The sequence below is a fragment of the Equus caballus genome, chromosome 19 (assembly GCF_041296265.1).
Source record: "Equus caballus isolate H_3958 breed thoroughbred chromosome 19, TB-T2T, whole genome shotgun sequence".
Taxonomy (NCBI): domain Eukaryota; kingdom Metazoa; phylum Chordata; class Mammalia; order Perissodactyla; family Equidae; genus Equus; species Equus caballus.
Genome location: NC_091702.1, coordinates 28291037 through 28351984, shown reverse-complemented (window position 1 = coordinate 28351984; position 60948 = coordinate 28291037). Strand labels below are relative to the sequence as shown.

General features: G+C 39.5%; 1 protein-coding gene and 1 long non-coding RNA gene across 5 annotated transcripts; one reads left to right on the top strand and one right to left on the bottom strand.

The window, feature by feature from the left end:
* Positions 1-242: 242 nt before the first annotated feature.
* Positions 243-26302, top strand: ZMAT3 (zinc finger matrin-type 3). 4 transcript variants are annotated; one of them, XM_005601818.4, is made up of 7 exons: positions 330-455; positions 630-719; positions 3952-4278; positions 19037-19156; positions 21495-21661; positions 21777-21877; positions 24041-26302. In XM_005601818.4, the coding sequence occupies exons 3-7, from the start codon at positions 4009-4011 to the stop codon at positions 24247-24249; spliced, it is 867 nt and encodes a 288-aa protein (XP_005601875.2). In that variant the 5' UTR covers positions 330-455; positions 630-719; positions 3952-4008; the 3' UTR covers positions 24250-26302. The 4 variants fall into 4 exon arrangements, with proteins under 4 accessions (XP_001494975.2, XP_005601875.2, XP_023479099.2 ...); XM_001494925.6 differs by lacking the exon at positions 630-719 and having other exon boundaries at positions 243-455; XM_023623331.2 differs by lacking the exons at positions 330-455; positions 630-719 and adding an exon at positions 1882-1992.
* A 23860-nt stretch (positions 26303-50162) lies between these two features.
* On the bottom strand, positions 50163-52446 carry LOC138918969 (uncharacterized). The gene is made up of 3 exons (XR_011428773.1): positions 52051-52446; positions 51381-51526; positions 50163-51003 (listed from the first exon to the last, which is right to left on the bottom strand). It is a non-coding gene; the product is annotated as an uncharacterized lncRNA (long non-coding RNA).
* Positions 52447-60948: the final 8502 nt, after the last annotated feature.

Genomic DNA, 60948 nt, shown 5'->3' with positions numbered 1-60948 from the left:
TTAGGACCTGTCCGCGGAGATTGCCGCTGGAGCATCCTCCTTCTGACTCTGGCTTTTGTTCCCCATCTCCGCCCAGCGCCTCTGCGCTCGCAGCGCTCGCACCTGCCGGGCGCGCACCCCTCCCGCGCGGGATGCTGGAGGCACGCCGCCGCCGCCGCGGGGCGAGCTCCGCCAGGCACATGCGCAGTAGCGACGCCGGGCCGGCGCCTTCAGTCTCCTCCTCCGCCGCCTCCCGGTTCCGCAGTCACTTCCTGCAGCTGTTTCCCTGTGGGTCCGGTTGGACTGACTTTTGACAGTCAACCTTCGGCTGCCGGGCGGGCTCGGCGGGGGCCAGCCGAGAAAGTTGCGCCGAGGGAGGCGGAGCGGAGCCGGGCGAGCCGGGCGCGCAGGGCAGCCGGCGGCGGGCGGCCCGGGCGGACGCGGCGCCCAGACTCCCCGCGCGTCCCGGGGTTCCGGTAAGTGCGGGCGATCGGGCGCCTCTGGGCTTCAGGACGAGCCCGGGAGCGGCGGGGACTAGCGGTTCCTCTCTGATGCGGTCTTTCCACCTGCCCTCCACGGGACTGACTTGCGCGGCTTTTATTTATCTGTTTGTTTTTAAGCCTTTCACGTGTACCGTTTGGATCCTCTAGGCGTGCAGCTGCCTTGGCCCTGGCGCTGGCCCCCGCCCCGTGGGAGACCGGGGATTCCATCTTTCGTGATGGCATCCCTACGGGATTGAGGTGCGTCTGTGGGTGCGCTCGTGTGGATGCACGCACATTTTAGGAATGTAAGGTATATGTGGGCGATGCTGAAGTGTATGTAGCTTTGATTCAAACATGTAGACGGTTCCCTAGGAATTAGGAACCGTCACAGCTGAGACTGGAAAACATTCGCCAATTCACCAAGGCCTCTTCTCCTCCAGGTTCCTGCGTTTTGAGTCTTCGTTATATGATACACCGTTGCCTCAGCTGATTATTTTCCTGTTTTTCCCTCTCTTATTGCTGCTTGTTGCGTTCTGATGACCTCTGAGTAATACTTACCGTCTTTCCCTCGTTTCTAGAATTCCAATTACAGACTTCCCTAGTTTGCTGAGGTGCCAGTAACCTGTTCCTTTATACTGTTCTCTTTCGTCTGTAGATTTCTCCAAATGGGAAAGTGATTGTCTTCAATACAGTATGTGAAGAGTAGGCCCCAGAGCAATCATGAAAACTATGCTATGGTCATTCGTTTTCTTTAAACAGGGTACACTGTGAAGCTTTGATTTCCTTTATTGTCCCCTCAAGCCCTTCCAAACCAGGACATTAACCACCGTAAATCTTTCATTTATGCCACTTCAAGGATCAAATTGAATGGTTTTTAAGATCTGAGGATTATTTTATTTACATCAGCCAACAAGTTAGTTTCATTTAATCTGATGCAGTAGTTGAACGGATCTGAGTCGCATATGCATAGGGTCTCTCTATATTCCACCATTCATGCTTTCCCTGAAGGCTTGGTTTTATTTCTTTCAGATTTATATTTTATGCTAATTTTTGTTTGTAAGCATAGTAATAGCTGGTGTAATTGTCATGCACAGATCCTTTTTGGGAGTTGACATAATTTTGCTTGTTAAATATTACAAGAAATAATTTTGGAATATCTGGCTATTCTTTAAAAATTACAAAGATAAAATGTGATAATGGTTAAGTCTGTACTTGGCGAAATTTTTTTCCTTAATTCAGGGGATTTTATCACCTGTGGAAGGGGGTCTTGTACCTCTGTGCTTTGAGAAGGGCCTTTATTTTGATGGAAACCTGTAGGCAACACTGGGGGAGACACATACAGGAATTTCCTCAAGTGGGAGTGAGCTTTCATAAAACAAGTCCAGACATGTCTCGGCAATTGGTAGCATTTGATTTTCTGGTTATATTGCTGATTTCCTTTATCCAGATGTCTTGACACCCTCATCTACCATTTCTCTTCTGAATTGGCAGCTTGTTTGTGGCAATTTGGTATCAGTAGGTCTCTGTACAGGTGAAATGTGTAGGCTTTTAATATTATCAATTATTATAATTAGATACTTAAACTTTTTATAAAAGTGGTCTTTGTCTCCTTAGTTTTACTTTTTAAAATGTCCGTATCCATCTTTGCTTTCTGAATGTCTTTGCTTGATTTAATTGAGAGAAATAATACGATTATAGAGAACTTGACTTTTTAAATGTTCTAAATCTGTATTGCTTTTCTTTATCTTCCCAGAGATATGGACAGCATACTTCTGCTTAAGAATAAAATAATATTATTGTTTTTCTAAATATTGTGATTAATGAGAAGTATTGTTTAGTACTATGACTAATAATTTATGTACTTTGTGCTTAACTACATTTTTTCCTCATTGCACTGATATCCTCTGCTGCCCCCAGACCGTGAATTTAGTAGAAAAGTCACTTGATTGCAGTTTCCAATATGTGTACTTATTAAATGTGATAAAAGAGATTATTACTTTTGCAAAATTTACTTGGTTAATTTTAGTAAATATGTTGTCATGAAATGTATACATTTCTATTGCAGATGGAAAATTTCAGCAGTTTAAAATAGCCATATCCTATTGACCAAGAAAAGAGGTTTTAATAGTACTGAGAAAGTAGAAGAAATAGTGAATCTTGAAATAAGGATTTTAATTTGGGTTAATTAAAATGATGGGAACTCAAAGCCTGTACTGTGGTTCATTTTGAGATGGGGTTAGAAGATGCCATCTGGGTGGGAGGCAGGAGAAATGATGGATAAAACTGAAGAAGGATGGGAACATAACTGGGTCTTTTCTGAGGGAAACAGAATAGAGATAGTCAGTTATTTAATTAAAAGGGGAAAGGAAATAGCCTAACGACTGAGGAACTGGGGTTATATTGGGGCTTTTGGTAGTGTGATCCATTACCCATTGGACGTTTACTTGATACATTATTTTGTGCAGGTAATTTACCTCTAAGGGAGAGAAAATATTTTGATTTTATAGGGACTCATGAAGATAGTCTAAGGTTATATGAGGTGGAGTCCTAAACTGAAGGGCCTACAGGGAGCAGGCAGGTAACATGAAAACAGGCAGCGGGCTGAGTGCGGACTGAGGTGGCCTGGAGAAGGCAGGCCTGGCTAAGGGGGCCAGTGTCTCAGCACTAACCAGCTTATTATTGCCTGTGTTGGACCGCCGGCCAAGTATTGCCAGATCGTCCTTTTATCAAGAGAAGCCGTGAATGTTGATGACTAATTCAATTTAAAAAGTGAAAGCAAAATAAAATCAAACACTATATATTCCAAACAGAGCACATCTGTGACTACGTGGCCTACAGGCTGTCTGTTTGCAACCTCTGCCGTGAAGAATCATTGGCTCAACTATTTAATTATTACTAGATGATCAGAAGGTACACTTATTTTGTCACATTGTAACTCTGAGTTCTTCCTAGAGTTCCTTGATATTTTAGCTAGCTCTAGAAGTGTTTTAAGGATTGTGAGAAGGATACTCTTTATTTCACTCTTTTTGATACTAGTTGGATGGAAAGACTAGTTTGGATGGAAAGGAAACATTTGTAAGGTTCTTAGCCGGTGGTGTTTTTATCTAGGCATGATTATCATCAAGAGTGTTTAAATGTAAGTGTGCCTGAGGGAAGGGGTCTGGACTAGGTGACCTTTGATGTCCATTTCAGCCATGTGACTTTTAGATTTAATTAGCCATGGATACAAGGCTATTAATGTTCATGGGCCAGAGGGACCGCAGTTGGAGCTGCGCCAAGCAAAGTAAAGCCAAATCTATAATGCCAGTCTCAGTGGAAGAACATGGTGTCAATGTGGATTAACAGACAGGGGAAGTCACCTAGATGAGGCAAAAAGAAAGAAGTCCCAAAGATGGTTTGGGGAAGTAGAGGAAGGGGTCAGATGGTGTGGTCATTTGCATGTTGTATTGCTGAGGTTACATTTTTGAGTATTTTTTTGCTGTTGATTCAGATTTGAAGACCCGACTTCTCATCGCCCATTGGATCATGCCCAAGGCTTTCCTACCCAATGATCCTCTTGCAACACGCCGGGCTCCCTCCACCTAAGCGGTCCTCATCCTCTCCTCCTATGTCAGTGGCCGCCAGGTCTACAGGAACCTTGCAGCTCCCGCTGCAGAAGCCTTTTGGGCAGGAGGCTTCCTTGCCTCTGGCAGGGGAAGAAGAGTTACCTAAGGGAGGGGAGCAAGACTCTGCCCTGGAGGAGCTCTGTAAGCCCCTGTACTGCAAACTCTGTAATGTCACCTTGAACTCAGCGCAGCAAGCCCAGGCTCATTATCAGGTAAGGGAAGAAAAGAAAATTAGGCATTTAGTGGGAGAACATTTTAGGGCTCTGCCCATTTTCGAGTTGTCTCTCCAGGTATGACCAATTGTACCTGGAATAATCAAGATGGCTTAGTGAACAAACCAAGTATTAGTTTATTTGACCAAAAGCATAATGTTCCTACTTTAAAAGAAAGCATCACTTTTCATAGAATGGGGTCTCAGCCTCCTATACTTAGCTGTGTGGCATTCCATAGCTTACCAGTTGTTGAAGGCAAATGTAAGTCGTCTGTGCTGGTGTACGAATCTGTGATCCTGAGGGAGAACAGGTATTTGAAACATGACGTACCAAACTGAGTTCAGTGTCAAAATTGTTTAGAAGAAATATTCTTATAAATATTCTCTTCCAGCTATTACAGTTTCCATCAGTTCAAGGTAATCTGTATGAATCTTATGCTTTTTCTTTCTCACCTGTAACTCTTCATATATATTCTGCCACTGCTAGGGAAAACACAAGTGTCTTTTTGTAATGAGAATAAAATGACGTTGGAGTATATTGAGCCTTACTCTTCATTCATAAGCATCATACTCTGATTTTTTTTAGCCTGTTTAGTGTGAATTGATAATTATTTCTAAGATTTAAAGCTTTCACCTCCACGTAGAATAGCTAGTGGAAAGGACAATTTTAAAGCTATTATTACCTAAGAACAGATAGAAAATTGAATTTTGGCCAGAAAGAGAGGGTACAGTACTTTTTATTCTAGATTGTTTTCTATCTAAAGTTATATAACTTCTTTTTTGGGAGAAGAAAGACTTGAGAAACAATTTGAGGCCAAATGCCACTGAATGAAGAGCCGTCTTGTGGGTCATAATTGATTTGACTATTTATTCTCTGCATGAGTATCTGCGATAAGATAGTGTGGTAGAAAGATGACTTACAAAGGTATTTCTTCTGTTATGCCACTATAACTCCTCCAACTTAAAGTTTTTATTTAAAAACTAGGTGTAGGTCTGTTTTGTTTTGATCTGGAAGACTGATAAGGTCACTTTGTGATTGATTGTCCGTCAGAAGTATTTCGATGGTGAATTGTTTTCTCTTGGATTTGGGGGAAGATACAATATGTTGCTCCCCTGGCATTCCCTTTGTTTGGGTTTGTTTTGCCCTCAGGTGTAGAGAGGTGTGTTAATTATGTCTCTCAGATCTTGGCACATGTCCTCAGTGGTTAAGAAAGGCATCTTCTGCTTTTATTTTTCCATTGTTTCCCTTTTTCCCACCCCGCACTCGCATTGCCTGTGTGTATAGCTCCCTGCCGTAATGGTTTGGTACGGGGTCTTCCATTGCCCGCTTTACCATTCAGGTCTGTTGGGAGGATCACTCTCAAAGCCAAAACTCAGTGCTAGCTTTCCTCTTCATTTATTCCTGTGGAATGTTTAGTCACTTTGAGAAATCAAGCCTGGGTTCTAACGTTTTGATTTTTATCTGTATAAAGCCCCTAGTAAGTCATTAACTTGGGGGCATACCCACCTGTGTGCCATACACATCTAGGATCGCCCTTTAAAGAAGAGTTGTTTACTTTTATGAGGGAAAACTCTTGGGCAATGTGTAATTTTAATATGTATGCATGATTATGCATATACTTCCTACCTTTTTTCCTGCTAATATTAATTTGTGAGTTTCTAGACAGTGATGGATGCTTCCAGTTTATGCATAAAGAGAATTCAGTTTGAGCAGGGTCACTGGATTCTGAGACTTAAACTAGATAAGAAACAGAATCAGCATTTATTTAGGTTTTTTCTTTTCTTGTACATTTGTGTGTGCGTGTGCTCTGAACTTTTTAGATGACAAAATTAGTAATTATGCTTAATTTCAGCTCCCTCAGTGAGACGGTGAATACATAAATTAGAAAACACAAGGAAAAGGAAGTAAAATTTAGGTCAATTCCTCAATAATCAGATTTTTAAGTGGAAAAGTTGGAGAAGGACAGCCTGTCATAGGGAACAATTTAAGTAGCCAAGAACTAGGGGAAAGACAGAAAAGAAGCAGCAAGTAGGTGTTAAGAAAGTAGAACCTAATGGAAAATGAAAAGTTTGGGGGTAATAAGAGCATGTTTCTAAGAGGTTAGAAGCAAAGATTTGAATGAAAGCAATGTTAGTGGTAATTCTTAAAGAGGGACAGTTTTTTACAGAGAAGCAAGGTAAGCAGTTAATATGTGAAAGTACAGAGCAATTTCATTAGGCTAGTATAGAAGAAGGCTAATCTGAGAAGTGAAATCTGGATCTCAAGAAGGTAGAAATGGTCAAAATAAGAAGAGTGTGGATCAAAGAGTAGATCAGAGTAATAAACAGAGAGTGAACATGACCTAGAGAGGGGCAAACCAACACAGAAGGAAAGCATAGGAATGTTAGCCTGAAAGATGTGTCAGAGGCTACACAAAGGGTTCATAAACAGGCAGTGATTAGAAAAGGCTGCTAAAGACAAGGGTAGGACAATGAGTACGGCTCACCGAGAACCAGGACTAGGCAGAATGGCAGTGATTGCAGGCTAATAAAACAAAGTGGTTGATGAGATGATGGAAGTAAAGTTTTATTTCAACTCTGAAAACCTGCTTTGTCCTTTTTAATAGAGAGCGATATTAAGACGGCAAATTCATTACTTCAGTTATGTGTGAGTTAGAAGGAGTCAGTGGTAGCCTGTTTATAGGCGAGAAACACATTCGTGTGAAGTGATAAATCGCTGTGATTACATTACTCAAAAACATTTCAGTCAGTTGATGCCATTGTTGAAATCGCGAAGTTTCAAATTGCCTTGGGTATTGTAAACAACCCTCGGTCTGGGTTGAGCGCTGTTACACTAGAGTCTGGCTGTATCATGTTCCAGTAATCCAGGACACACAATGGAAACTGCCTCCCTTTTAGCTCACTACCAACTCTCCCTGACATTCTGATGTTCCTAATCTGGGGCTGCCTTATCAATGACCCATGTGTGTCTGTGGTCACCACAGATTTAGTTTTATTCCCAGGACTTTTTAACCCGGTCAGTCTGCTTCAAAATATCCTTGGCTGTTGTTTTATTTTTAATGAGGTTGCCTATTTTTGCAATCTCAAAATTATGGCTTTAGTTATATCTTAATTTAAAATAAAATCTTTGGAGGAATAAAATGTCTTCATTTTATTAAAATCCGTCTGCAGGCTTCAGGTTACTTAGGGCGAGCCTGGCAGGGAGTGACACAACACTGTTTCAGCAGCATAATGCCCAGAGGAAGAAACATTTTAGGATGGAAGGTCATTAACAGAAATAAAAAAGACCCCAAAAAAGCATGGATAAATTTTCCTAAGGCATTCACAGTTTAAAATAAAGTCAACCAATTTATCTGCTAATTTGCATTTCCATTTGAAAAAGAACTAGTTACTCAAAGTATATTTCTAAAATTTATCATAAACATAGGTTTCTATTTGTAGTGTTTAGTAGCCAAATAACCTTCCATATTAATTAGATTAGTTTGAAAGAGAGACAGAATACAGGTAAAAAAAAGTAGTCCTAGAATTATGATGCTAAATGTAATAATCTTAATTCATAATGTGGAGAATGCAATTGATGTTATCCCAAAATTTAAAGTACTGATTTTGGCACATACATTTTAACATTGATCACCCAGGTTTGGATGGCATGATCAGCAACTCTAATCTCAGCTAATTTTCATGTTTTCAAAATTCTCGCATCTGATCGTTTTCCAAAGGGACTTGCAGTGAACTGAGAATGGTCAAAATACTATTCATTAGGAGCCAGAAGCGCTCCAGAATCCTGCTGTTAGCTGGATCTCACCAGCCGTCTGTCTCCCTCTCTGAATCCACCCCTACCTCGTTTCTTATTTCGGAAGAGTATATATCCCTTCTTCTCTCCAAGGCTGATTCCTCACCCTCCACTCCGGATTTCATTACCTGTCATCACTTCTCCTGGATCAAATTAAAAACATGCTCAAGTTTTCCATATAAATAAAAATAGCAACAGCAAGCTTCCTTTTCCTTTTAATCCACCTTGTTAGCAACCTCTCTCTTCCTCCCTCCTGTCCTTAGAGTTCTGCCCGTGTAGTTGTCCTCTTAGGCTCTTCATTTCCCATTCATTCCTCAGCCCACCGCACTCTGGTTTCCATCCCGACATTCACTAAAAAGCTTTCCAAGGTCACCTGTGATCTTAAAGGCCAAATCTAGCTCTTTCTCACTTGACCTCTTTGTAGCATTTGCCGCTGGTAACAGCTTCCTCCTTAAAACTTAGAGATATTTTAGTTCAAAATAATGCCCACGGAACAAAGGACTTCTACTGAAAAGCAGTAATCACCTGTTCTCCCTTCCTCAGTCATCCTCTACCTTTTCTTCTCCTTTCTCCTTTCTACCTCCTATCTTGGCTTAGCTATAGTTTTATTTTGACACTGTCATGGTTGGTCACATTTTTGTTTATTCCATAATCAAATTAAGTTTTCCATGCTCTTTTTGCAGTTTGATTCCAACTGTTGAAAATTGACATTCAACTTTTGCATTATTATGAGTAGGGGAATACTGCAGAGCTGTTTCCTTCTTGATGTTTCCAGTGTCATGATCCCATGCTACTCAAGAGATGTTCAAATGGATAACCCTTTCTTGAGTGCCACCAATTGCTCAAAACCATGTCCATTTTAGTTTGTTTTGTGTGTGGATTATAGCTTTGACATAGCTTTTTGCTTTTCTGTGAGTTTCTCACACTTTTAAAAATATGGGGAGAAGAATCTTATGCCTTTTTCAAAAACCATCTACCAGCTTCTTAATCTTTCTATTTATTGCTTACAATACATTTCATTTATCTTCATGAAACTACTGATTTCCTTTTCTAATTTGGACTAGTTTCATAATTGGATCATGACTTCATTGTGTATTTCCTAGAATTTTTAATGGCTTTTCTTCTTTTCCTTACATAATGTATCATTATCATATCCTCATTTTCTCCTCCAAACTCTCAACCACACTCAGTATTGTGTGGAATTCCCTTTTTAGCCTAGATTTCTCTATCCTCTTGCTCCCTTTCAGCTGATTGCTTTCTGGGTTTGCTGCACCGCTGTCAATTTTGGACTTCTCATCATTGCTCTCTGGTTGGACTACTTTTTTCTAAATGTACATATTTTCTTTTTTTCATCTTGTTTTGTTGGACTACATCTTCACATTACTTGCAGGAAGAAAGAATAAATATAAATGTATATTACAACACAGCTCTATTTAAAATAAAGTGAGAGAGTAATGGGAAATACATTTTTCTGAGCCCTTGTATGTCTAAAAATGTCTGTATTGTGTCTTCATATTTGACAGTTCAGTTCCAGGTTGAAAATGATTTTTCCTAAGAATGTTAAAGACTGTACTCCATTGTGTGTGTGGGTTTTTTTGTTTTGTTTTGTTTTTTGTCTTCTAATTGCTGAAGAGAAGTCTTATGGTGATTCTTATTCTTTTGTGGGTGACCTACTTTGATTTTAGGCTTTTTTTTTCCCCTGAAAGTTTTTAAGTTCTCCTTTTTACCCTTGGTATCTGAAATTTCCCAGTGATGGATGTGTTTAGATATCTGGGTCTTTTTTCATTTGTCCTGGTCAGCACTAGCAGATCCTTTCAGTTTGCATACTCCTGTTTCTCTTGAGCTCTGGGGAATTTTCTTTGATACTATTTCTTGATAATATTCTTCTCTATATTTTTTCTGTCTCTTTTTCTGGTAATCCTATTAGCCTTATCTTAGACTAGCTGGATTGGTTCTTTATATTGCTTATCTCTTCTCTCTTTTATCATTCCTTTATTTCTTTATTTTAATTTCCGAGAGGTATTCTTGAATTCTAACCATATATTGAATTTTTTTGACAATCGTATCTTTCATTTTTAAGGATTTCTTGATTTCTTATTGTCCTCTTCTAGCATCTGTTTTATAGGATATTGGTTAAGAACATGAATGGACTTTGGGTTCAGACTAGTGTTCAAATTGTAGTCTTACGACTTACTAGATGTATGATGTTGGAAATATTTCCTCACTTCTCTATGCCTCATGAAGATGATGATGATACTGATAATCCCTTCAAGTTAGTGTGCATGAAACGTTTGGAACAGTTCCTGGTACCTGAGATAGTCCTTACTACAGTTCAGTTGTCCTAGGGTGCGGTGGAACCTAGTGGCACGGGCTCGGGAACAAGACTATCCCCATCTGACATTTGCTTGTGACTTTGGGCAAGTTTTATTTTACTTTATTAACTTTTTAATTTGACTAACTTTTAACTTACAAACCAGTTCTAAAAATAGCTCAAAAAATTCCTGCATGCACCTCACCCAGATTCCCCAAATGTTAATATTTTACATAACTACAGTACAGTTATCAAAATGAGGAAATTAACACGGATAACAATACTGTAACCTAATTTACAGATTATTTACATTTCACCAGTTGTCTCCTGATATACATTTTCTGGTTCCAGGATCCAATCCAGGGTGAAGTTTTGCATGTAGTTGTTATGTCTCCTTTAATCTGGACAAGTTTAATTTGTCTTTGCTTTTTACAGTCTTGCAGTTTTTGAAGAGTTGCTTTGTAGAGTGTCCCAATTTGTTTTTTTTTTGGTGTTTTCTCATGATTAAATTCAGATTATGTGTTTTTTGGGCAAGAATACCATGGAAGCTGTGTTGTGTCCTTACCAGGGCAGCATGTCAGGAAGGAGATGATGTAAATATATGGGATCACTAGTACTGTTAACTTTGATCACTGAGTAAAGTAGTGCCTGCCAGAGTTCTCCTTTGTAAACTTACTATTTTTCTTCTTGTGCTTAACAAGTATCATGTTGAGGAGATACTTTGAGACTATGTGAATATTTTATTTCTCATCATATTTTTGCTGTGTGATTTTACCATCCATTGATGACTCTCCCCGTAGTGATCATTAGTGTGGTGTTTGCCAAATGGTGATTTTTCTGTTTTAATCATTCTTTCTACATTTAGTAGTTGGAATTTTACTTTAAGGAAGAACTTTCCCTTTTCTCCCACTTATTTATTTATTCAGTTATTTGTTTATATCACTGGATTATGGATTCTTATTTTATTCTAGGGGTATAATCTCTTACTATCGTTATTTGTTTTGGTGTTTAAATTGTCTCACATTTGACCAGTATGAGTCCCTTCAAGTTGGTGCTTGTGTCCTTTTGACATGTCCCCATAATTTTTTGCCTACTTCCTTACTTTCTAACAATACAAAATATTCTAGGATTTTCTTGTACTTTCCCCATGCCAGCTATTTCTTCAAGGAGCCAGGTTTCTTTTGTTGGAGAATGGTATTTAGAAACCAAAATCTGAGGTCTAGCTGTGCTCTTTGGTACTGGGATGTTATTGTTTCTGGATCCTCTCATGACAGAGCTAGTAAGATGTATTACGTATACGCATGTTTATGTTTATCTATGTGCATATATTGAAAACTGAGTTTAGACTGATACTTCCAATTTCAGTACAACATATCAGTCTTCATTCTAGCTTTCCATCTTTTCTTAATGTTTAACTCCTTTCTTTGATAGTAAGAAACCTGGGCTTTTGTTTTTCACGAAACACACACACACACTCTTAGTACACATAAAATAGTTTGGGGATTGATAATCTGTATCCTTATGAAAAACAAACCTACTCATGAGAGGATGATATTTATGTATTGTTCTTTTTGTCTTTAGCATAGCATTACAATATACTGTTTTACAAAGTTACTTAGGTTACAAAGATGCTGCCTGCTAGGGTTTTTCTTTGTAAAGTTACATTTTTCTTCTCGTGTTTAGTTAGTATCATGGGGGAGATACTTTGGGGCTACGTGAATATGTGAATAGTTTTTTTCTTCCTTCCCCCTTTAGGGGGTTATGTTATTCATTTTTTTCATACAGTTTGGTTTGTTTCTGTTCGTATTTTATTTTGGGTCCTCCCCAGTCCTTTTGGCTTTGATTCTTTTTCTAAGTCTGAAATGTTAATATAGTTCTAAAAGTCAGAACTATACAAAAAGGTATACTTAGAAAAGTGTCACATCCAAACATCTCTTTTAGTCCATTCTCAGTCCTCTATTATTTATACATTTTTACATGACTTTACTACACTGTTTGGCTGTTTAATGTAATAGTATCCTAGCCTTTGCCTATTGCAGAATCAATGAGCTTATTTTACTTTCTTCTTCCCTTTTTCATTACATTGTTTCCATTGTGCAACATTAATCTTTTACCCTCACTTCCACCTTTTATTTAGTCTTTGATCTACAACTATACATATGAAAATACTTACCATCAGCCCTTTTGCTGAAAATTTTCCAGTCAATTCTTGGTTGAATGAAGCTCTAATAGATTCCTCAAGAAGGACTTATGAGTACTGAATTCTTAAGGTCTTGTGTGTTTGAGGATGTCTTTCCATTGCCTTAACACTTGATCCAGGGAGAGTTGGCTGGACACAAAATCCTTGATTCATTCTTTAAGTTTTTGAAAAGTGCTGCTCCATTATTGCCTTGTTTTGCATATTGTAGATGTCATTCTAATTCCTTTTTTTTGGTGAGGAAGATTGACTCTAAGCTAATATGTGTTGCCAGACTTCCTCTTTTTGCTTGAGGAAGATTGTCCCTGAGCTAACATCTGTGCCAGTCTTCCTCTATTTTGTATGTAGGACCCTGCCACATCATGGCTTGATGATCGGTGTATAAGTCCATGCCTGGGATATGAACCTCTGAACCCCGGGCTGGTGAAACGGAACTTGTGAACTTAACCACTACACCACTGGGCTGCCACCTCCGTTCTAATTCTTTTGCTTTTGTAAATTACTCGATTTCTTTGCCTGGCAAGCTTGAGGACTTTTTTCTTTTTTTGTTGAAGTCTCATACCTTTTAAAAGATATACCCCAGAATTGGTTGTTCTGGGTTAATTTTTCCAGATACCTGGTATACCTTTTCAGTGTGTAGATTCAGGTCTTCAGTTATTTTTGGACAATTTTGGAGAATTATAGTTTCAAATATTGGTTCCATTTGATTGTTTTGTTTTTCTTCTTCACGGACTGCAGTTTTACATAAGTTCTTCCTTCTTTACTTATCTTCTCTTTCTATTGCTTCTCTCTGACCCTTTTAAATTTTTTGTTTGTATCATTTTTATTTTCTTGATTGGTTTTCTTCCTTCAACACCTCTTAGTATGTTTTTACTTGAGTCTATTCTCCTTTGGTATTTGTATTTACTTCTCATTTTTGATGTGACTCTCTTTTTCTTTCCTGAATTTAAATACCCTTCTTTGTATTTCTCACTATGTTTTGCCCATTTTTTAAGTATACGTTTTGAATTCATGATTTAAGGTGCTTTTTCATATCCTCAAATTCTTGTTTGAATATATTTTATTCAATCTGAAGTGTTGTCTTGATGGTTTTCTTTTGTTTCATGTTTTTTTCTTGGGGGGGTTCATTTGCTGAGATGTGTTGATTTTTTTTGGTAGTAACTTTGTAAAGGCTTAACTTTTCATCTGTTCAGTTTGTGGATTTTGGGTGGTTTATGAGATTCTTAATTCCATGGCAGCCTCTTCTATAACTGCAGCAGAGTCCAGTTCTTTAATAATTTTTGTCCTTTTTAGTGGTCAGGGGGAGGTTCATATGTCCTCTGGTTTTCGTTCTGTTTGTTTTTGTCTCGGAGGATGCTAGCTTTTCCAGTTTTGCTTCTTTTCCTCCTCTTCACCTTCCAGTTGCCAAAGGGTGCTTCTCCCTTCCTTTTGCCTTTTTCTCCTCCAGAAGCCACTTTGAAGAGAATCACTTCAGATCTTGTGTACATTTAAGCCCCTCTCCAGCAATCAGTGACCAGATCATGCTTTAGTATTTACAGCTGTAGGGGACTTACTTTTTCAAGTGGTGGTTATAAAGCAATTTTAGGTCTGCTGCCAGCTCTGTCTTCTCTTTCCTGCAGTTTTTGTCAGACTGCTCTTGCTTACTGTGAAGCCTTGTGGCAGGAGCATGAGTGGTTGCTCACTGGGGTTTGATGTTTTTTCTTTTTTACCTACAGTTATTTCGAAGTCTGGGCATTTTGTGGCTTCTAGTTGTGTAGGGGGCATGGTTTTTGTGTAGTTTTATTTGTTTTTCTTGTTGTTCTCCATTGTCTGTAGAAGATATACGGGGAGATGCAAATCTAGGCAGCCACTACGTAGCTATCTGGAAGCTCTTGGGCAAGTTTTTAACTCTCTGAGCTTAGTGTCCTCATATGTAAAATGGGGATAATAAGTATACCTACTTGGTAGAGATTTCATGAGTATTAAAGGAGATAATATTTATAAAGTATGCGAACACTGCATGTCACATAAGTGCTCAAAAATTGTTAGTTGCTATTACTGTCATTATGTATGGATGCAATATCTGCTTGAATACTTCTGTGGATACTGCTTTGGAAATAAAATATGTGATACTGTCTAAAGTTGACCCCTCCCGCAGTATTGTGTATCTCATCTTCTTCTGCCGTTTTGTCGCCTGTGCTCCTGGAGCCATGCTTTAGCTCCTGCTTCATCTGTTCTTCCCTTTTTACTGACTTCTCCCCTTGTCATGCAAACAGGGCTTAAGTAAAACCCATCTTTAAAAAAATCCTCCTTTGATTCATCTCCCCCTCTCACTCTCTACCCTATTTCTCTGCTCCCTGTCCTAGTAAACTCTTCTAAATGGTTGCCTATACTGGTTGTCTCCATTTTCATGTCTCCCATTCTCTCCCTAAGCCACTCCATTGGATCTTTTATTACCTACTCCTTTCCTGAAATGGTTCTTACCATCGATATTCTTGACTTTTGTCTTTTCAAATCCAAGCATTACTTCTCTGTCCTGACCTGGTGAACCGTTTCCTTTTCTTGTTGTTGGTGGTTTAAAATTATTATGAAATACTTCAGACATAAAAAAGTATTAAAAATAATATAATGAACCTGTGTATTTGCCCTCTGGCTTAAAGAGTGAAAATTATCAACTCAATTGAAGCCCCAGTATCCTTTCCCAATGGTTTCCACTCTCGTGCTCCCAGATGTAGCTGCTGTGCTGAATTGGTATTTATTGTTATCCCACTTTTTTTGTACTCTTGCTATATATGTGTTTTTCTATATCATATATAGTATTTTTTCCATGTTTTTAACCCTCACATTAAACAGATTATTCTTACATGTCTTCTTTTGTGACTTGCTTTTTTTATTCAACATTTTGTTATGAGAAACATTCATGTTGCCACTGCAAGGCCTTAGAATGTTTTTCACTATAGTGTTCCATTGTATGACTAGGCTACAACGTATCCATTATCCTGTAGTTGGACACTTAAGTTTCAGTTTTCAGTGGTTGCAAACAGTCCTTCTAGGAACGTTCTTGTAGCTGTCTCCTTCTATGTGTGTTTCTGTTTGGTAATACCTGGAAGTAAAAGTTCCTGAGTCATAATGTATCTAAGTAGACTCTTCTGTTGAAATACCTTGTTCTAGGCTTCCAGGATACTATACTTGTCTGGTTTTCATCTTACTTCACAGGCCAGGCCTTCTCAGGCTCATTTTCTAGATCTTCATTCTCTACTGCACTCTGATGGTAGTGTCCCACAGCTTTGTCTTTGGTTCTTTTCCCTATAGTGCCAGCTTCTAAGTTCTGATCTACTCTGATTTATCCCCCATGTTGGTCCCAAGATGATCTTATCAGGGGCAGTCTGGTCATGTCACTGCTTTGCTTGAAGTCCTTCAGAGGCCCCCTACTGACTGCAAAGTCCAAGTTCTGTATCATGGACAAAACCATTAAGGATAATGTCTATCAACTCCTCCCTCTTTAGAGGGTCCTGAAGACCGTCTCTCCAGCAGGCAAGACCTTTGCTCAGACACTTTCCTCTCTTGACAGTTTTTTTTCCCCTCACTGCTTACCTGCCTGGTAAACTTTTGCTCATTTTAAAAGATGACTCAAATGTCCCTCTTTTAGGAAAGTCTTCCCTGACACATTCAGGCAGAAATGAGAAATTGCTTCTCTGTGTTCGAAATGAGAAATTGCTTCTCTGTGTTGTCCTGGCAGTTTATTTTTTATCTCCATTATAATACTTGATTCATTTATCCAACACATATTTATTGATTGCCTGCTATATGCTGGAAATTGTTCTAGAAATTGGTGATAAAACAGTAAACAAGATAGACAAGGTCTTTATTTTCAAGGAGTCTACACTCCAGGGGATAGGAAAGAGAAAAAACAAGTAAACAAAGTTTTGTTTTAGATAGCGATGTCTTACTATGGTAAAATAAAACGAGGCAGTATGACCATGTGATGGAAATGTGTGGGAGGAGTGGGGGGTGAGAGATGGGTTTGACACTTCAGATTGAGTGAGAAGTTGTTTGAGTTGAGACCCGAAAGATAACAATAAGCTAGCCATGCAGAGATCTGAAAAAAGAACATTCCAGGCAGAAGGAACAGAAAGTACAAAGGTCCTGGAGCTAGAATGGTTTTTGCATGTTTATGGAACAGAAAGAAGGCCAGTGAGGCAGGAGCATAATGAGAAAAGGGAAGGGGTGCTGTATGAAATAAAATTAAAGAAGTAGACAGGGCCAAATCATGTAGGGCCCTCTAGGTAAGCTCTGTCAATTTTTTATTTCAAATGCAGTGGGAAGCCATTGGAAGATTTTGAGTGAGAGAATGACATGATGTGATTTAAGTCTAGAATTATCACTCTGACTGAGATGAGGAGAATTATAGGGAGACAAGAGGGAAAACATAGACCAGTTAGGAGTTGTTACCTACTGCACATGAAAAGCGTTGATAGCTTGGATGACTCTGGTATTTGTAGTGTCCATGGAAAGAAGAGGAAAGACTTTGGGTATATTTTGGAGGTAGGCTGGAAAGACTTGCTGATGGATTGGATTGTGTTGGTTTTAAGGAGGGATGGAATCAAGAAAAGGACCCTTGGACTTTTCTTGAGTAACTGGGTGGATGGTGGTGTCATATACTGACATGTGGCTACCTAGTGGTGGTGGCAGTGATGAGAAAGTTCTGTGGGGGAGGAATCATAAGTTAGATTTTAGATATTTTAAGTTGGATGTACCTCATAAGACTGTAAAGTGTGGATGGCAAGGAGGCAATTGGATATATAGCTCTTGAGGTCAGGTATTGTCTTAGTCTGTTTAGGTTGCTATGGCAAATTAACATAAACTGGGTGGCGTAAGCAACAAACCTTTGTTTCTCACAGTTCTGGAGGCTGGAGGTTGGAGATGGGGGTGCTGCCAGCATGGGTGGGTGCTGGTGAGGGCCGTCTTCCAGATTACAGACTGCCGACTTCTCCTTGTATCTTCACATGGCAGAAAGAGGGTGAGGGAGTTCTCTGGCCTCTTCTTAAAAGAGCACTAATTAGGTTCTACCCTCATGACTTAATTGCCTCCTAAAGATCCCACCTCCAAATACCATCACATTGGGATTAGGTGTCAACATCTGAGTTTTGGATGGACGCAAATATTCATCCCATAACAGGGATGGAGATAGATAACTTGGGGAGTCACCACCTTATTGATTATATTTTTAAACTGTGAGATTGAGTAAAATAACCAAGAGGTTGAGTGCAGATGGAGAGAGAAGAGGGCCAAGGGTAGAGCTTTGGACACTGCAGTGTTTAGAGAATGAGAGGTAGGGAGGTAAGAGGGAGTCGTAGAAGACAACAGAAGGGAGTATCAGTTGTGTCACACTGTTTAGTTAGAATATGACGAAGGCACAGAGGTGACCACTGGATTTGACTCCCTGCAGGTCCCTGTGACCATGGTAAGAGCCCCTTGGGCATCCCAGTGGTCAGAAGGTGGAACTTAGCTCATTACTTTAACTGCTCATGGATCTGTCTCCTCTAGAGTGTGTGCGGTCCTGTTTATTTCTAGGGCTGAACATATGGTAGATGGTGAATAAATGTCTGGCTGCCGGTTTGAATTTTACACTGCAATTTAAAGAATCATATACTCTTTACCCTCATTTAGAATGCTTTTAGGCCACTGACCCTTCCCACCAGTTTATATCAATTCAAAGAATATAATCACATGAATAATAAACAGAACACAACCAGAGAGGCAAATGCATTTTCATAGAGGTTCACAGTGCATCCTGAAGCCGTCGTGCTGTAGTGAAAGAAGGCCTTGCTTTGGACTCCAAAGGCCCGCCTCAAGCTCTGGCTTCTCTGATGCCCTGCTGGAGGTGTCGGAGGCAGGTGCCCCACACTCTCTGGATGACAGTTCCTCAGCAGTCCTATGTGGATAATATTAGCAAATTCCTCGTACAGGATTTTGTGAGCAGCAAATGAGCTAATGCACATGAGAGTCCTTTGTAAGTAAAAAGATACTCTGTAAGTGCTATTTTTGTAAAAATAATTGGATTATCCATTTCATTACTGACGTATAAAGTAGATTAGATCAGAGTGTCATGAAATTCATATTTAGGCAGTGGCATCTGAGGGACAGCAAGTTGGGGGAGGACACAGATCACTGGAAAATGTGATACTTTTCTAGAAATATATAGGAAATTAATTTCTTCTGGCTTTGTTCCCTTATCTTTCCCAGAGAAATTTAATCATTTTGTTAGAATCAAAGAGTAGACTCTTTTCCTTGAAGATCTAGTAATCAAATCTAGCTAGTGGTCTGTTTACCCCAGTGTTACATTTATCCAAAAGAATAAAATGTAGTTAGTATTGCTTCTGTTTTTTTTTTTTCTATTTTTTTTTCAGTGAGTACATTGATTCGCTCAATTTGATAAATTTTCCTCATGGTGATTACTCATTTCATTTTACTTCTAGGGTAAAAATCATGGTAAGAAACTACGAAATTACTATGCAGCAAACAGCTGTCCCCCTCCTGCCAGGGTGAGCAGTGCCGTGGAAGCTGTGGCTACTCCAGTGGCTCCAGTCCCTCCGCAGGTGAGACACGTGTATCTGGGTGGAAGCTGTCCTAGGCACAGATGGTCGTGGATGAAATTTGTGGGCCATGGGCCCATCTGTAACCACTCCTCCAAGATCTTACTTGGTGCTTTTCACTCCTTGAACTCACATTCTGGATTTAATGCATACCCAAATCCATGGACCTTGAGATTTCTCATTCGCTTTGGTTGTGATGCCTCAAATGATGAAACACTTTGTTTCGTGAGTCTTTATGCATTTCTCAGAATTCTGGGTTAAGTGACCCTGAGTGTTTAGGCTAAGCCCTGAATGAAAAGAGAGATTTTTAAATATTTATATCTTTATTGCAGTTAATTTCATTTACCTTGTATTTTGCCTTCCAGCAAGATCAGTTTCTTGAGGTTGCCCTATTCTTACCTCTTACAGGCAGAGAGCCTGCAAAAACCCTCTCTGGACTTTGGTATGATGACGCACACTTGAGAGCCAAGTTCCTTTCACTCTTTGGAAGATAGAGCAGGTGTTTTAGGCAAGATATCCTGCACTTTAATAGCCTCTGAAATATGCATTCTACTCCTTAACCTGTCTTTGAAGTATTAACTGTCTGTAGAACAATACAATGGTCATAAATAATAATAGCTTTAATTGAGTACTTACTATGCCAGGCACTCTGCTAAGCACTTTTCATGCATTACTTCATTCAGGGCTGGATTGGGATGAGGTGAGGGATGCCCTCGACTTAGGCACAAAATTTAAGAGGGAGCCAAAAACCCAGTCCTCCATCAAGATAAATATTTTAATACAATATTTAAAAAATTCAAAATTAATGTGAAAAAAATCAATGGTAAACAAAACATCAAAAACTGAAACACAAGCTAAGCATTACTGAGTTTCTGTTTGCGTCAGGCCGCAATGTAGCTTGGCATGGCACTGTTCCTGATCCTATCTTTATTTAAAATTTTGATATTTTGTTCCTCATTGATTTCTTTTTTTGCGTTGTGTGATTTGTAAAAATATTCCATTAAAATATTACTTATCTTGATTGCTGAGTTTTTTGGATGCTCCCTTAAATTTTGTGTGCATGGAAAGTGCCTCATTGTACTCCTGGGCCCTGACTTATTTAAAGCTCACAACAACTTAGCGATATTGGTTTTCTTACTCAAAGTGTAGTCCATCGGCCAGCAGCATGAGTGTCACCTGGAAGTGAGTTAGAAGCTCGGGTAAGCTAAGTAACACGTGGCGTTACACGTTTTGTAAAGTGGTGGAGCAAGAATTTCTTTCTACCGTACACTGCTACTCCTAACCACCACAGTATAATTTTACTTTTCTGAATGTCAGTTTTCCAGTACTTAAAGTGTGGATGGCAATACCAGCTGTTCCTCTGTCCTCATGGATTTGTGGGGTAAATGAGATGTCTTAAAAACCCAGTTAGAGGGCAGGAAAATAGTTAGAGCGAGCTTCGGGCAGAATAGTTGTCCCGGTACTGATTCCTGCAGGCTGCCCGGGAACTGGATGGCTGCTCCTTCTCAGGACTGTTCTCAGCCCTCTCCGTCCTCCTGGGCAAACTGCCCTCGCCTTCTTTCATAGCCTGGCCCTTCGCAGTTTTTGAAGACAGCTATCTTATCCCCAGAAAAACCTTCCCCTCCAGCTGAAACAGTGCTGTTTCCTTCAGCTGGTCCTCGTATGATACACTTTCCAGACTCTTTCTGGTGTGTGTTATCGTCCTCTAGCTAAAATCTAGTTTGTCGTTTTTTGCTAACCCAACAATATTTGAGTGCATGCTATCTTCCAGGCACTGTGTTAGGTTTCTCTCAATTCGTTGTTTCCCAACCTGAATACCATGGTCTGGGTCTGCTGGTTATTTCCTCCTAATTCTGTTATATCTGTAGCTAAGTTGTAGCCTCTCTGAGGGCAGGGGCTCACTTCTTAATATATGTCTACATCCCTTCCGCGTTAGATAGCAAGCCCGAGAAACTGGCGTTCAACAAATGTTTGTTGGTGGATTCTGGGCAGACTTTACTCTTTCTGGTAATGTGACCTTAGGCCTTACCTTTACTGCCCAAAATCTTCCATGCTGGGTTTTTAAACTTTTTAAAAAAAATTTTTTCAATGGAGATAGCAATGAGCTATTCATCTGTTTGACACATAGGTGGTTGTCATGCAAAATCATGATGAAGTGTCTCCTAGGCTGGCTTTCTTTCTTTCTTTTTTTGCAATGAGTTATTTTCTTTCCTTTTAAAGCTGAGTGCTTGTGGTCATGCCGTAACCTTCAGTTATTTTTGCTTCTTAGAAGGAACTTTGAGGTGAAGGAGGGAATAAACTCCACGTTTTTTGACTTTGTGTTCTGTGTCTTCCACATCAGATGGGCTCCTTTAAGCCGGGAGGCAGAGTGATCCTGGCCACCGAGAACGATTACTGTAAGCTCTGTGACGCCTCCTTCAGTTCTCCGGCTGTGGCCCAGGCTCACTACCGAGGGAAGAACCACGCCAAGAGGCTCCGGCTGGCGGAGGCTCAGAGTAACTCGTTCTCGTAGGTATTGCCGTTTTCTCTGAGGCCAAAGTGTTGTGTGAGGCTGTCTTTGGAGAAAAAGAATCGAAAGGGATCCTTGCTGAGAAGTCTAACTTTTGAAATTTCTCTTTTCCAGGGAATCCTCAGAGCCTGGTCAAAGGCGGACCCGGAAAGAAGGGAATGAATATAAGATGATGCCTAATAGGAGAAATATGTATGCAGTGCAGAATAATGCAGGTACCCCGTGGGCTCCCACAGACCTCAGCTGCATTCTGCAAATGGTCTTCTTTATTTTGATTTCCTTTATAGATAGCCCTGAGAATTTGGGGTTAGCTATTGTTTTGTTGAATTGGTCTGGTGGCTTTTCAAGCTGCTTTTTATTTCTGGTTGTATTTATTTCCTATTTAGTATATTATCTATTTTGGTTTTAAACCATAGTGTATGTTTTAAGATCTCTTATCATAATCCCTTTATGCTGCTGGTATTTGCCAGCTGAGAAATGTGAAATGCATCGTAAAAATGGGATATTTGGTTTAAAGTTGCACCATGTTAAATTCCCGTTTGTTGGGGAAAATAAAAAGATTATTGCAGTGGTGTTTAACCAGTGTGGTGAATAAGAACTACCTTGGGAGTTTTTATAAAACACACATGCCTGCACCCTGACTGAGAGGTTTTTAATCGGTAAATTTACAGGGCGGCGCAAGCGTGTGTTTTGAAAATGCTTCCTCAGGGCTTCTGACATACACCTTCAGTTCAGAACTACTAGTTTATAGGAACGTTTTCTGCATTTTCTGATTATCCTCAGTAGGGAGAGTAGGACTGAGTCATCCCTCATCCTCCCGCTGCCCCAGCCTGCAGGGCATACACTTGCCAGCACAGGTCATTCACGTGAACAGTTAAACAAGTGAAAAACGAAGTTTATTGGAAAGGCAAGAGAAGCATAGAAAAAAGGGATAGATAGAAAACAGGGATATATAGAAAGGGATATGTACAATGTAATATAATTAATAAAATTCTAAACATATATCAGTAATTACAATAATGGTAAATTTACTAAAGTCCCAGTTAAAAGACAAAGATTATAAGATTACATGAAATGAAGGAAGCTGAGATAGCTGTATTAATATTCAATAAAATAAACTTTAGGACAGAAGGCAGTTTAGACTATGTTCTCTGACCAGAGTACAAGTAAATGAAATGTCAATAACCAAAATATAAAAAGCCCCACAAAATTTGTATTTGTTTGGAAATTTTTTTTTTTTTTGAGGAAGATTAGCCCTCAGCTAACTGCTGCCAGTCCTCCTCTTTTTGCTGAGGAAGACTGGCCCTGAGCTAACATCTGTGCCCATCTTCCTCTACTTTATATGTGGGATGCCTGCCACAGCATGGCTCGCTAAGTGGTGCCATGTCCACACCCGGGATCTGAACCAGTGAACCCTGGGCCACCGACGTGGAACATGCGCACTTAACCACTGCACCACTGGGCTGGCCCCAGTTTGGAAATTTTAGAACACTTTGAAGCAACTCATGGGTCAAAGAAGAAACTATACTAGAAATTAAAAATTCCTAGAACCAAACAGTAATAAAAATATATCAAAATTTATAGGATGCAGTGAAAGTAATATTTTGAGAAAAGCCTTAAACATTATAGTAGAAAAGAAAAGCAGAAAATTAATAAGCTAATGGTCCAACTTAAGAGGTCAGTTATATAAAAAGAAAAAATTATCAATAATTTACCATTTTTGTATGTCATTTTAATCTATTTTTTAAAATAGAAATGTGATCATATTTTGTGATAGTCTTGTTTCATTTAATAGCATATTGTAATCACATTTTAATGTAATTAAAGAGTTTTCATTATTTTTAGTGACTGCATAATTTTCCATTGCATTTATTACCATAACTTTTCAAATTGTGTTTTTTGATCTCTCCTCTCCCCACTTCCACCTATAAAAGCTTTTATAAACACTGATGAAAGAAATAAATGTCCTTGTTGATAAATCTCTATGCAAAAATTCTCAATATTTTCTTAGAAGTAGAATTTTTGGATTAAGGAGTTAGTATAATTATAAAACTTTCCATATAATGCTTGGAAATTAAATTATTTTTAAAATTGCATTCACTTTCTTAGAGACATTGTCATTTAGAGTTTGGGTTTGGCTCCAGAATAACCTTTCTGACAATAGTTAGAGGAATCATTTTAGCTTTTTAGATTGAACTAGTATAAAATTGTAATTTAAAAAAATCCATTAGCTTCTCATTCATTTAAAGCTAAGAGTCTGTGAATTTCATAATTTGAACTTAGAATTACAAATTGTAGTGATAATTGATCAAACTGTCATCATTCACTTAGTGAATATTTTGAAGTGACTGCATTACTTTTATCTCTTGCTTTCCCAGGTCCTTACTTCAATCCCCGCTCTCGGCAGAGGATTCCACGTGATCTGGCCATGTGCGTTACTCCCAGTGGCCAGTTTTACTGCTCAATGTGTAATGTTGGGGCTGGCGAAGAGGTGGAATTCCGACAGCACTTGGAGAGCAAGCAACATAAAAGCAAGGTGTCGGAACAGCGGTACAGGAATGAGATGGAAAATCTGGGATATGTATAGTGATGGTTGTATCCAGATAGAGCAGCTTGTCCTGCCTGTTGTTTGCCTTCTGTCAACGTGCCCTGCTTGTGGTCCTTTTGATATGAGTACATTCCTCTGCTTAATGTTGTGTAACCTGCAGTGGTACCATGAGATGTCAAAACTGGGGAAGGAAAAGAACGTGCTTCTTAGGTCATGATGCTTTTGCAGGTCCGTTGTGTTGAGCTACTTAGAGCATGTGACCTACCTACCCCATGAGAAATAACTTTTTATCTTGACCAAGATCTGGTCAACTAGTAGCCTGACTACTTAGAGCTTTAACTATTTGAAAATTTCATCTTTTGTAATTTTAGTTTTATGTACCATTAAGTAAAGAATATTATTGAGTTCTCACTTCAGATCACAACAAAAACACAAGCAGAGATTTCAGTTTCCTGAGGCTTCTTTAGAACCATCACCTCAACTCAATGCCTTGTAGGATTGTGTAGGATATAGTGTTGTAAACTGCATTAAAATCTCTCCCAGGATGCTTTTTCCCCTTATCATGTCCTCCCATTATTGAAATGCAGGTTTTCTTGGATTCAGACACTCCCAATGTGCTTGTGGACTTCCAAACAGTGAAACTTCATTTCCAGTTGTGGATTTCCCATGTTTAAATGCCACCTTCTTCCCTCCTCTTTTTTTTCCCCCTAGTTGAATTAGCTTGTCTAGTAAGCTCATTTTTATGCCCCAGCTGTGTTGTGGGGTTTCCAAGCCTCACATTTGAATATCCAGTGAGTTTAAGATAGATATGATATTTTTTTAAAAAATATTTTTCAACTGATTTTAGGAAATGTAAAGATGTGTTTGATTTTTCAGTTTAGAGTTACTTCATTGATAGTAACATGTATTTATATGATGGCCTCAATCATGAGTTCAGATCTCTTGATATTTGTTTTGGCAGACTTTTCAGATAAACTGATCCTTACATTTTACTTACATTCTTTTCTGTCTTGCTGGTTTGTTGGCTGTCCTGAAAAATACCACTGCCTTACTGTTTCATAGATAGAGAGGAATTTTAAAAAGTTAATCAAATTTCAGTATCATCATTTCCAATAGAAAAATACGTGAACTTTGGTTTCATTCTTCATAATTCAGCTTCCATGAAGATAATAGAAATACATTATTGATTATTTTGGTATGTGATAATTACAGCAGTATTACTTTTGTTTTCTGTTTTTAAAATAAGAAGCTCTAGTGTATATCTAGATTAACTAGTGGAACACTCTATGAACTTTGACTAACTGTATTTTATCGACTTACTGTATTTATGTGGATAAGACCGGTGCTCATCCATACTTCTTTTGAGAGGCCACATTCACCAGGAAGTTTATATTGAGCAGTATCTTTGCACTATGGTCAATTCACATTTGATTGCTTATATTATTAATTAAATATAAAACTCTTGTTTTTCCTTGAGAATTCTGTAGGCAAAGAGATGGAGAGAAGGGAAATTAAAATCATCATTCCTTTCCTTTAATGCTTCTGAACAATTTTTGAACAACCTAGACCCATACTTAAAATTCAGTTTTGTGATTAACCTCTGGTACAATATACAGTTACTCTTCTGTTGAAGTGGTGGTTTTTTGAAAAGTAAAGTTGTTTAGTAATTTTTTTCTTCTAGACGCAGAAGAATGAAATAATGTCCTGTTGCGATTCTATCTAGACCTGTGACTCTTAATCTAGAAACTCTTTTTGCAGTAATCTATAAAGTACAGTTGGTTAGTTTAGGGCAATTTAGAGCTTATTTTGTTGGTTAGTAGGTTACTCATTTTGCTGCTAAGTATAATTTTTTGGTAGATTTTAATACTATAGTGCTGGCCACTTGGTTCTATGATTATTTAAAAATCTCATTTTTTCCCCCCTCTCTCTCTCTGTGTATGTGTGTGTATGCATGTATGTATGTATATATACACACACACATGCACACACATATATATAAAACTATGTGTATATAGTTTTATGTGATACCATAGAGAAGATTCCATTGAATCCTTATTTCAGAAAATAGTAAAAGATTGTGGATAAGAATTTACATTTTGTAAAAGTGGCATTCATTCACTTTCAGTTTTTGCTTTACAAATAAAATTAAAGGAAGGGTTTTCCCCGCTCTCCCCACTTAATGATTTCATGATATTTATACAAAAAGCAGTGGACTTAAGGCCTTGATGTTTTTCCTGGCCTTGTGTATTCAGGTTTCCAGTCTCCCAGTGCCCTTAATGGATGTTATGAATGCATAGATGCATCTTCTTTTAAAGGAAAAAGTTAGATTTATAGTGTTCCTTCTTACTTGCTGTATTTCTTTGCACTAAAAGAGAGCTATGTGTTTGTTTTATACGACACTTTAGATACCATATTGCCTACAATACTCGGTTTGCTCCTTGATTTCCAAACTCTAGGAAGTTGATGTTCCATGCAAAGTTCCGTGATCATTTATAGAGGTTACATATACATCCCTCCCAAAGAATCTCAGATCCCTATGACAGCGGGTTGTGTTTTGGGCTTGTTACCTTGCAAAATTCTCCTGTGTTCCATAGGTGAAACAAAGGGTGACAGAAAGGAAATGCCTAAATAAATACATCTCTGCATGGTACAGTTTCTCATACTCGTGCATTCCTGAGAGACAGTGTTTTTTCCCTGTCAAAGAAGGCTGTTACTACTGCAGTCAGTGGTACGTGATCTCCGTTGGTTTCATTTGTGAAGTCCAGTCCTGCTCTGTAATATGCTTTAGCGTTTGCTCCCTGTCCTCCCCAGGAATCACGTTAGTATCTTTTTATATGCTGTATATAAGGACGGACAGAGGCCTAAATGACGGAAAACCTTTAGTTAAATGAGTTAAGTAGATTTCAGTAATCATCTGCAAGAACTCATAGCATCCAGGTCTCTTTTCTCTGTGAATATCTTCATGTGAGTTGTCATTCAGAATCAATGTTAGAAGACAACATTTAGGACCTCTTCTAAGATATTGAGGGCAAAAAGTCATAAAGGAATAATTCCATGTTCCAATTAAAAGATTGGATTGCATATGCCTTCGAAATGCTTTTTTCAAAAAGTTAAGCTACAAAACTGAGTGTGCCATGTAATCCTTTTGACTCGACACTGACCAGAAAATAGTTTGTTGGTCTCGTCTTTGTATATCACGTGCTGCAACTTGTAAATAGGTGCATGTTGTTTATTATGATTGTTTGTCTGCTTGTCTGTTATTGCACTGAATTCTGCAAGGTGAATATTTTTTTATACCATTCATTTTGAAAAAGTTCCTTCTTCAACTCTTCTTCACTATTTCCTCTTCTAATTAGTTGGTAAACTTAGAAAACCATTTAAGATTTTTGAAACCCTGAGATTGAATGAAGAAGTGTGGCTGTCTGAGATCAACCTATGTCCCTCTGACTTAAACAGCTAAAGGGAAGCATGAGATCTTCCACCTTATTTTACAAAGCTGTTCTACAGAACTAGTATGCTTGCTTATAGCTACCATATCTACACTTTGAACAAGGGTAAAAGGAGAAATATATATATATATTTCATGTTTATATATAAACATATATACAGTCATGAGCCACATAGTGATGTTTTGGTCAACGATGGACTGCATATACGATGGTGGTCCCCCAAGATTAGTACCATGTGGCCTAGGTGTGTAGTAGGCTATACATCTAGGTGTGTGTACGTACACTCTATGATCTTTGCATGGTGACAAAATTGCCTAATGCTGCATTTCTCAGAACGTATCCCTGTTAAGTGTGGCATGACTATATATATATATATATATATATATATAAACATATATGTATATTTGGTTAAATCTTCCTCTGTAGATAGATTTGAAGGATTAGCAGTGGAATTTGATTCTTTCACGCCTGAATTGGCTGAGACTATGAGCAACGACAGTTTGAGGACTGTCCAGTGACCTATGTAAATGAGTCTTGCTTGTGTCAGGGGACGCATGGAACCGTTCAACACGGTATCCTTCACAGACAGGCTTAGGGATGCTGGGTTTGAAACTGAATCTCTTTTGTTTCCTTAGTGTCGGAATTTAGGCTGGAAGTGCTCTCTAAAGCACTTGGTGAGTCATATACTAAGGATGTTAGAGCTGCTTTAGAAATAGAGAAATGTTTTGTCCATATAGGCAGAAATTGAATGCAGGCTTTGAACAGATGTTTAAAAAATATTCCAACTTACCACCTATTTTTTCTTTTTTTTTAACCAGCCAGGTTAGGAGTTTCTTACATAATAAAGAGTGTTTTGTTGTTGCTTTTGTTTTTGGCGGTGGATTCCTAACATTGTGAGCTGTTACTGTCAGTCTAGCTGAATGGACACATAGCTGTGTAAATAGCCTCTCATTTGACATTTCTACTGATAGCTGTTTGACTTTTTCTTCCCATTATGAATGGGAGAATCATTTGTAAACTCCCATTCTGGGTCGCTACCAAAAAACATACTGGCTTATGGTCCTATGGGACCCTGTCTCCGTTAAGCCCAGAATATGAGTGCCTTTAGCAAGTTTTCGCATTTCACAGAGAGAAGAGTCGATAGAATTATTGCCATTATTCACAATTCATAAAACAGGAGCTTGGAATAGCAAAGGTTGGCGTGGATTCTGTGTCCTACATCTTTTTTTTTTCCTTAATGCAATCTCAATTTGATATTGAATAAAACTACCATTATTGATCAGGAACTGTACACCCTGAAAATGAATCCAGTTGTCCCAGGTTGGGCAACAGTCATAGATTATTTTTCACCTTGATCTGTGTTACATTTATATTTAGTGAATGATAGAGAGAGGGGTTGGGGAGGAGCTTGCTGCCGATTTTTGGGAAAACATTATTCCAGTGGTCTTTTTCAAACTTGTCTATTCTATAGAGAGGAGAAAATTATGTATTTGCAAATGAAGTATGTGAAGAGATTGCTTTTCACAATATTTATTGTGTTAGTTCATCTCTATGTTAAAAAAAGGCATCTTCACAAATCAGATTTGAGGCCTTTTAAAGCAAAATTTTCCCTACTTCAATTAATTTAAAATTCTAAATTGAGTACTTTGAGTTTTTAAAACACATTTGTAAATTAATTTTGTTGTAGAAATATTAACATTTTCCTCAACACTTTATTGTGAAAAGTTTCAAACATACATCAGAGTTGAAAAAATTTTTACAATATACCCACCACTAGATTCTACCATGAACATTTTACTATATACTTGTATTATCGTATATCCGTCCATTTCTCTATTCATCCATCAATCCATGGAGTTTTTTTTAATTTGTATATTTTGATGTAAATTTCAGACAATACATTTCCTTTAAACACTTCAGCATAAATGTCATTAACTTTAATATTTTGTTTAAATATTATCTTTTAAAAAGCAGTGTATGAAGTTGATAACCTGAGCCAATTAAGATACAGTTTTTTCTCCTGTGGACTTAAGCCTTCCAGTTTCTGTTTTCGTATGTGCTTAGAGGGAGGGAAGACAGCTTTTCAAACCGAAGTTTTCTGGTGTTGGTCATTTGAAAAGCTTAGTTGTCATACATTTTAAAGTTTCATGATAAGAATTTTTTCTTTACCCCTCTTCTTATGACGTATTATGAACTATGCAGCTTCTTTAAGAAACTGTAAATTACTGATTGGGGTTTATTAAATCAGCTTATACCTCATTTCAACCTATTGCTGCTTTTCTCCATGTTATCACGTCTCCTTTCGTGATTGTCACCTGTTCTGCCAGAAAGTAGAGAGGAGTAGAGTCAAACCCGTAGATGGTTAGCTGTTTTAAACAACTCTAGAAAACAGATTAAATGGTTTAGAAAGTTGAAACCATTAATTTATCCAAAGCCTTTGAATTCCCTGAGAATTGTAATTGCCCATGCTTCCTCTAGCCATAATTAGCAAGATTAAAAACGATTGTACTGTACAATGAGTTGTTGAAATTGTGAGCCTTAGTAACCATCTTTAGCTTTATTCTAGTACTGTTTAGAAAAATTTTTTGACATATGCCTTTATTTTTGTGTCAATTTTTTGTGGACAAAATCTGAAGAATTTAAGCAACTTGCTCCAGGTCATGAAGATTGAATGGATAAGTCAGAATTGAAACGTCAGTATTCCTGATTCATATTCTTGTGCTTGTTTGTTCATATTCACGGCTTCCAAAATAGCTGAACACTTCCTTTGGGGCCCTTAAAATGAAAATATGTATTTTTACTAATTAGACTTTCATTTTTAGGCATCTCATGATTCTTTGAACTTAAGGATGTTTTCATGGTCACATTCCTCAATAAGCCAATGCAATTGCTCAATATTTCACTTCACTGTTGAATACTAATAATGCAGTTTTCATCAAATTTCTTTTTACATTTAAATGACCATGATTCACACAATACTCTTTCTATGTAAGTGCTTAAGTGACCCCCTCACTAGTGACAACAGATGTTCTCTATCACTGATTACATGTATATTCTTTACATGATATATTTTTTTAAGGAAAAGTAACCCCATGTGTCAGGATGAATGATATTATCCTTGTGCAAAGCACATATAAAGTTTATTTCTACTCTGCAAATCTGGCATTTCCAGGAACAAAACTCTTTTAGAGTGGCTAGTTGTCGTTTCTCCTTCTTTTGCTACTTGAGCACCTTTCTGTGGTTTTGTAAATCAGTGTGTCATTTTGTAAGAATGTCATGTTGATTCTCTGTTCCTTGGTGTTCACCTTGTGGTATCCTTGGCTGATCATCATCTGTTTAGTTTGGGTATGGTGTGTCTGCTTTGAAATGCCTTACTAGAGATGTCCAACTCTGCTCTAATGCATTCCCTGTATTTGCTAGGACAATAAGTTGCCTCTCTTGGATGTATGCTCTAGATCCAGAAGCAAACTGATTTTGCCTCCACTGTTCAGGTTGCATCTTAGTGCAGTTATTGTTTTAAATTAGAGAATAAAATCATGAAAAACCAAGGGTGACTTTAGAACCCTTCATTTAATGGCATGGCACACTTTTAAAACCGCTTCTGCTATTTCACTAGAACAATATCTCTGGTAAAGGATATAGCTTATAAATGCCAGCCCAAACTGTATGAAACTGGGATTGCTTCCTAAAATTTTCTGTAACTGTCGTACAGGGGCTTAACATCTGTGTATGCTGTTGGGGCCAAGTGCCAGTCACTGCTTTGGAAATCTGTGTTCTGGGGCTCCAGAAATGACAAAAGTGTCGTGGGATTAAAACCAATCAACTGTGAATTGTGAAATTGAAATTGCTCTTTTGGTTTTATTTTCTTCAGCATATTGAATATAGAAATCTGAAAGTTATTTAAAATTTACACTGCTTATGTTGATGGCTCATTTTGGCTGTGTATCCTCACTTATGTAATGATTTCTGATAAAGGCTTGACGTTATTATAACAGGCATTTTGTGTTCAATTTAATAAAACAGTTTCTGAGTCTTGTCTGCAAATTGTTTGGTTATAATTGGAGATCAAGGGAAGAAGGTACATTGTCACCACTGAGGTGTTATTTTCGATGCCGATGGTCGACGGCTGTGGGTTCCCCACCCATCAGTTTGCACACGATCTGCCTTGGACTTCTTGAACTCATGCAGAGTGTTGCCAGCTCTTGGGTTTGCGGTAGAATTGTTCTAGCTTCCCACGCTACCCTCTCCCTGCATCGCTGGAGTTAACCTGGGACTAGAGTGAGTTCTCCATTTTATTGATATATTTAAAAATTTATCTTCCCTTCAAATTCTGAGAAAAGTTGGGCTTAGCAGGACCATAACGGCTGCTTCTGGAAATAAACCTATAGTAAAAGGCATACACCTGTTAATCTTTTGGGTGTTTCACATATGAAATGTAATTAGCTTATGTATCCAATATATTATTGGGATATGGTCATTTAAGCACTCTGGTTTACTGTATGCAGTGTCCTTTTGAATTTCAACGCTCGTTCAAAAAAGTAGATTATAGACCTGGGAGGTTCTGTTAGGGTCTGTTTAATTGGGATGCAAGACACATACACTTCTGTCATGGGAAAAATTCTTGTGTCTGCACAAAAAAAATGTTTCTGAATGAAATGAATAGATCACATGGAGCCTGTCTCTGTGTTGTGAAATACTCAAGGCATCAGCACATTTTATTAAATCATCTCCAAGAGCTTTTTAGCTTAAAAGAAAGCCATGATAATGGGCATTAAAAAAAAAAGTCTTAAGCCACTAGAGCTTTTCAGCTTTTCTTTCTTCGGACATTTCTGAGGCTTTTGCGTTCACTGAAATTCTATTCAAGATCAGAATAGAATAGAATAACTCTGGGTGTTATCCTTTAAAATTGCCTGCATGTAAAAGGCTTGCGATGAACTTCCCCAATCTATTATAAATTGATATGATTGTAAAGAGATAAGAAATAGATCTTTTTGTGATGAGTTTTAAGATTTTTGTTGTCTGAGTTGAGACTTAACCCAGCAAGTTTTATTTCTATTTATGAGATATTCATAAACTGTTGAAAGTTGGGAACTTAGAAAAAGATGAAGATAAGTAACAATTATGAAATGTAAATATTTAATAGGGATGTGATTGGGTCCTTACCAAAAAGATAAAAAGTCACCTAAAAATACACTCCATGATATATGTGCGTGTATGTCCGTGTGTGTGTGTTGCAGAGAGGGAGAGGGAGGTTGTGCATTAGTGAGGAGTAAATGGAAATATGTGTAAGGTTATCAAATACTTGTAATGAAGTATGTCCAAAGGAACAGATGTAACTTTGCCACTGGAAGAAATGTGCTCCGCCATAGGCAGATAGGCAGTCTATAACTTCTGCTTGGTATTGTGGATGTCTTTAAGTATGTAATTAGAGCTTCAAATGTGTTTTGGCTGGCAGCCGTCCCTCCAGACAGGAACAAGATGTCTTTAATATTAGCTTCAATTTTTAATCTTTTGCTAATGCCAGAGGCTCTTCTCTACCCCTGTTTTCTAGAAATAGCTCACTAGGGTATGGACTTTGACCAAAGGTATCTAGTGCCACCCTGTGGACTCCCTAAGTCTTACAGTTAGCAGTTTGAATGTGGTTGGTATGCTGCCTTTGAAACAGGGTCTTTGGCTAAAAGCCACCTAGTGGAGAAGAGGAGTTTTTATCTGTAAATAAAGCAAGGGCAGACATCATGTCTTTAGGAAACGTGGAGGAGCGTGTTCTTTTACAACTTTTGCAAAATGCTAAAGTATGCCGAGTGGGAAAAGTGGTGAATTGGGAATCAGGATACATATTTATGTATATATGTGTATATATAAGTATATGAGTGTGATTTTTTGGTGATTTTTAAAAAATGACTATTTTACTTAAAGATCCATTATCCATACATTTTTCGGTATGTGAACAACAGCAGCCATGGGAACTAATTAAAATACTGGTTAATGAAAGCCTCAGACTGGAAGGAAAGGACTAGAAAAATCTCTCATCAAAGAAGATAGTTGAAAGTTTAAAAAATTATATACGGGGCAAATGGAAATCATGCTGATGATATAAAAACTAAACTTCAAAATACTAAAGTTTTCCCAAACGTAATTTACTTTGAGGAAGAACATAATGTTCTCTGCCTCAATAAACTGGCAGTACAGAAGGAGACATTTTTAAATCTTTTAGTAAATATTTCTAACATTTAGAAAAAGTACAATCCCACAACTAGAAGGACCTGCAACTAAGATATACAACTGTGTACAGGGGGGGTTTGGGGAGATAAAGCAGAAAAAAAAAAGATTGGCAACAGTTGTTAGCCCAGGTGCCAATCTTAAAAAAAAAAAAATGGTGTGATATTCCATGGCATACCATGATTTATAAAAAAAAAAAAAAAGAAAAAGTACATACTAGGATAAGTGGTCCCAATTCTGTCACCTGTGTGCTCTTGGGCATGTCACTTAACTGCTCTAAAATTCAGTTACTCAGAGTTGGGGGATTAGATGTGAATTCCAGTTATTTCATCCCTCTCAGGAGTATGGATTGAGAGAATTGCTCCTTTCAGAAACTCAGCTGAGTTTTTGGAACAGATAGATCCTGAGCTCACCCATGACCTCGTGCTCCCTGATTGCCCTCCCCAGAGGCAGTCACAGTTCCAGCTTCTGAGGTACTTTTCCGGAGAGATTCTAGGCCCCGTGAATGCTGGCATTCCATACATACATTTTTTTTTTTCCAGTGACCCGTGTGCCTTGGCAACCATTCTACACCAGCACATGTGGATCTCATTCTTTTTGACTGCGTGGTGTAAGATTTCCAAAATTTCATTTATTGGTCCTCTTTGATGGGCATATATATTGTCATGACGTTTTAATTTAAAAACTTTACAGAATTGTGGTAAAATACATGTAATATGAACTTTATCATTTTCCTCATCTTAAAGCCTGCAGTTGAGTGGCATTAAGTTCACTCGCATTGTTGTGCACTGTCACCACCATCCACCTTTTCCTTTTCCTAAACGGAAGCTCTGTAACCCAGCAAACAATAATGCCCATTTCTCCCTCTGCTCCCAGCCCCTGGCAGACACCATTCTACTCTCTATGAATTTGACTACTCTAGAGACCTCCTATAAGTGGAATCATACAGTATTTGCTTGTGACTGGCTTATTTCATTTAGCATAATGTCCTCAGGGTTCATCCATGTCATAGCATGTGTCAGAATTTTTTTCCTTTTTAGGCTGAATAATATTCCATTATATGCAAATACTACATTTTGTTTATCCATTCATCTGTCCATGGACATTTGGGTTGCCTCCACCTTTTGGCTACTGTGAATATGCTGCTATGGACATGGGTGTACATAAATTAAAAACTTCGAAAAATTATAAATAATTTCCTATATGCAAAATGTAGAGGATAACCAAATAGACATACACGGACTCATCACCAAGCTCCCAGCACTATCAAATCCTAACACTTTGCCATATTTTATTGTGTTATTTTTAGGAGAAATAAAACATGGATTCAGCTGAAGCCCACTGTGCACCCCTCCCCACTTCTAATCTCTTTTCTCCCTCCCTAGATAAACCCACAATCTTGAATTTGGTATTTATTTCTATGTATCTTATTATATTAATACCATATGTTTCCTTAAACAATACATAATGTTATTTATGCTCTCAAAATTAATGGTATCATAATGTGCAAATGCTTCTGTTTTTTTTTCTCAACATAGTTTTTCAGATTTATCTGTCACCTACATAGCCATAATTTATTAATTTTAAATGCTATGTCATTGTCTGAATATACCGTGATTAATTCATCCTCTGTTGATAGACATCTACGTGGCTTTTAAGATTTCCCTATTACAAACAATACTGCAGTGAGTGTTTTTATACATATCTCCATAGACATGTATGGAAGACCCTGGAAACCGGATCCTTGAGGCATCACCTTGGAGCTTGTGAAAAATGCAGCATCCCGCACCCCACTCCAGACCTACTGAATTAGAACCTACCTTTATGCAACGTCCCCAGGTGACTCATGGGCATATGAAAATCTGAGCAGTTGTTCTCCAACTTAGTAACACGTTGGAATCGCCTGGGAAGTGAAAACCAAACAAAATAAAAACACCCTTGTGCCTCGGTCATACCCCCACTGATTCTAACTGCTTTAGCGTGTGCCTGGGTCTCCAGGGAATTTTAAAATCTCCTTTGATGATTCTAATATGTAGCCAAGATTTAGATTGATGGCTTGGACCAAAACAACCGTGGCTGCATTATGCGTGTCACTTGGCTTTTGCTGGGATGCTTTCCGGAAAGGACGGTTTTACCCAGAAGGAGCTAGAGTGGGCAGGGGTATCAGGATGGAACTTCTAATCTAGTGAATTATCAAAACACTTGAGCAAGTGCCTTGTCCTATTTTAAGCATAATTAATTCTTAGTTGATAGAGTTTAATTTACTTAAACACTTGTAAGGCACTAACCATATAACAGATAATCTTCTAAAAAGCACTTTATTAACATCATTTCTCTTAATATTTGTTGGAAAATTTCCTTTCTGCTTAAGAATACTTTGAAATTTTCAGTGAAATCGTGCAGTTTATCAGAAAGTCAGAAGAATGTTAGTAATACGAAAGAATGTTCTGCAGGATGGTGCGGGTCCTCTGCTGTGTGCTCAGTGATGCTGTGCCGACTCTGCTGTTGGCATCCAGTCTGGGACTTTTCCTGGGGGAAGCTGCCACCCACTCACCCGACAGGGCATGGGCTGTGAGTACCCAAGGCCGACACTTCCCAAGGGAAGAGAACTTGGGACTCTGTCCACTTAGAGATGTGGGCTTTTCTGTTCAAAACTACAATGTCATTGTGGTCAAAATTGGGAAAATTCTCTCTCTTCCGGTGGAGTCTCAGGGCTAATTATTCATCTATCCAGTCACTCTGCAGTTCTGGGAATGAGTTGTAGAACAGAGCGCTTAAATAGTGCTGGATTGGCTATTGCAAAGTCTATTTATGTGACTTGAAGGAACTTTCTCAGAGACGGGAAATTCTTTTTTTCCATTACTCAAATTCATGTTCAATCACATAAGTAGACATACATGCGTTTTTGCTGTCAAACATTCAGACACTTTTGAAAAGGGGAAATACTCCTTAAACTCCCCATTTCCCCAACCCTGCTTTTCCCTTCCTAGGGGTAACCAGTATTATTAGCATAATGTTTATCCTTTCTAAACCTTTTTCTATGTCTTTCTAAATATGCAGTTTTCACATTTTACTGGTGAAGAATTTCTATGCCGTCTACTTTTAATATCTATTATAGTGCTTCTTATTTAACTGTATTTCCTCATCTCTTCCCAGATTTGGTAAATTCTTCTGTGCAATACACTAGCTATGAATTTATTCACCCAGGATACAGCTGAAAAATACACTCTGGAGAATTAAAACAAATGACCAAAGTTGAAGAGTTCACTGCTGTGAATTACATTTTAAAAGATGCCTTAGTTGTCTGTGTCCTGTCGGAGATGGATAAAACTGTAAGGACAAAGCCTTTCCTGGGGACAAGAAATGTGCCTCTCTTTTTGTGTCAGGACTCCCTCTCCTCAAGGGCCAGCAGCTCACGTCGTCAGCAGCTGGGGGGTTTTTATTTGCTGAGGGTGATGCTGTTCTCTGTTGCCTTCTTCCACCTCTGCAGGAGGACCCATGAGTTTTCTTCCATGGGAATTCTCTCTGCTTGCTGGCGGGACAGTATCCAGCCAATGGGTTCGTGTTATCAGCAAGGGCCTTAGGAAATAGTCACTGTGTTCGGCAGATGGGCGCTTTCGGGATGGCAGTTGCCCAATGCCGTTATGCATTTCACCAACAGGCCCTCCTGCCAAGAGCTTCTTAGTGGACCGAGGAAAGGCAATGAGCAGCCTCATGTTTCTTTGCACGTGATCACCATTTTATCACTTGGTAGCTGGCGAGGAAAACAGAAATTCATCTTTGGGCTCAAGGACTTTGCAAAGTCACTACCAGTTAGGAACACTGTGGCCTGTGCTGGATTTCAGGAGAAATTTGTGTGCCACCTCGTAGCTGCCCTGTCGCAGGTGGTTGCCACTTTGGAATTCATGGGCTGAAGGTTAGGAGCCAAGCATTTGTGGAAGGGGCGTATTTCCAAATAAAATCTGGCATAACATTCTTTTGCTAAAAAACTTTCGCTGGTTCCCCATTGCCAAAATTTTAAATCCTATCGTCATAGAATTAAATCCAGGCATTCTTAAAACAGAGGCGACAAACCAGCAGCCTAGAACGGAATTTGTCTTGCAGATATATTTTTTCTGGCCCCACAGTGTTTTAGAAAAATTAGAATTAGTTCCCAAGAGACCAAGGTCAAGGGATTTAACATAAAAATTTGGATTTCTGGCCATATTGGCCAGTATTTCTGTATAAATCAGATGAAATGAGTGGTGGCCACACTTTTTGGATGGGGCATGAGCTTTCCCTTTGCAACAGCACCCCCTGCACTGGACCCCCCGGGGCCTCTGTTACTCTAAGTCTTGCTCCCTGCCCCACAGCTTCTCTGCTGCTGCAGAGTGAGCGGCAGGAAGGAGTCCATTAACCTTTCTGAGACAGGTGCGCACCTGTAAGTGTGAAAGTGTTAATACCCTTTGGGGCAACTCTTGAGTAATGAGGATCAAGAGTCAGCTGATAAATCTGCCCTTCTTCTGATGTCTCAGGTGAATAATTTGGAGGCATGTTCTCATAGTAATTCTACACACATTGCTCCAGAGTCCCTGGTGGAAAAGAGCCCTTATTTTCCACAGCAGTAAGCAGATCCCCATTCACCCTCGGACTGGCTTTCTCTCCTCATTTTCACTCCTTCGGGTTCCTCACTCTCATTCCCCGGGACCACCTCCTGAGATGAACCTCCGGTGCTGCGGCCTCTGTGGCATGCTCTGCTTCTAGGTGGGAACCAGCACTAAACCTCCTCCATTCCCGATTCTTGTAACTGGCTTACTGGACTCATTCAGCTCACCTTCCTGGCTCTTCAGGCATTTGAGGTTGTGACCCTGCCTTCCAGATTCATCTTTAGGAACTCATCCCAGGTATTCTACACCACGATGCCCCTGACCACCTCCTCAAGCGCTCCATGCAATGTCAAAGCTCTTTGCTAGCGCTGTTTCCTGTGCTTGAAACCCCACTCCTGCAGCCCCCACCGGTTCCTTCCTACCCTCCTTTCCATCGAGCAAATTCCTGCTCAGTCTTCAAGGCCAGCTTCAGTTTAGCTTCCTCTGCGGACTCTTCCCTAACTCCTCCACATTCAAGCATCTTAAAAGGCTGAGGAGAGGGGTCTCAGGTAAAAGGAGAGATTGCAGGTAGAGAACACACTGATGGGGCCAGCTCTCGGAGATGATGATAGTGGCTTCAGGAACACAGGTGCAGGAGCTTATCTCTAAAGAAGAAGGATTCTTCATTCTCTGAGATTAGAATGATGATAGCAAACACTGATATGTACATACTGTGTGCCAGGCACTGTTCTGAGTGCTTTCAAAATATTTGGTGAATGTTAGCCTTTCTTTTTTCTCTTTTTTTGAGGAAGATTAGCCCTGAGCTAACATCTACTGCCAATCCTCCTCTTTTTGTTGAGGAAGACTCGCCCTGAGCTAACATCTGTGCCCATCTTCCTCTACTTTATATGTGGGACACCTGCCACAGCATGGCTTGACAAGCGGTGCGTAGGTCCGGGCAGCCGGGATCTGAACCAGTGAACCCCAGGCTGCCAAGGTGGAACGTGCAAACTTAACCACTGTGCCACAAGGCTGGCCTGAGCCTTTCTTTTTTTCGTTTGAGGAAGATTGGCCCTGAGCTAGTATCTATTGCCAATCTTCCTCTATTTTGCACGTGGGACACTGCCACAGCATGGCTTGATGAGCAGTGTGTAGGTCTGTGCCCAGGATCCAAACCCGTGAAACTCGGGCTACAGAAGAATATATGAACCCAACTACTACACCACCGGGCTGGCCCAAGCCTTTCTTCTTCATACTGTGAAATATGTATTAATATTATCTCCATTTTACAGATTAGAAAATTGAGGCACAGAGAGGTTAAGTAACTGCCCAAGGTCACACAGCTGGTAGGTAGTCAGGTTTCAGAGTTCATGCTCTTCACCACTATGTCTTATTGCTTCTTAAGGGAAGCTAAGGTAGAAATACATAAATAAGGAAAAGAAAACTGAGATGGTTTATGTCTGTTGGCCTAAATTTTCTCAATGAAGCAGGAGACAAGGCCAGCCAAGGTGATTGTAGAAGGCAGCGACCCTGTTTAAATTTGACTAGGGAGTGAGAAAAAGAAGCAGGAAGAGTAAATTGGTCTTGGTCTGGTTTTTCAAAAGCTCCTAAAATATCAGTAACATCGCGCCTGCCTCTCAGCACATTGTCAAGTACTTGGCAACTCAACTTCTACTTCTGCCTGATGGCGTGACTCCTCTTTTGTTGGTTTTCCTTATGGCGCTTCCAGAAACCACAGTGCTTGAAGCTCTGACATGTTTTGGAAATGATGGTTACAGGAATGGACCTCAGACTGTCCAGAAGCCTCAGGCTGGGGGAGCACGCTTTTGGAAAGGACGTCTGCTTTTTCCAGCATTGCTGTAAACACCTACGAAGGATTTGGGGGTGTTTTGTAGTCAGGCACAGCCTGGGTGGTCTCCAGAACAGACAAGCATCAGATCTCCATGGGAATGGAAAGAGGATGGCTCGTGTTTAGCAGGTTCTCAGCCCAGGAGGGCGGCTTATCCACAATAGTGCATCTCCCTGCGGAGTGTGGGGGGACCTGGGAAGTTCTGCTTCTGTTTGTGCTATTGCCTGCTTTGTATATCCATCTTCGAAGTTTCCATATCCTCTGCCGCTAAAGCAACTTTGTATCCTTGATGTCTGTAGGAATCTTTCCATCATTTCATAACCATCCCGTGGGGGGACGCACAACTGATTTAACACAGCACGGGCAGGAATATAGCTGTGTGGCGTGTTGGAAGGACAGTGTGCCTGATTCGGGAACGTAATTCTCAAACTTATTACATTTAACACATTTAATCAGGAGCCTAAATCGAAGTAAAGAAACCAACCAAAAGTGTGAGTGTATACTGAGGTAAGGAATGGAAAAGAAAGTGTGGGAAATGAAAATTGGGTTTTCCCATTTCCCTATGGTGGCTGGTTTCTCCATATTTAGTTTTGCCATAGTATCACATTGTCCTTGACTTACCAAGAAAGCTACAAGCCAGTCTGTGGTGGCAATTACCTTTCACTCATGTGATGGTAACAAAAGAACAAGAACGAGGAGTAAAAGGTCCCATTCTGGAAACAATCAGAGGGCTCTTCGGGCATCACGCCTTCTCGAGATGGAGGCTGCAGTTGTCAAGCTTCAGCATGCAGTGGAAGCCTCGCTCTGTGATTTGGATTAAGCAAACCTGGGCTTGAGTACAGAAATCCGCATTTTGAGTAAGGACATAAGGTGAACCTGATGGAAGGGGTCCCACACTGCTTTAGAGGAAATATTTATGTTTTGTTTTAAAAGATAAGAAAATGAGAAGAAGGAATTGTTTTAATGCTTCAATTAACCTATTGCTGGCATTATTAAAATGAGTAGTCTGGCAACATCTTGATACTTTGGATGAGTGGTGGTAGTTTGTGTTTTTCGAGACAATGGTCCTGTTTGTCTAAGTTGTCAATGTTTGCTATGTGTGTGGAGTTATTCATAGTATTCCTTTATTAGCCTTTTGTTGGCTGCAGGGTCTCTAGTGATAGACCCATTTTTTTCCCTGATATTGGTAATTTGTGTCTTCTCTCTTTTTATCTTTGTCAATCTTGCTAGAGGTTTGTCAATTTTATTGATCTTTTAAGAGAACTAGTTCTGTGTCTCGTTGATTTTTCTCTATTGTTTTTCTGTTTTCGATTTCATTGATTTCTTCTCTTTATTATTTCCTTCCTCAGGCTTGCTTTGGGTTTATATTGCTCTTCTTTTTCTAGATTGTTGAGGCGGGAGCTTAGATGATTGATTTGAGGGTTTTCGTTGTTCCTGAATGTATGTATTTAGTACTATAAATTTCACTCAGCACAGCTTTACTGATGTTTCACACATTGTGCTATGTTGTATTTTCATTTTTGTTCAGTTTAATATACGTATTTTTTATTTCACTTGAGACTTCCTCTTTGGCTCATGGATTATTTAGGAGTGAAGAGAGTGTTGCTTAACTTTCAAGCATTTGGACATTTTCCTGTTATTTTTCATTTCTAGTTTGATTCCACTGTGGTCAAGGGACACACTCTGTTTTCAATTCTTTTAAATCTGTTGAGGTTTGTTTTATGGCCCAGAATACGCTCTATCTTGGTGTATGTTCTGTGCAAACTTGAAAAGAATGTGTATTCTGCTGTTGAATGGAATATTCTATAAATGCTGATTAGATCGGGTTGATTGATGTACTTTTAAGTTCTATATCCTCGTTGATTTTCTCTCTCATCGTTCTAGCAACTGTTGAGAGTGTTGAGATCTCCAGCTGTAATTGCGGATTTGTCTATTTCTCCTTTCAGTTTTATGATTTTTTGCATCAGGTATTTTGCAGCTTCATTGTTAGGTGTATCTGTATTTAGGACTGCTCTAGCTTCTTGGAGGATTGACCCCTTTCTCATTATATAATGTCTCTGTCTCTAGTAATTTTCTTTGCTCTGAAGTTTTTATCTGTTATTCATATAGACACTACTGCTTTTTTATAATTAATATTTTTATGGTATATTCTTTCCATCCTTTTACTTTCAACCTGCTTACATTGCTATATTTAAAGTGAGTTTCCTGTAGACAGCATATAGTTAGGTCATGATTTTTAATCCCCTCTGCCCATCTGTGTCTTTTTAACTGTTGTGTTTAGACCAGTTCCGTTTAATATAATTATCATTATGTTAGGGCTTAAATCTGTGATTTAATTTTATTTTTTGTTTTCTGTTGGTTCTCTCTTCTTTTTGTTTCTGTTTTCTTTTTCCTACCCTCCTGTGGGTTACTCGAACGTTGTTTAGATTTCGTTTTGATTCATCTATAGTGTTTTGGTGCTTTCTCTGTATAACGTTGTTAGTGGTTGCTTTAGGTACTACATTCTATATAGCTAAGTTATCAGTTTACTGATGGTGTCCTTTTACTAGTTCAAGTGAAGTAGATGAACCTTACCCACTGTTATGATCCTTTATCCTCCTCTATTTATAATTGCCTTAACTGTTTCCTCCATACACATTTAGAGCCACTTCTGATGGTGTTAAAATTTGTGCTTCAACCCTTGAACATAATTTCAAAAACCGAAGAGCAGAAGGAGTCTATTGTGTTTACCCGTATTTTTGGTTCTTGTGCTTTATCTTCCCTCCTGATGTTCCATTGTTCCAACTTTTGTCATTTCCTTTTTGTTAGAGAACTTCCTTTAGCTATTCTTTTAGGGTAGATCTGCTGGTGACAAATTCTCTTAGTTTTCCTTTATCTGGGAGTGTCTTGATTTTCTTTTCCTTCCTAAAGGTTGTTTTTGCTGGATATGAGATTCTGGGTTGACAGTTCTTTCTTTCAGCATTTGAAAAATATTGTGTCATTTCCTTCTCTCCTTTATCGTTTCTGATGAGAAGTATGCTGTCATTCAAATTGTTTTGAATTGCTCATATAGATAATATGTCGTTTCTCTTTTACTTCTTTCAAGAGTTTTCTTTGTCTTTTATTTTCAGAAATTTGACTATGATGTGTCTTGGGGTGGATTTCTTCAGATTTTCCTGCTTGAGATTTTCTCAACTTCTTGAATCTGTAGGTTTATGTCTTTTGCCAAATTTGAGAAGTTTTCGGCCATTATTAGTTTGAGTCCTTTTTCAGCCCCACCTTCTTTCTCTTCTCTTTTTAGATTTCTGATGACACAAGTGTTTGATCTGTTGTCATAGTCCCACAAGTCCCTGAGGCTATGTTCATTCTTGAAAAATATATTTCTTTCTGGTTGTTCAGATTCTGTAATTTCTATTGTTTTATCTTTCATTTCACTGGTTCGTTCCTCTGTCCTTTTCATTCTACTGGGCAGTGATGAAGATCCCGACTCATCAATAAGTCTTCTCTGACAACCACATCAATGGGGAAGGCAGTGGCACCAAAGGGGATGGACAGCCAGGCTCCCATGTGATCTCCACTGACCCTGCTGGAGGGAAGGCTTGTAACTGGCTGAGGGGGATGGAAGTTGACTCTCTACTTGACCTGCAGAGACACAACCCTGACAGGGGTGTTGGGGTGCTGGGTGAGGGTGGAAGTCTTTGTTGCCATGGGTGGGGTTGGGACCACAGTTTTTTCTGTGATGTTTGGATGGAGTAGAGCTGTTATTGTCTAAAAGTTTTGAATCTTGTTAGTTCCCCCTTTTGTAGTCTTTTGGCTAGAGAGAGCAGGCTTTTCTTGGGGATTTTTAAAAATCTGCACTTGTTGGTGGCTGCACTAAGGTGGCTGACTTCCTTAACTGTGAGGCTGGGACATATGAGGCAAACAGAAAGTCCAGGGTCCTCATGACCATATCATTCCTTGGGTCTTGAGGTTCCTAGCCATTCTGCCTTATTTTCTCCACCTTTCTGATTATTCTTATGTTTGTTTTTCATATAATGTCTAGGGCTTTTAGTTGTACTCAGCGGGAGGAAGAGGGAAAAGTCTTATACTCTATCTTCCCAGAAGCAGAAGTCCAGAACTTTTTAAACACGTATCTCCACAAAACAAATGTGAGCTATGAGCTATAGCTATTTCTACTAACATTTTATTATGGGGATTCTCTTTAGGCTGTAAGTCCTTGAAAAATGCCACTTTTAATTGTTTTATAATATAACATTGCTTCAATGAGCCTTAATTATTCAATTAATCCCTTATTTTTTTCCATTTTGACTATTTTCAATGGTATAGATAACGCTAAGTAAACATACTTTTTTATAATAATTGTCCAATTCCCTGATTATTTTCTTAGTATACATTTTTAAAAGGGTAGTTGCTAGAAGAGAAACAGTAAAAGGCCCTTGACACACATTGTTTCCAGAACAGTTGTACTGATTTTGACTCCTGAAAGCCGCATATGAGAATGTCTGACTTACCATACTCTGAAGTGGAATATCGTCTGTTAAAAAACTTTGCTGATTTAAAGAGAATAAAGAGTATTCTAAAATTTTAAATAGGATTTTTTTGATTAATAGTGAGCTTGAGCTTCACTATCATGCTAATTCAATAACTTCACCAACAACATGGGAGTGTAAAAAATGAATCACCATATTCAGGAGAGTTAAAACTTGATAATATTATCATGGTATTATCTTACAATATCATAATTATGTCATACCATGGTAACATATCATAATATAATATTACTTGAATCTACATATGTAATAGAATTACATAGAACTACACACATGCACAGAAACACACGGAAACACACAGATGAGTACATATAAAATGAGTGAAATCCGAATAAGGTTTGTGGAATAAGGATGTTAATTTCTTGATTTTCATATTGTATTATATTGTATAAATTGTTGCCATTGGAGGAAACTGGTTGATGGTACATGGGACCTCTCTGCACTATTTTGTAGATGTTGATAATTAGTGTCTTCTGTTTTATTTTTATAAACATTATTCTTTTGGAGTGACTGAACCAGTCTGGCTCTTGAATTAGTTTCTATGAAGTTTCTCTGCTTAGATCAGGGACAAGGGAAGTCTCTGTTCTAGTTGTCACACCTGAATCTGATGTGGACACATGTCCTTGCTCGTGGGGAGGCCTCACTCTTGTTGGGTGTATCAGGTATCTGGCCAGGACATTGCTACATGCCTTGCTCCTGATTCACACCTGAACCTGGGGTTTCTACTTCCCATTTCACTATTCTGCTGGGGAGGACACCGTGTCTCCTGCCATTTGACCCTGCTGAAAACAGTCTGTTCTGTCCTTTGTTTTTCCCGGGGGATCTTGTAATTGTCCACCGAACCTGTGATATGGGGGGGTTATGAAGAAATTTGACAGGGTAGTCTCTGATCAAAAGTAGAAACAGGCATATAAAATGATGGAGTTTTAAAATAGTAACTAATTTTCCAAAGACTATAATAAGAGTAAAGAAAAATTTCAACTAAAAAGGGACCTGTGTGTAAGAATATTCCTAGGCTCTCAGGATTTTCCCTGTAAGGCAGGATCAGAGTTAAGATTTAAGAAGTTGTTTTTAAATTATATCTGCTCCCATCATAATAAAAATCCAAATATAACTTTCATAATTTTGATTTGGGTCATAGATAAAACATACTCACTTAGATATCAAAGTTAATGTGCTTTGCAGTCATATTCCCAAAGGACAGAATTGACAAAAATTTTTTTTTTTGAGGAAGATTAGCCCTGAGCTAACATCTGCCACCAATCGTCCTCTTTTTGCTGAGGAAGCCTGGCCCTGAGCTAACATCCATGCCCATCTTCCTCTACTTTATATGTGGGATGCCTACCATGGCACGGCTTGACAAGCGGTGTGTAGGTCTGCACTTGGGATCCAAATCGGCGAACACCAGGCCGCTGAAGGGGAAAGTGTGAACTTAACCGCTGCACCACTTGGCCGGCCCCCGGAATTGACAAAATATTTTATCTAAAAGGGATGAGGCTTTGGAAATAGGCTGTGTGAACAGATCAGAGACAGTCATGGTCTCAGTGTACCCTGAATTAGTAGGAAGGAGTTTAGAGTACCATGTCCAGGGTGTAGTGTCATACTTTAATGGGCAAGAATATACTAGTGTGGTTTCTCAAGTGTGGGTCTTAGGCTACCTGCATCGGGAAGGGAGACCTAAATATTCTGATTCAGGGCCCATTGGAGATATCCTGATGACATCAGGACATAGGAGTGGGGGTGGGGCTGACAGTCTTCATCTTTAACAAACATTCCAGGTGATTCTAAGGCACACTGAAGATCGGTGTCAAAACACAGCCCCTACATTTTTTTTTTTTTGAGGAAGATTAGCCCTGAGCTAACATCTGCCACCAATCGTCCCATCCTCTTTTTGCTAAGGAAGACTGGCCCTGAGCTAACATCTGTGACCATCTTCCTCTACTTTCTATGTGGGAAACCTACCACAGCATGGCTTGACAAGTGGTGCCATGTCCTCAGCCAGGATCCGAACTGGCGAACCCAGGCCGCCAAAGTGGAAGGTGCGCACTTAACCGCTGCGCCACTGGGCCGGCTCCACCCCTCGGGTTTTGAGAGATCTAGAAACCATGCTGTCTGAGTTTCAAAGGGATCTGTAACTATTTGGTTTGGAGAAGAGCGGGCTTGGAGAGGGACTGTTAACTGTCTATTTTGTAAGACCTGTCCTGGAGACTTATTCTCACTACTCCAGAAGTCCTAGGATCAGTAGATGTGAGTTACCTGGTGGCAGATTTCAGCACAATATAAAAAGAAAAAAAAATTTCCTTTAAATGAATATTTAAAAATGTAAGTCTTGATAGTAACCTTCTGGACACTGGAAATGTTCAGTCAAAGGGTACAAGATCACGTTGAATGGAAGAAAGGTCTGCATCTGTAAAACATTTTCCAAGAATCTGTGATCCTATGTTGTTTAGTTGGTTCTTTTGCCTTCAGAAGAATATATGTTCCAAAAATCTACAGAATTTACATCTTCCCTCCTTAAGCCTTGGTAACCAGTGTGTTGACTGCTTTCTGTTTTGAGGTGCTTTTTCAGATGAGACCTAAATCCCTCTTGATATGCTGAGCCTCCTTCTAGACCCCACAGGTCTAGTCAAAGCTGAATTTGAAAAGTTTCCAGGCACCACTGTGTTATTGATGTCTTCCATTATCCTCTGCTTCTTAAATGACAGTCCTATTCAGCAGAAAATTGTCACCGATGATGAAGTCTCATCTTTTTTCTCCATTTTGTAATCACACACACCTTTCACCCTTATACTTTACTTTTGAAAAATATCTGTAGTTATTTCTGTCTACTCTTTCACTTTTCTGAGATGATTTTGAATTTGTTGTTGTGAGTAAACGTCTGCATTCAGGGGCCCAGGATTACCCTTGGTCTATGCTTGACTGGCTACTGGGAACTTAGTGAACTTCTTGCCCATTCCATCTGTGTCCGTGGATCTTACCAGCAAGTTCAGGGTCAGGATGGTGTATATGCACCCACATACTGTGTGTGTGTATGTGTGTGTGTGTGTGCCTGTGTGTGTGTGTGTTGTGTGGTGTGTGATAGAGAACTGACAAGTGATTGATAACAAATAACCCATGATTCTTCTCTTTCTAGGTTCCTAGAAGATGGGGTGAAGGGTATAGTGAGAGAGGGATCTTGCACCTTCCAAATTAATACTGTTAATCTTTATCAGAAGGGCGGATTATGGGAGAGGACAGAGTCTGTATTTAGCCTGTAAGACTGCCCCTCACTTAAAACACCAGTTGCAAGTAGCAGGTCTCAGGTAACCCACACATCTGTCTGACTTGGCTACAGATGGAGGTTCCCACGAGCCCCTCTTCAGGTTCGATAATTTGCCATAATGGCTCACAGGACTCAGGAAAATACTTTGCTTACTCTTACCAGTTTATGATAAAAAATATTATTGATAAATAAATGAAAAGCAATAGGATATATCGGAGTGTATGAGGAAGCCATTTGATTTAAAACTGATTCGGCCTGACCCTGTTTTTCCCAAAGGGCCTGATGTGGCCTGTTGAGCCTGTATTGTACATCTGCTTTAAATATTTACCATGTCCCCAAAACAAAAAAGATGTCCCTAAAGATAGGGATGTAACTTTCCCCATGTCAGCATTTCCTTGGGGATAAGTGTCTCTTCCTAAACTAAGGATTAATTACGGACCTGCTGTGCTCACCTTGTGACCACTGACCAGCTGTGTTCACCAATCTGCTGTGCCAGCAAAGCAATCTCATGACTATTGTAAAAGGGACATTCCTATCATGTGTGATGTATGGTCTTTGTTCCAAGATGGTATATAACCATTCTGTACACCCCACTTCTTTGGTGCCCTTCCTTCCTTGGGAAAGGAAGGCCCCGGGCTAGTCCTCAGATCTGCCTCATAATAAACTTACCCCAATTTTGATCTACAGATTGATTATGGATTATTTGCTTTGACATCTCAAAGGGTACAAATGAACAGCCAGATGAAAAGGTACATAGGGAGAGATCCAGAAGGGTCCTGAGTGAGGAGCTCCTGTCGCTGTGGAGTTTGGGGTATTCCACTTTCCTGGCACATGAATACGTTTACCCACCTGAAAGCTTTCTGAATCCTGTTGTGTAGGGTTTTTATGGAGTTTCCATTATGTAGGCACGATTGATTAAATCATTGGCCATTGATGATTAACTCAATTCCCAGCCTCTCCCCCATCCTTGGAGGTCAGGGGTGGGGCTGAAACTTCCAACTGTCTAATCACATGATTGGTTCCTGTGACAACCAGCCGCATCCTATCTAGGTCCCAATCAAGAGTCACTGCATTAGGATAAAAAGGGCTGGTTGTGAATAACAAAAGACCTTCCTCTCACCCCGAAGTTACAAGGGTTTTAGGAGCCCTGTGCTGGGAACTGGGGACAAAGACCAAATATATGTTTGTCATTATATCACAGTCCCATTTATTCTTGTTTCATTTAAATTTTCTCTTTCTTAACAATAGGTAAACAATAGGGGCCAGCCCGGCAGTACAGTGGTCAAGTTCACGCGTTCTGCTTAGGTGGCCTGGGGTTCACCGGTTCGGATCCCTCGGGTGGACCTACGTACCACTTGGCAAGCCACGCTGTGGCAGGCGTCCCACGTAGAAAGTAGAGGAAGATGGCAAGGATGTTAGCTCAGGGCTAATCTTCCTCAAAAAAAAAAAAAAAACAATGGTAAACAATAACAAGGACTGCTTACTATGGGGGATGGTGATTAGTAATGAGGTTAAACATTTAAAGTTCTTGGAGAAGATTGCCTTGGAAGAGAAAATCTTATTAGTGTTAAAACTATTAATTATCCTTTTTTTTTTTAAAGACAATTAGCCCTGAGCTAACATCTGCTGCCAATCCTCCTCTTTTTGCTGAGGAAGACTGGCCCTGAGCTGACATCTGTGCCCATCTTCCTCCACTTTATATGTGGGATGCCTACCATAGCATGGCTTGCCAAGTGGTACCGTGTCCGCACCCAGGATCTGAACCTGTGAACCCTGGGCTGCTGAAGTGGAACGTGCGAACTTAACTGCTGTGCCACCAGGCTGGCGCCAAATTATCCTTTTTTTTGATGATTATTTTTCTAGATAATTATAAATACATTCTGGGATTTTAATCCCCCTCCCCCCATCTTAAAAATTAAATACTATATCCATGTCTCCTATATGGAGCTACAAATTTTAAAGTCCTTTTTAAGGCTAGTGATCACTCACTAAAGTCACCTTGTCATTATGAAACTGAACCTCTTAACCTCAGGTTTGTGCACCTAAGGCACAGTAAGCCAATCACTGAGACATTGGCGCTTGGAGATGGAGAAAGATTTATTTGAATTGGCCAAAATGAGAAGGCAGGAGGATAAGTTCTTCCAAATCAGCCTTAATAAGAGAAGAAAGCAGGGAGTTTTATAGAGCTAAGGGGCTCGGCAGGAGGACTTTCAGAGAAACAAAGGGCTAATCTGTGTTTCTTTCACTCCAGATTAAGCCCTTGGGCAATCTGACTTCTGTGTCAACAACAGCTGGGGACTTGGTTATCCGGTGATCATTACTTCCTTGAAGGCATTCTTTTTCTTCTGCAAAACAAGCTCATAAATCCTTAGGACCCTTGAGTCACCCTTCAGGTTAAATAAGAAAACAGCAAATTGACAAGATTAACTTCTTTTCATCAATGTCTGTGTTAGGAAAAAGGTAGAAGGGTGATCTTCTTGAATATTTACAGTAACCCTCAGGTACCTGGTTTCAATTGCCTCTAATGTTACAGAGCACTTTGCAGTCCGGCAAGTGCTTTCACAGAAGTTGTCTTCTTGGACCTTACAGCAGCCTAGGGAAGAAGGCTGAGGATTAGGTCTCTTGGGCTTCAGGTGTGCTGCTCAGTGATTCTGTTGTTAGGATGAGCTGAAAACCCTGGTCTTGACTTGTCTGTGCTTTTGCAGCCTTCCCCCCTCCTCACCTGCCTATGGTGGGGGACACTGTCTGCTGTGTATCATTGCCTTCCCCACCCCCAACTCTTCCTACCAGTGCTAACTGAGTCTTTGCTACAGAGGAGTCCTCTCCTCTGAACCGCAGCATCTTAAGGTTCTATGTGACTGTTTTGAAAAGGGTCTCAATGTGGGTTTAGAGTCTTCTTTTTTGCTTCTTTCTTTATTTCCTGTAGGGCGAAAATTAAAAGTAATAAAAATCTCATTGATTTGATCATTTTTCAGTCATAATCAAAGAGTGTGTGGCAAATGGTAGATGATCAATAAAGAGCTGATGAGGGGGCTGGCCCCGTGGCTGAGTGGGTAAGTTTGCCCGCTCCGCTTCAGAGGCCCAGAGTTTTGCTGGTTTGGGTCCTGGGCGTGGACATGGCACCACTCATCAGGCTGTGCTGAGGCGGCATCCCACATAGCTCAACTAAAATATACAACTATGTACTGGGGGGATTTGGGGAGAAAAAGCAGAAAAAAAACATTGGCAACATTGTTAGCTCAGGTGTTAATCTTTAAAAAAAAAAAAGAGACGATGAAAAAAATGAATGAACTTGACCTTTGACCTCCATACTGCATGGTTGTGTGAGTAGTTGTACGGTGTGAGCTCTGGAGCCAGACACCTGGGTTTGAATCTCAGAGATTCCGCTGAGTAGCTGGGACGCCGTAGGCAGTTGCTTAATTTCTCTGCCTCAGTTTTCTTATCTGTAAAATAGGGACAAAATAATCTTTATAAAGTTGTTGTGAGGAATAAATAACAAGGGCTAAGAACAGAATTTAAGTGCATTTCCATATGTAGTCCCATTTTATCCTAACAGCCACTTGGTGATGCAACTGAAACAGATATTTCTGGGTCTTACAGCTGTGGAATCTCAAGTTCACAGGACTGGTAAGTAGTGGAAAGGTGTCTAAAATTCTGTTCTGATTCCAAAGTCTAATATCTAGATTAGAGTTAGTTCTTTAGTTTTAAAGAGGATTAAAAGACAGAAAAAAAATGCAATTAGTTTTGATTTCAGTAAAGTCTACAGGTCTTGTGTAAGGACAGAATCACTTTCTGTAGTTCACTGAGATGAAAGAGTTTGTGTGAAGTAACAAAGATGAGAACAGGCGCTGCAGAAAGAATGAGAGCCCTTATCCGACACCTCAGTGACTCCAGGGAAGAGGGAAAGGAGCAGTTAAGAATAACCGAGGAAAAGAATCAATCAAGCCAATTTAAAACTAAATAATACCTTCTTTATCCTTGAGTGTTAGCACTGCGCCTTTGCTGGAAATCGCTTTGCTCTAAATGGCCTAATTTTTCCTTTGAATTTGCATTTCCTTCCTGCCCAGATGCAACTGGCAGTGGCCCAGTGGTAGTTCCACCAACACAACTGTGCTGCGGCACCTCCATTTGGATCTCGGAACTGGCCTTTTACATCTGTTTCTTTGCAAAATTTGTCAAACTTTGCAGGTTGCACACCCAAATTCTGTCAACAAAGAACAGGAAGTTCGGGCTATCCTTCTGGGTTTACTGTCATCTTATGGGGTTTTCATCCGCTGGAATCAAGCCCTGGTGAAAGTATTAACACATTAAGTTCTCAATTGTGCTCAAAGCTTCTGGGCAATGAATATAAAAAAAATGGAGCAACGGGAAGACTTGGGCACATTATTTATACATTTGGTGAGCTCATTCACTCGCCCAGGGAAATCAGGCACACAGCCGCCAGCCCAAGGTTAATTTTATTTTCTTCTCAGCCAGGAACAGGGTGTGCTATTACAGAGAGAGAGGAATGAGGACTTTTTAATTGTGCTGTGTTCACAGTTTAAAATGAAATCCTCCAAATTGCTAGGATTCAAAAAATCCTGCATTAACTGTTCAGAAACAGAAGAGGGCATCTCGTCATGCCTTGTGTCAGATTCATTTTTTTTTAAGAATGAAAAGGAAACTGATCTTTGAATGAAAATGAACAGCGTTTCTTTTTCGGAACGAATGAAAGAAAATAGTCTGTTAACATTTTCAAAAGCTTAAATATGACTAAAAATGCTGTATTTGCCTTCTAGTTTCAAGAGATCTCAGAGTTTTACTTGGAGACCAGCTATAGGAAGCTTTATTGTATTATAAAGTGACCATGAAATACAGTGCATTTAGATTTTAAACAGAGTACCACATGGACACCCTTCTCCCCCCATGGGCTAGGTAGCCCTCATTAGGTAAGCTCCCAACCCCCTCACTTCTCACATTCAAATCCAAGTTTTTCTCAAAAATCAGTCTCTCCAAGGATCTGTGAATCTTCCCAAACTGTACGCAAAAGGTGTGTTTGTGTATTTTTCTAGAAGAGGTTTGTTGTTTTAAACATATCAGCTACTCTCTTTCTCAGATTAAACCCCTAGGAAATTTCCATATTTAATTCTATCTTATACGAATTGATTCTTTATACTCTATGTCTATTTAAAGGACCAGTTTGTGATACCCTGGACAAAGTTATAATCAACACCACTAAACTGAAAATCTCAGGATTTGTCTAATAATTTAAACACAGCCATTATGGAGACAGCAACGAGCCTTTTGAAAGTCTTTGGTATTCTTTGTATTAAGTTCTAGTCAGAGCCCAAAGGGAACTTTTCCATCTCATCTGGTCACTTCAGTTCCTGGTCTCAGAGAGAAACAGTGTTCTGCGTGGGGTTACATGGGCAGTGAGCGTAAGCATTCAGGATTATAGTCCCTTCTTTGCCTTTTAGTCTACTGTGTGTGTTTCCCTCAGTCTTGCTTTGTCCAAAGCTTGCATTGGTCCAAAAATACACAGGACCTTTATATTGCTCTGCTCATGCACACGTGTTGTTTTTTGTGTTTTATCTTTTTGTGGGTAGTTTTATTCTTGAAGTGAACACTTTAAAAGCAGAAAAATAGATTTTGTTTCTTTCCCAGTTGTCCTAAATTACTAAACTAGCAGTGCTTAATTCAATTTTATGAGAGGATGAGTTTAATGAGGGCAAAGTGAGTTTGGAAGAAGGGAGGAGCTGTTAGACAAGATGGGGTAGGAAAAGTTAGCTCCCGGTTTGACCTCTAGATTTTTTTTTTTTTTTTAAGATTTTGATTTTTTCCTTTTTCTCCCCAAAGCCGCCTGGTACATAGTTGTATATTCTTGGTTGTGGGTCCTTCTAGTTGTGGCATGTGGGACGCTGCCTCAGCGTGGTTTGATGAGCAGTGCCATGTCTGCACCCAGGATTCGAACCAACGAAACACTGGGCCGCCTGCAGCGGAGCGCGCAAACTTAACCACTCGGCCACGGGGCCAGCCCCTTGACCTCTAGATTTTTTATAATATGCATTTAGTGTATGGTAAGAACCTGGTGTTCATTGTTTTATTAATGTCTTCTTTAGTGGCCTTTTGAAACTTGAAACTGGCCCTTTTCTTTATTTCCATGGAAGCATCTAGAATGTCCAAGTTGGTCATTTTCTAAGAACCATTACACTTTCAGGAAAAATAAATTCCTTGTCATATGAGATGTCTCATTCCTGAAGTTTGCCTTCTATCCCTGAGCCCCAGGATTGGGATAAAGATGAGGAATGTTTGTAGCATACATTACTTGACAATTAACAAACAAAACACCTTTTACATTTTGATGTGGCTATTTTGACTTGATTGATCAAATTAGCCAACATAATGTCTTGCTTTGCCCTGGAGTCTCCAGTAGATATAAATTGTTCTAAAGTTGAAAGTAGAGCCTTTGGGGACCAGAATGGCCTAGGTTATTATTTTTTTTTAAAAATTATGAATATGGGGGCTGGCCCCGTGGCCGAGTGGTTAAGTTCGCGCACTCCGCTGCAGGCGTCCCAGTGTTTCGTTGGTTCGAATCCTGGGCGCGGACATGGCACTGCTCATCAGACCACGCTGAGGCAGCGTCCCACATGCCACAACTAGAAGAACCCACAACGAGAAATATACAACTATGTACTGGGGGGCTTTGGGGAGAAAAAGGAAAAACTAAAATCTTAAAAAAAAAATTATGAATATGTAGGCAATGAGTAATCTGGAGAGTTGATGTACATATTTAGACATTTCAGGACCCAAGCTCTACTGCTTGCTTGGCTTTGTAAGGTTAAAAAAAATTAGGACCTGAATTATCTAGGCAAATTAACTGTCTACATTAGTTCAACTTATTAGATAAATGCTTTGTTCTCTATTTAATTTTAATTGTGTAGACATAATTTCATAAAAGTGTCTATACATATTCTGGGGATAGATTATTTCGGCAAGGCATAACTGTCAATTCCACTGACCCTAGACAACGTGGGAGTGTTTATGGGGGCAGTTGCTTTCCTATAATAAGAATAATAGCAAACATATTGTCAAAAAACCATCTCTGCGTGTTGAATAAAACAAAGTAGAAAGATGAGTTTATTGCAAGGCTTTTGACCTACAAGCCGGGAAACTCAAAGCTACCGGCCCAGTGAGTTCCAAGTTGCTCACAGACAAGGGATTTTTATAGGATAAATACGGAAGTTGGCTTTTTCAGAGGATTGGTTGCCTGCTGGTCTTCTTTCTTATTTGGAGCACGGTAGCTGAGTTAGGAGAACAAGGATGTCTAGAGATGGTGTGAACAGGCTTGCTGTTTGGGAATTGGCTGTTGTCCTTTCCTGATTTCTGAGAAAAGCTGTAAATTCTTGTGAGGTTAGACTAAGTCTCCTTTGTGTGCTGCATTCATGGTCTCCATTCTGTCCTTGACATAAGTGACTCCATTTTAGTTTGGTTCTACAATGTACACAGCATTTACTACTTACCAGCAGCATTCTGAACCCTTAATTTCACCCTCAAATGACCTTACAAGGCAGATGCTATTATCTCCATGTTACAGATGAGACAACTGAATCTCAGAGACATGGAGTAATTTGCCCAAGATCACAAAATCTGTAGTGGCAAAGCCAGGATGTGAACTCAAATAATCTGGCGCTAGAATCTGGGCATGTAACTACTACACTATAAAACCAATTGACCTTTGGACAGCTTCTTGATTTCCTTCTGGCATAGGCCAACCTGATAAGCAAGAACACCACCATCTTCAGTTATTTTTATTTCAAGAGATTATTTGGTTCTAATCTAGGGACAAAAAGAGGAGATTACAAATTTAAATGCCTATGGGGGCCAGTCAGGAAGCATTAATAAGTGAAGAGGACTAGCTGAAGGATAATCGAATAGCTTTCTTAGTTTCTAATTTTTCTTCCCATTTTTAATAAAGACGTTTTTACAGAAAAATATTTCTCTACCATGAAAAGTAAAATAACGCAAGTGAAATGATTGACGGTGCTGATGTTGGTTCTTGGTGTTGGGGGAAGCTATAGGGACAGGTGGGGACTGCAGCACGTTGGAGATTGCTTGCCCTGTTTAATATGGACATACAGATTTGGTATCAGCAGATATTTTCTCAAAAAGAAAAAAGGCAGGTCTTCATATTTTTGTGTGAAATATGTGGATTTTTAATTGTTAGCTCTGTATTTTAAAATAAATAATAAGAGCAAAATAAAACCTATTTTTCAGCAAGAGCTTACCAGTTTGTAGTCTCTGAAAAAAGAATATCTTGCAGTTGTGTTTATGGGGATGTGCAGGTGAAAGAATTGATGGTAAAATAGATAGAGTTTCTTTGTACCTTAATAGCCCCAAAGTCAATAATGAGCAATTACACTTATCACCTTTTTGCTAGACTGCATTATAAAAAGGAGTGGTTTCAAATGATTTGGCTTCCTAGTCAGACAAAGAAGAGTGATGGAAACTTTGTAATAACAGGTTTATAGATTTATAAAGTAAAAAAAACCCTTCATAAATATTTGAAGTGTATCGATATGGTCTGTGGACAATAATAATAGGCGAATATTTTTCTCTGTGTGTACAGAGTAATTTGCAATTGCTGTAGCAATTTGCATCTTGATGGATGGATTATTTTATCTAGATTTTGAACTCTGCCTTTTATTCTGTAAAATATGGTCTTTGGTAATCCTACTCTTTTTTTTTACTTTTGAGATCTTGGAAAATATAGACAATAAATGTGCTTGAAGGGAAAAGGAAACTAAATTGTTGTCAATCCCTCGCTCCATCTAGTCCCATCCCACTGTGCAGAGTGAGCATTTCTGGAGACTTCTCTGTCTGTCTCCTTTCACTAATGAGGATTCGGTTGAAATGTGGCAATAGCACATTTTTAACTTTTTAAAGTTAATATCTAGAGATAGAGGAATGAGACTTTTGGAATGGCAGAGTGAGGAGCATAGCAAATCCTCTTCCCAAAAAGCAATGATAAAACTGGATAATACTACCCCAAACAACCATTTCAGAAATCTGGAAATTGACTAAGGGCATACAACAAATTGATGTGTTTATTTAACAGGAACAAATCAACCTTGGGTAAAAGCAGTAAAAGCCTGTGCTGTGTTAACCTGGGCTGCTCCCATTCCACCTCCCTCAATTCCATCACGTAATGGTTCAGCCACGGTCAGGCAAGCCATGAAAAAGAGAAGCTTAGCTGCTAGAGGGAGGTGATTTGATTTGGAGAGGGGAGTGAAAAACCCCATGCCCTCAATTATTGTCAGAAATAGTCAGCAAAGAACCAGGGAAGGCTAATGGTGCAGCTAGCCTGAAGTTGTGCCCCTAATTGGGATAAGCAAGAAACCAACAGACTAGTGAGAAATTTAACAGGGCAATAAGGGGAGTAAGATAGCTACAGTGGGTCTTGGTAAGCTCCCACTTATCCCTGGTGGTCTGGAAGACAGCCTGCATGCCTGAGGCTGTGAGCGTGCTCAAGAGTTCTCCACAAATCCCTGGGTGCCTGTGAGGTCTTCAGCTGAGAGGTAAAAGCTGGAACAATCTTGTAAATAATGTGCTTTGTGTAGTGGGATGAATAGCGTCCCCCTAAAGTATAAGTCCAAGTTCTATCCCCAAGTACCTGTGCATGGAGCCTTATTTGGAAAGAGAGTCTTTGCAGATGTAATTAAGGTTCCCGAGATGAGATAATCCTGGATTTAGGGTGGGCCCTAAATTAATTACTGGTGTCCTTATAAGAGAAAGGAGAGGGAAATTTAAGACGCACAGACACAAAGAAGAAACATGGAGGAGAAGGCCGTGTGAAGATGGAAGCAGGGCTTGGAATGATGCATCTACGAGCCAAGGAGCACCAAGGATTGCTGGGACCTGCCACAAGCTGGGAGAGAGGCCTGGACAGGATTCTCCCTCTAGGGCTCCCGAGGAACCAGCCCTGCTGACTCTTCCATTTCAGGCGTCTGGTCTCCGCAACTGGGAGAGAATAAATTTCTACTGTTCTAAGCTACCAAGTTTGTGGTAATCTGTTACAGCAGCCTAGGAAACTAGTACATTTGGTGTTGGGGACGTAGAGAAGTATGTGTTAACTTCCCACGATGGAAAGAGTGGGAACGTTGGGTTCAGAGAAACCTGCCGATTCTGTTCTGGCTCCACCGATCACTAGTTTGTGATCATGAACATTTAACCTCTGTGAACCTCAGTTTCCTTATCTGTAAAATGGGCTTTTTGCAGACGTCTTCCCCCAAATTTAGGCTCAAATAAACTCTTGTTCTCTAGGCAAACGTTCCCTTTATCTCTGCACTTAGTCCCTCATGTTGAATTATTTTTGCACATATTTGATTCTATCAGACTGAAAATTCTCTAAGGGCAGAGACTATGTTATATTTACATTAATGGTTACAGTATCTGTAACACAGTAGGCATAATCAATCCATGCTTATAAGGTGGATAGGATGTGAGGAGAAAGTCTGGTACTTGGTAGCAATGGTACCTAAGATTATTATTCATGTCTGTCTTTAAGGTTTGTATTCCCCTTTTTCATTTTTAGCTACAGATCTGTACACCGTTCAGGAGGAAAGCAGAATTTGAACTGTTCTTTGAGCAATGTGTAGCCCTTAGGCTGGTGGAGAGTTTCTGGGAGGATGCTCCAGGTGAAAGAAATAATAGAAAACAGCACCGTCTGCTCAGAGGATGCTAGGACCCAGCCTGCCTGGAGGGGAAGCTTTGCCTCCACATAAAATGATGGCAAAGGTACTCTTAGCTGCACTGCAAATTCCCTCTCCCTTAAGGCATGTATGCAAACTTTACAGCACACGATTCATGTTTGTGCACATATGAGTTGTGCTTGTTAAACCGCTTAGATCATATACATGCCCTTAATGTATTTGTGGCCTAGGGTCATATATGGTAAAACCAAGTAGGATCACAGATCTCAGAACCAGCCCAGCTGTCTGAAGCTGGGATTATGTCCAGCCATAAATACTGCCTGGGCACAGAATCAACTAGCAAAATGAAGGGGTAGAGGGCTTAGGTATTTGGGGAAAAGAAGGAAAGTGTGCCAAGAAATCCAAGTGTTACAAATTAGCCCTCCAGGAGCCAGAGCAGTAGAAAGCTCCAGACAACTGCAATGGAGGCAAGGAAGCTTTTCCAGAGAGGAAATGAGTGAATTGGTAAAGAGGAAAATGCCGTCTTTGATAGGCTAAACCTTCTCTGAATCAGAAGTGTGCCCCTCCTTTTAAAAATAATTTAATGGGGCCAGCCTGGTGGCGCAGCAGTTAAGTTCACATGTTCCGCTTCATGGTGGCCCAGGGTTCACGGGTTCTGATCCTGGGTGCGGACATGGCACCGCTTGGCAAAAAGCCATGCTGTGGTAGGTGTCCCACGTATAAAATAGAGGAAGATGGGCATGGATGTTAGCTCAGGGCCAGTCTTCCTCAGCAAAAAGAGGAGGATTGGCAGATGTTAGCTCAGGGCTAATCTTCCCTAAAAAAAAAAAATTTAAAAGGTTTCACTCTTTAAGAAAATTATTTGTGGGAAAATGTGAATCTTAATTTTATAAAGCAACTGCAAAAGAATTTTAGCATTTCCAAGAGTTTTCTTTTAATGAATGTCATAAAAAGCTATTTGTATTTTCTTAGAAAGCATCACATAATGTTAAAGTTCCTGTAATCATGTAAAATTGCCAGTAGAATTAGAAATCTCTCCACTGCATTATTATTTTGGTAAAAAATTATTACACACATAATATATATAAGTGCATATAAGTGGCAGAAAAATTTAGAAGCTCTAGCTAGGCATATATTTTTCAAAATTACCCACTTTCTGCCACCCAAGGGTAATAGTATAAATATTTTAACGTGAGTCCTCGTAGATATATGTATCATGCCAAAATGGGCTTCCACGCTATGAGGAAATTCTTGAGATTAGTTTGAATACTGTATAGTGATCATTTTCAGTCACTTTTAGAGGGGTTTAATTCATGTCGAGTGGATGTATTTCTTCAAGTTTCTCAAATATATTACTTGTGGACAGGATTTATCTATCTACCTGTTGTCTGTCTGTCTAGCTAGCTGGAGAGCTTCCCTGGATCTGGACCCCTTCCTGTATTAGAGGAAGTCCTGTGGCAGAGCTTGTCTTCCATGGGAGAACCTGAAAAAGCTAGATGCATGTTCCTTAACCCGCCTTTCAGCTACAGCTTAGGTGCAGGGCCTCACCTCAGTCATTCTTTGACTCCTGAAGCAAATAACCAAGGCCAATAGACAATCCAGACTAGGGGGATGGCAGCAACGGTGGCAGAAACACTCAGGGTCCAGAGTGCATCCATTGGTGACCCCACCAGTCTAGTCTATGACCTCGTTTTTGTTTTGGTGCTGGCTGCTGCCTAGCTTCCCTTGTACCTGTCTATTTTCCTAGCATGTTTCTTCATATCTCCTGGTGAGTCTGGAAACTGCCTGGAAATCCTTTCCAAAAATCTTTTCCTTTTTAAATCAGCCAAAGTCTTTTGTTACTTGCAACTAAGAACTTCGAGTGATAGAGTCATCCTCTCAGATCCAATCAGAAAATGGAAGGCCTAATTGTGTTGAGAAGGATGGTGAGATGTCTGGATTTTAACCATCTCCAGGGAGCCTAGAAATTTAGACTAGAAAGAGTTTTGGAGTTGGTCTTATCATCTGTGTGTATTGAGCGCAATCATTTCCTGTAGTGGAAAGAGCTAGATAGACCTGGGTTCAAGTCCTTGCAGCTGTAGGATATTGGGAAAATCAGTTAATTCCCTGGGTTAAATATGTATGTGTATGTTATGAATATGGCCTCTGAAGTGAGAGAGTCAGACTTGAATTTCCTC

Coding starts and splice junctions, on each gene's coding strand:
- ZMAT3 (XM_001494925.6), top strand. CDS start 4,009: ATGATCCTCTTGCAACACGCCGGGCTCCCTCCACCTAAGCGGTCCTCA. Junction 4,279..19,036: donor AAGCCCAGGCTCATTATCAG/GTAAGGGAAGAA, acceptor TTTTACTTCTAG/GGTAAAAATCATGGTAAGAA. Junction 19,157..21,494: donor TGGCTCCAGTCCCTCCGCAG/GTGAGACACGTG, acceptor CTTCCACATCAG/ATGGGCTCCTTTAAGCCGGG.